At 37.1% G+C, this 72,089-nt stretch overlaps 1 protein-coding gene and 1 pseudogene across 4 annotated transcripts; both read right to left on the bottom strand.

The window, feature by feature from the left end:
* Positions 1–21,901: 21,901 nt before the first annotated feature.
* On the bottom strand, positions 21,902–62,263 carry ZDBF2 (zinc finger DBF-type containing 2). 4 transcript variants are annotated; one of them, XM_063105913.1, is made up of 7 exons: positions 62,074–62,263; positions 57,019–57,072; positions 56,295–56,375; positions 54,886–54,990; positions 41,438–41,568; positions 29,079–35,818; positions 21,902–23,122 (listed from the first exon to the last, which is right to left on the bottom strand). In XM_063105913.1, the coding sequence occupies exons 4-7, from the start codon at positions 54,943–54,945 to the stop codon at positions 23,103–23,105; spliced, it is 6,951 nt and encodes a 2,316-aa protein (XP_062961983.1). In that variant the 5' UTR covers positions 54,946–54,990; positions 56,295–56,375; positions 57,019–57,072; positions 62,074–62,263; the 3' UTR covers positions 21,902–23,102. The 4 variants fall into 4 exon arrangements, with proteins under 4 accessions (XP_062961983.1, XP_062961989.1, XP_062961971.1 ...); XM_063105919.1 differs by lacking the exon at positions 21,902–23,122 and having other exon boundaries at positions 28,771–29,180; positions 29,928–35,818; XM_063105901.1 differs by lacking the exon at positions 21,902–23,122 and having other exon boundaries at positions 28,771–35,818.
* Positions 62,264–68,268: 6,005 nt separating this feature from the next.
* Positions 68,269–69,205, bottom strand: LOC134374742 (mannosylglucosyl-3-phosphoglycerate phosphatase-like; annotated as a pseudogene).
* Positions 69,206–72,089: the final 2,884 nt, after the last annotated feature.

The raw sequence follows: 72,089 nt of genomic DNA, 5'->3' as shown, positions 1-72,089 counted from the left end.
CTTTGGGCCTATAATGGAAGGGGCAGCCTGGAAGATCTCTGACATGCCTTCAGGGTCTCTGTCCCATTCTCCTGATGATCCCTTCTCTGTGTACTAATCTTCCTAGCAGACAGTTACTGGGCTACATACTTGGTTTCTTCTCCCAAACACACTTTTTCATTCTTTATATGGCCAGCTGAGCTTTCCAATTCTTCACACTCTGCCTTCCTTTATTATAAATTCCACCTTTATGTCATGTCTTTGCTGTCAAAACTCAGTGTAAGCTGTGAGAGGTAGCCATGCAACTGCCTGAATATTTTACTCCTTAGAAATTTCTTCCGCCAAATACTCTGGTTCATTACTCTGAAGTTCTGCATTCCATAAAGCCCTCAGACATGGACACAAAATTGTGCAACTGTATAACAAAGGTTATCTTTGCTACAATCTCCAATGAGCTCCTCATTTCCACCTGTCACTTCCTCAGAATGGTCTTTACAGTCCATACTTACATCAGCATTTTGGACAGCACAACTTAACCGGTCTCTAAGATGTTCCAAACTCCCTGGTCTTGTCTTCTGAGCCCTCAACAGAATCTCGGTTTTTTCTAGCCTGCTCCTCCAAATTCTTCCAGCCTTTGCCCATTACCCAGTTCTAAAGCTGCTTACCCATTTTCAGGTATTTGTTGTGAGCAACAGCCCCATTCCTAGTACCAATTTTCTGTATTAGTATGTTTTCTGTTGCTTAGAATACCTGAAAAAGGGTAATTTATAAAAAAATAAAATTTATTTCTTACAGTTTTGAAGGCTGGGAATTCCAAGCTCCAGGGAACACATCTAGTGAGGACCTCCTTCTTGGTGGAGACTCTCTATAAAGTCCCATCATGACACAGAATACCATATAAAGAAGGCTGCATGAGAGCATTTTTACATGCTTTCTTCTTCTCCTTATAAAGCCCCCAGTCTATTCCATGATAACCCATTAAACCATTAACCCATTATTCCATGAACGGATCAATCCATTCACAAGAGCATAGTCCTCATAATCTAATCACCTCTTAAAGGCCCCACCTTTCAAATATCATATTGGAGATTAAGTTTCACATGAGCTTTGGAGTGGACAGACATTCAGACCATAGCATTGAATGATTCTGCCATTAGTGTGCTAGTGTGGGCTGATCCAAATCCAGACAAGGTTGATTGGGACACCTTAAATAAGGAGGCAGCTCCCTACGAACAGGGCCAATGAGAACCGCTAATGGAGGCCATTGCTCACAACGGGGGCAACTGGGAACCAACAGGAACTTGTCATGGCAAAAAAATTAGCTGCCTTGAAATACAAGCCATTCTAAAGATTTTACTTAAATAAAAAAAAAGGAAGAGAGAATGATTTTCCTGTGGCATGGGCCATACCAGGGGTAGGCTACTGCCTAGAGACACAGGTTTCCTTCCTCCTCCCCTTTTTCCTCTTGTGAACTAAAGACAGAAACTAAGATCTCAGGCTACAGGCAGCTAAAATCCTAAAACAAAAACCAAGAAACCAAAAAAAAAAAAAAAACCAAAACAGGGCAAGGCGGATTGGGGAGAATGCCACTGTAGGTGACTGCAAGTCTAAAAATAAGGAAAAAGAAATGAGAAACTTTAAACTTAAGTATTGAGCAGACACCAAGTCTAGCACGCATAATGCTAGTCCTAGATTACTTACTGATTTAAAAACAAATCACTAAATATTGCGGGGAAAATGAAAGTTAATTAAATAAATTATATATATATATATAGTTGTCCCTCTGGTATTCATGGTGGATTGGTTCCAGGACTTCCTGCTGACACCAAAATCTATGGATGCTCAAGTCCCTAACATAAGAATGGTGTAGTAGTTGCATAAATTCTACACACATCCTCCCATACACTTTAAATCATCACTTGATTACTTATAATACCTAATACAATGTAAATGCTATGTAGATAGTTGTCATACTGTATTGTTTAGGGAATAATGACAAGAAAATATCTGTACATGTTCAGTACAAATGCAACCACCCATCTTTTTTTCAAATATTTTTGATCCGCAGTTGGTTGAATTCACAGAATCAGAACTGACAGAGGGCCAACTGTACATCTATATGCTATTTTAATATAAGTACATAACAGATACACTGTGTGTATGTATGTACAATATATATAACTAAATTTAAACAAGGTTTCATACTTTGATAGAATCATAAATCCAAAATTTTATAGAATTTATATAACAAAAATATAAAAAAGGATGCTAATTGATTTTTGTGCTTCTATAACAAAGGTTCTAACTTAATTTTAACATTTGATAAAATACATCCATTGACAAAACTTCATGGACTTAATATTGGGGCTCAAATAGTTATACCTTTGGATCCCAGAAATTTAAACATTGTGCCCCCCTGTCATCTTGAGAAGGTAACTACAGGGTAAAGGAGGATATGCCTCACTTTAACTGACGCCTTGCCTAAAGTTTTCACAGTCATAGTATCCATTGCTACCTATATTGGGCATAGATGCTCTGACACAAAAAATAATTATTAAAAATTAAAGTAACTTTTTGGCACTTACAAATTGACTTGATAAAATGAGACACCATGAACCCACAGTTAAAATAGTTAAGATGGATCAATGTAAGTTAAAATTAGGCCTTTAAGGATTAAAACTTATTATATATATAAAATCTAATTAATAAGGGGGTGATTATTGCCACTGCTTCTCTATTTGACAGTCCAATTTTATTTGTTCTTACATCTTTAAAAAAAAGTTGGGGACCCCTCATGATGGATTACTTCAACCTTAATGCTGTGGTCCCAGTCATTAAATCCCCATACCCAATACCTAATCTTATTAAAATTACTGATTCTACTGAATCAACAATTTGTAATATTTTGCTCTTATAGATTGGCTAAGATGTTCTGTTCAGTGCCTACTTTAACAGCCTCTCAGCTGCACTTTGCTTTCACCTCCAAAGGGACACAATACACCTTTTCCAGGCTACCCATGGGGTACCTCAACAGCTTTGTCATCACACACGATCTTTGTAGACAAGGTTTGATTATAACTATCTTTCTCCAGGAGCACAGGTACTACATTAGGTTGATAACATCCTCTTCTGAGGAGATTCATTTGACACATTCATTAAGGTCATTTGTGGTTCTGGCAGCAACAGAATTCACATTTACAAACTACGCTTATGAATTAAAATCAACAGACATTACTGTTAGTGCCTTCAAAGAATTCCTTCACTGCAGAGGCTTTAACAACCTCTTCTTAAACCTCCTAGTCTCTGGACTATTTATGATGGCCATTAGTTTGTCCCATGGCTTCTCATGCAAAAAACTGCTCTTCTCACCCTCATTTTATACACCATTAAAACAACAAGTGACTGGCTATGTACTAGGCTCTTTTGGAAATAGAGGCTCTCACAGAACCTGTGATTCTCCATACCCAGCTGCTCATTATGCTTTGGGTCATGGAAACAGTACCTCACGAGCTCAGCACAGCTACCAAGGCCTCCTTAAGACAGGATGGAGCCAAACCTGGGCCCTCTGGTATATTCCACCTGCAGGAGGGGTGGCTTCTCCTGTCCTCAATCTTTTGCCAGTTGCCAGGATGCCAGAGGAGGTCACCCCTCCTTCAGCCCTCTTAACTACCTGAAAAGCCCTTTAGGGTTAACTGAGTGAACAGTAATGGGAGTTCGTGGACTATGCAAGTGGCACTACCAGCCATCATACATGATGGAGCTTAGCAGAATGTGCTGTTTTCCATCCTTTGGCCAGGATGTCCTAATAAAAGATAGGACCCAAGGAACAACACAATTGGAAAAACTTCTAGCAGTCATCTTAACTCTGGATGTCCTAGTCAACAAAGACTCCCAACTTCACATGTATTATAAACTATTGGGCCATTACCTAAAAATTGTGCACTTTAAGGTAAAAAACAAAACAAAACAAAAAAACCTTTGGAATCTCTTGCCTCACAGATACCCAAAATATAAATCAAAATCACATGTCTCCACATACCCTAAGGCCATAATACAAGGCTTACCAGGGCACTATTTCCTTCAGAGTTACAGACATTACTGATAGTAACCAAGGCACACATCTCACTTCTTAAAATACACAATGCTGCGCTCTTGAAAAAGACACTGACTAGAACTTTCATGTGCCTGATGGGTCCGATAATCAGTTTAACTAAGAGATATAATGATCCCTTCAAACAACTCCATTCAAATTCCAGTCCAACAAACATACCCCTAAATAAATTTCCATTTTGCTTATCTTTATAAATTGCCAATCTTGCTTCCATCCCATAATGGCTGGAGGCCAGATCAAGGGCACATATTCTCCTGGGATGCATTAAACATAGATTGTCCCACAGGCCAGGCAGTTACCCATTAGACATGGGACCTATGTGAACCTAAACTGCCACCCAAAACGGACGGGTAAAGGGACAAGAAAATCAACTACAATGTATACTGAGAAGTTAAAAAACACAAAAAACAAAAAGCAAAACCCTGGCGGGTACAGCTGCACATCATTCTATTAACTGTTGGTCTTATTACTACTGGTTTGGGTGCTTTCATTGGTTTACAATCTGAGGGCCCATATCCTCCAGTAAAGCATTGTTTCTACCAAACATGGCAAATGCGAAGGCCCACATCAACTCAAGTGGGTACACAAAATAGAGAACAGAGAAACATCTTTGCTATAATGCACGATGGTGTGGCTGACATTCCCACATAGTTGAAAAAAGTTCATATGGAAACTTGCTTATCATTAGCAGAACTTTTGAGACCTAAGAGAACTCTACTCAGAATTCCAAAAAGTGGAGAATATAACTTCATTCACAATAGTGCTTTATATTCAATGGCCAGACTAATTTTCAACTGCACTTTTCAAAATCACGTGTACCCTTGGAAATTAAAAGGGAGATTCACAGGCTTTGAGAAGAAGCCTCCCACTGGCTTCTAATGTCTGATCAGAGAGATAAAAATTGTGACATACTTTCTCATAAAACATCCAATATTGTCAGACTATGATTTTTACAAGATAATTTCAGTGGGCTTTAAGAGGGAGAACTGTCAAATCTTAAATGAAAATATCGTTCTGTCATCTCTCCCCACATCTACACCAGTGTTGCCTCTACCGTGTTTCTGAATGCTCCACAAGTCCCATTGTTTGAAAAAATAAATCAGTCAAAAAGTCTCACTTTCCCATTGCAGAAGCTTATAGAGAATTCAAAATGTCTCAGTAGGGAGTTGGAGAATGAGGAGTTGCCCGGTAAAGTGACAATCAGAGAAGTCGGGGTACAATTACAAGCTTTTATTGAGTATGGTTCCATGCCAAGAATTTTTATTTACTATTGACATCTCAGAATGTTCCTGAAATCTTAAAAATTACGTATAATTTACTGTTTTGCTTTTTTACGTTTATCTGCACAAACCTGTTATTCTAAAACATACCACTATGGACCTCTACTGCTTTCATTTGTCACACTGTTATCTATCACTTTGTTCCTGCTCATAACCTAAATATAATCACTGAGTTTCATCCTCAGTCATGTTTCCGACTTTGATTATAAACAGGTTGTGAATGCAGTAAAGATATTCCTGATGAGGAAGGGGAGAGATTTAATCTGCGTAACGATGGAAGAAACATTATCATCCCATAAAAAGCCACCAGCCAGCACTTCTATTCTCAGGAAGAGTCATTAGTGATTTGGAGATTAACTGTTAAGATTTGGGGTTGCTGGGGAGGCACCACACAGTGCCCCAGAGAAGTCTTCTGATCCAAACCTAAGGCCACATGTCTCTAGGTCTTTGGGAATATAACCTATGAGTGCTTTAATGAGTCAGGTAGAAGGGCCATAATGCTGGTGATGAGATGACCCTATGGCCTCTCCATAGAAATGGCAAAGGCAATGTCAGCAACAGAGGATGACAGTAGCAGCTGCGACTGCACTGTGGCAGAGCAGATTGCAGGTGATGCTGGTGCCACAGAAGCAGCAGGAGAGCTGTAACAGCCCCTCATGAAAAACTATGAACCATGGGGCCTCTGTCTCGCCAATGGAGAACATCAGGGCATCTGAGAACCCAGTGAGTCTACTTGAGATGAGATATTCTGGGATCTCCTCCCTTGGCCCCGCATTCCCAGAACGTTACAGAGCTGAGAAGGAATAGACTTATCCAAGACTTAGCCACCATTTCCTAGTAATAATAAGACCAACAACAGTGGCCTAATGATGAGAGCAGCTCACACACTGTGCTTGCTATGTGCCAGGCACTGTTCGAAGGACTTCACCTATACATTAACTCATCCTTACTGCCACCGCCTTTCCCCTGCATTCCCTCAAAGCACATATTGCCACTGCCAGCCTCTCAAGACTAGAAGGGCAGTGAGGTGGCAGGGGTTGGGGGCTGGAGAAGAGACCTGTCATGGGGAGCGAGCTGATGGATTAGGTCTTTCTTCTTCTGAATCTACTCTTTCTGCTACATTTTGAAAATTGATTAAAAAAAAACATTTTTATTCAATTGTTCTCTCCTGATGCTGAATAAGGAAGTACTTGTCATTTGGTTATGGCACTGCTGAGTCCCAGTGGGGAGCAAGTAGCGTAAAAGGGCAGTGCTGGGCAGTGAGGGCTTACAGGACACATGCCGTGTGGACCAGTGGTTTTCCAGAGGTCTATAAAAGGATGGAGGCAGAGTTTTCAATAGCAGCTGACCATTTCTGCTTCTAATCATGTCCCAGAAAAAAAAACTTTTTAAAAAAGTGAAATTTTCCCCACAGGGTCCTGAGCAATATCCAATTGCTTTTCGGTAAAGTGTGACCCTAGTCTATTTTGCCAAGAAAAGCAATCTTTGTATTTCACAATTTTGACACAATATAATCATTGCCTCCTGGTATCTCACAATTTAAAAAAATGGTCTAAAACCTCACTTTATAATATATTAAAAACGAACCTCTCTCTTGTACCCTGCTAAGCCTGGCACTGGCCTTGTACCTACCTGACAGCCCCTCAGTGGAGGTTGTCCCCTTCTGTGTCTCAGGAACGAGCCACTCAAGCTGAACACAGCCTTCAGAGTTGAGTCAACTTCCTTCTGACCAGCGGTTCCTATCCCTGGGAGCAGCAATGACCGTGTTCGTCCCTCCTGCCCTGCTGAGCCTGGCAAGTGGTGGGTCCCAGGGAGGACTTTCTAGAACCTACCCAGTTTAGGAAGGGGAGTTTTGGCAGCACTGGACAAAGACTCAGGGAGCAGCACAGACACAGGCCAGCACACTGTGGAGCCCTCACACATGATGTTGGCCGCATGCGAGAGCCGGTTAGGAAGCCGAAAGCAGGCTACAGGCATTTTGTCGTGCCCCTTGTGGTTGCGACCACACACCCTGCTCACTTGCCAATTGTATTTTCCTCTCATTTGGTCTTTCCTCTGGTTTGGTCCAGAGAGAGAGTGACTATAAAGTCTAGCCCTGTCCTGACGGGGCTCCTGGGGAGGTAGCTGTAGGTGTTTACAGTGTGCCTTTCACAGGACACTTCTTTGTCCTGGTCTAATGCCTGAGTGTCCAACCCGTGATTAGGTGTCCCTCTCACAGGAACTTGTTTATACTGGCAGACGCCCTTGTGGCCCTTGTTTGTGTCCAATTTGTTGCTATGAAGATAGCAGCTCTCTAGGAGAGCCCTAACACGGAGGATAGTCAGGTTCCAGTGTCTCAGTCAGGTGAGACACAGAGGAGACGGCACAAGAAAACATATGAAATAACTGAAGCTCTTTATTACTGACAGATCCATGAGAGAAGAGCAGTGCCCATGAGGGCTGCTGGGAAGTCCAAAGACAGCAGGGGGCTCTACCAGTAGGTGGGGGGAGAGGCAGAGACAGAGAGACAGAGACAGAGAAATGGACAGATGGGGTGGGGCAGATACCCTCCAATCCCCTATCTGTATGGAGTAGATATTCTTTGGAGAAATGCAAAGAATCACTAAATCCTACTTCAAGGTTGGCAGGGGCCATGACAGAGGCAGAGACAACCATCCTCTCGTTAAACAGATAATGTGTATGGAGTTTCTGAGGAAGGAGGTTGGAAGGTTTGAATAGGTAAAGTGAGAGCAGGATCAAGAACAGTGAGCAATTTTACTAGGGAGATAAATGACAGTAATTACCTGGCAGAAGACCTAACATTTGCTTATTCCCAGAGACTTTCCAGAGGATGACTTAATTTAATGGAATGGCTATCATGGTGAGGATTTCACGTCCCACGTCAAACTGAAATGAAAAAAAGTTGGAGGGAAAATGGACCTTTCGGTATCTCTTAAATCACACCATATATGCAGATGATCAAAAAATGAAGCAAGATAAATAATAAAAACTTCTTTAAATCAGCCATATATTTAGTGAACACCTACATACAAGGCATTCAAAGGTGAATAAACATAGGTCCCAGTTTGATGAACCTCATACTATATATCCAACACATTTTGTTTTGTTTTATTCTCATAAAAGATAATAGCTGCTACATAGCTACTAAATTGACCAATATGACCAAATTATTATGCTTTAGAACAGGCCAGTTCCTTGGCTAAATTATAGCTGAGGTCCTTTGAGCTCTGAAGACCTGTAACCCAACTATGATCTGAACAGTTTACATGCCCAAAAGATGATTACAATAATTGCATTTACTGTAAAATAGGTACAACCTGCCAAAACTTATTTAATTCTGAATCATATTCCAGCCATTTCATATCCCTTCCAGAATAGAGGCAATTACATCCCAACTCCCATTAGCTCAGCAATAAAGATATTGAATTAAACCAGAAGAGTGAGCAAGACAAAAAAGACTGTTTCAGGGAGCTCTCATTTAAAATGCAAATGAGATGTTAAGCTGAGGACAAGGGGAGGAGAATTAGTTCAAAAGACAATATTTGAGTTATGATAGCTCCAATGTGGTACCATAATGACAGACTTCTAACCCATGATTAATTTAACCAGTGACATGAGTCGACCTGCCAGTTATGTCAAAATGAGTTGGCCTGAACAATGGATTCTGAAAATAGTTCCAGCAGATGTGAGAGCAAGTGGGGAAGGGGGTGGAGAAAAAGGGGAGGGGAGGAGAGATTAGTTGAGAGAAGGTGGGCCCTGGATGGGAGGAAGAATTCTATTCACATGCCAAACAACTGGCTTGACTTCAGCACCATGAACTCTTCAACATCAGCTCCATTCAATGTGCCTCATAAAGTAAGAGGAACTGGTAACCCTCAGTAATACATTGCTTGTTCAGATTTGGATCCAATTGTTCATAAATGTAAAATCAGCAGCCACCTATCTATAGGGTATGATTTAAAAGACACTGGCAGGTCCATTTTTCCCCTAAAAATTTCTGCACTTCCAGCTTGACATAGGACCCGAAATTCTCACTATTATAACCCTTCCATTAAATTCTATCATTCTCTGGGAAAATGCAAATATTACTGCCAGACCACCTTGTTACCTATATGCCTAGACATCCTTCTCCTGAGTGTGGCTGAGGCTTTCCCAGTTGCCTGGGCTAACTCTGGGAATGTGTAAGGCCTAAAGATTCTGGCTGGTCTGAAAACGACTAAGCCAAGAGAATAAGCATATTGTTAAATATGTGGCTCTTTAGAGATACAAGTAAAACTTGTTCACAGCACTTCTGGCTCTTTTAAAAATTAGAGATAAGCTTGCTTGTGAACAATCAAGTCTTGCAGCAATGAAAATGACAGAACTATAACTACATGTAAAAACATGGATGACTCCCACAAACAAATGTCGCAAAAAAGCCAGAAATAAAAAGAGTACACACTGTACAATTCCATCAATATAAAGTTCAAAAACAGGCAAAACTAAAGTATGGCATTGGAGGCAAGACAGTCATTACATTTGAAAGGCTAAAAAATGGTCATTGGGAAGGGACAAAAGGGAAGCTTCTGGTGTGCTGGCAATATTCTATTTCTTGAACAAGTGAAAATTACCCAAGTATTTATTTTGTTATAATTTACTGACAATTCATTTGGGTTTTATAAGTTTTTCTTTATATGTAATATACTTAAATTTAAAATAACTCATACAAGAAAAAATTTTTAAGTCAACTACATATACGGAATCTCAAGGGGCCCCAAATAGCCAACACAATCTTGAAAAAGAAGAATAAAGTTAAATAAAGGTCTCACACTTCCTGATTTCAGAATTTACTACAAAACTACAATAATCAAAACAGTGTGGTACCAACATCAAGACAGACAAATAGACCAACAGAATAGAAAAGAGATTCCTGAAATAAAGACAGACAAATAGACCAACAGAATAGAAAAGAGATTCCTGAAATAAAACTTTGCATATTTAGTCAAATGATTTTCAACAAGAATGCCAAAATCATTCAATGGAAAAAGACAGTGTTTTCAGCACAATGGTGTTGGGAAAACTGGATATTCACATGTAAAAGACAATGAAGTTGGACTCTCACTTTAAACCATATACAAAAATTATCTCAAAATGGATCAAATACCTAAATGTAAGAGCTAAAACTAAAAAATTCTTAGAAAAGACACAGAAGAAAACCTTCAAGACAGGTTTTGGAATTGGAAATGATTTCTTGGATATGATACCAAAAATACAGGCAATAAAAGAAAAAGCAGATTAAGTTGGACTCAAAAAGTTTTTGTGCATCAAAGGGCATTATTGGGTTGTCTGGTTAGTTCACTTGGTTAGAGTGTGGTGCTGATAACACCAAGGTCGAGGGTTCAGATCCCCCTTACCAGCCAGCTGTCCCCATCCCCCCAAAAAGACATTCACGAGTGAAAAGGCAACTCATGGAATCGTAGAAAATATCTGCAAATCATATATCTGGTAAGGGGTTGATATCCAGAATACATAAAGAACTCCCACAACTCAACAACAAAGAAAGAAACAACCTGATTTTTAAAATGGGCAAAGGGCTTAAACAGACATATTTCCAAAGCAGATATACAAATGGCCATAAAACACATGAAAAGATGCTCAACATCAGTAATCATTAAGGAAATGCAAGTCAAAACCACAATGAAATGCCCCTTTACACCCACTAGGATGGCTATTATAAAAAACAAAAACTAGAAAATAACCACTGTTGGTGAGAATGTGGAGAAAGGGGAACCCTTGTGCATTGCTGGTGGGTAAAATGGTGCTGCTGCTATGAAGAATGGTATGTTGATTTTTCAAAAAGTGAAAAATAGAATTACCATATGATCAAGCAACTCCACTTCTAGGTAATACCCAAAAGAATTGGAAGCAGGAACTTGAACAGATATTTATACACCCATGTTTATAGCAGCATTATTCACAATAGCCAAAAGGTAGAAGCAAGACAAGTGTCCACTACAACGTGGTACTTACATACAATGGAATATTACTCAGCCTCAAAAAGGAAGGAAATTCTGACACATGCCACAACAAGAATGAACCTTAAGGGAAGGACATTAAGCTAAGTGAAATAATCGTCACAAAAGGATAAATACTGTATGATTTCACTCAAATGAGGTACCAAGAATAGTCAACTTCACAGAAACAGAAAATAGAATGGTGGTTACCAGAGGCTGGGAGGAGGGGGAGAATGAAAAGTCATTGTTTAATAGGTATGAAGATTCAGTTCGGGAAGATGAAAAAGTTCTGGACATGGATAGTGCTGATGGTTGCAAAACAATGTGAATGTACTTAGTGCTACTGAACTGTACACCTAAAATCTACCATTTTAACCATTTTTTATGTGATGCATATTTTACCACAACAAAGAAAAAGTCCACTATAAGAAAATGCAGCCTCGCAACTGAGGCTGTACTCTATGCCAACACATTCCAAAAGTAAATGGGGACACTAGACTCGTACCTGGTTAGTTGCATGGGAATTACTTTGGGAGCTTGGCTAAAATACAAATTCACAGCAAGATTCTAATTTAAAATGCCTGGTCTGAGCATTTTCTTATGTTCCCTGAGCAATTCTAATGTGCAGACCATTTGAAGGCTGCTATTCTGCAATTTTGCAATATCAGATTTAGAGGCAAAAAAGTCTTGTTTATAAATCTCTTGTTTATAACTGAGTCAATCCTAAAATTACTAATTTTACGTGATGAAACACAGGTTTTTGGTTGTTTTATATCATGCTATATTTTATTCAAGAAAAGCCAAAAACTGATGAATTCAAAGTTCAAAACCTTGGCTTTACAGACATTTATTATTGAAAAAGAAAAAAAAGCTTGATGTGAATCTTTTAAAACTATTTTTTAGACATGTTTTCTCGACTCCTGTTAACTTTGTGTTGAAATTTCTTAGAGGCCCATGGAATACTTTCTAAACTAGCAGAGAAATGTCATCTCACATTTTGTCTTGCCAAATGCTGGAATTCTAGAAATGTCTGGTTCTTTGCTCATGATCACATCACAGTTTATATTTTAAAAATCAGCTTCCACCTGAAATAATCAGCTTGTTCTCAGTGAAAGGACTACACAGTAATTATATCCCATTTGCATCTACAGATTCATTCATTATTAACAACTTTTATGATTTTATACTATTGATTAGTATCTTTCTGGAGCCAGGAAATTATATTACATACTAAATCAAGAGCTTAAAGAAACCTATGGGCAATTCTTGGTAAGTGGTGACATGGTATAATGGAAATATCGAACTAAAATCTGACGGCCTGATGTGCTAGACCGTGTGCCACCCAGATTCCCTCTTCAGGACTAAGCACTCATTGCTTCAGCTGAATGAAAGTGCCCTCAGCCAAAGGGTTATTCTCCTCCTGCGATCAGCCTGCACAGAATGATTTATGGAACCAGCCCTCTTGTTTCCATCTGCACATCTCTGAAGGTTCACCCCAGCTTTAGAGTTTCCAGGCTAAGGTTGTATCACAGTTTAACTTCTCTCTGCCCAGTTCTGCTTCCTTCACTCTCGAAAGCAAGCACTAATAAATCATCTGCAACAGAATTTTCATCTCAGAGCTTGTTTCCAGGGAAACGAGATCTGCATCACCTCTACTCTCAACTAGCGTTGTGACCATGGTAACGCCACCTAACCACAGCTCCCTCTGTAATTGAAGAAATCTTGCTGAGCCTGGGGCCACCAGAAATCTCTAGTGCCACACTGAACAAGGTCCTGCTGTGGAGGAGACCTGCCCTCAGGCCTCAACTGCTGTGGCCAAATTTATACATTTTATAACCCATCCCTTTAGACAGAAAGGAGGAGAAATTCTGTATCACTACCAGGTGCCTCTCTAAGGTTTATTGATTCCAAAGGAGCCTGGAGCCTTTCACTGGACAGAAAATTTCCTGGGATGGTCATTGCTCAGGGTGATCAACTTATACTGGTTTACCCAGGACCTACCCAGTTTCAGCACTAAAAGCCTCATGTCCCTCAGCCCCAGGCAAACCTGGGATAGTCAGTCACTCAAGTGTGTCTTCATATGTGCCTCGGTCCCCTGGGCTTGAACAATTAGTCATTAGCCTGGTGACCCTGGCTGTCTGACCTGCACATGGGACAGGATACTAAGTCCCAACACACAAGACTCCTGCTGCACACTTTCATGGCCCTCTCTATTTCATGGCTCTTTCCATTGAAAGGCTTATTATGACTGTATTGGTTATGCAATTATTTGCTTATCTTTTGTCTCCTCCGCAAGTGTCAAATGGACCTGTGTACCTTGTTGAGGGTGGTATCCTTAGTTCTTAGTAAGAAGTCTGGCACACAAGGAATAAGTAATAAATATTTGTTGAATAAATTAATGAAGAGGAAAGGAAGGAGAAGTGTAATGCCTGAGACATACTCAGAGGATGAAAGACCAAAAGAATAAACTGCAGGTTAGTCCGAGTGGAAGTAAAAAAATGAGTGGAGGACTATATACATGTGCATTCAACCTTTGCAATGTTTCCATTTTCCTGTATCACTATGGTGCTGATCTATTGTTAAGCTTTTGGTTAATTCTGACACCCAGATTTTATACATATTCATAATTTTCTATCAGTTACACTGTGCCTGGAATATAGTAGGCCCTCAATTTAAAAAAAAAAAAAAATGAATGAGCCACATCACTGCTTCAAATAAGTTCCCCAACAAGGGATTTTAAATTCTTAGGATCATAGCGCTTTATCCTAGGAGAGATTTGATCAAACCTTTCAATTATCCTGCATACCAAGGCAACTGTGTACCACATCTTGGTTCCATTAAAGTAGTAATACCTACAAATTTTTTTTTTCTCACTGACTATTCCTAGTGAATAAAGCAAGTCCTTTCATATTTCCTAAAGACATAATGAATTCCTTTTGTATATCCTCATGACCATTCTAAAAACCTTTTTAGTATAACTCTTCACCCACATAACAGCTTATCTTGTTGCTGCTTAAACTGAAACTGCCTAAATTGAAACATATGCTTAAAAAATACAGGACTTGTGTGTTCTGTGAAGTTATTTATCGATAAATGTTACCCATTTTCAAAAGCAAGTCATGGAAACAGAGTTCATATTGAAAATGCTATCCTTTAGACGCTGGTATAATGATAATTAATTTTGGAATGTGAAAATGCACATTCCCAATGTGAGATACCAGAATTGACTTCTGCCTTTTTTTCCTATTCTAAGTGACATATCCTTGGACCATCTAGAGCTCTATAGAAGTTGAACAGCTTCATTTGTCAAGCTGAAGGATGACCTTTTATCTCATCAATTTCATACCAACTATAAATATTTATTAAATTTCATTGATTAGTTCACTGCTGTAGCTTATAATATAAACCATATGACTCAAGTGATATAAATAAACAAACAAGCCAGATGACAGTTGGTAGATTAAACAGTTTAAAGCCTCTTTGTCCATGCCTAACTTCAATGTAATACTGTGATGTTTGTAACCCTTTACCACCTCTTTCAGGGATTCAACTGAGATGATGAGGGTTTAAGGCTCCTGGAGTATTGCATTTGGAGAAAGTGATGCTCTAAGGCAGTAGTTCTCAAAGCATGACCTGTGGACCAGTGGGGATGTGGGAGACCCTTTCAAGAGGTCCATGAGATTAAAAAGCAACAACAAAAAAACCTGACTTTGTATTGTTACTAAGACATTATTTGGTTTTTTTTTTTTCCCTCACCATGTTAACATTTCTATTGATAGCACAAAGTAATAGTGAATAAAACTGTTGGTGTCTAAAAGCACATATCGAGATAGTAGCAAGTGGTCATTACTGTGCTAGTGGTCATTACATTTTTTACCAAAATGCACTTACTGGAGGGGAGGGGAGGCCTGTTTCACTTAGTAATGCCCTTGATGAAGCACTAAAAATTATACAGTTTGTTCAAGCTGGACTATCAAGTAGGTCTTTTAAATATTTTGCAAGATAAAATGCAAAGACACATTAAAAACTTCTACTACATATGAAAGTAAAATAATTGTCTCTAAGAACATTTATACAGTTGATCTGCAAGCTGGACTAGTTGCTTTTTCATGTAATACCACTTAGTTTGAAAGAACAACTGACAGGCAAAGTATGCTTATTCAGATTTGGGTATCTGGCAGACATTTTATTGAAAATAAACAGAGTGAGCCTTTAACTTCAAGGAAAACAACTTGACAATATTACTGCCAATGATAAAATGCAAGCTTTCAAGCGAAAATTCAGATTTGGGGAAACTTGTATCCAACACTGTGAGCTTAACAGTTCCTCAATGCTTACAACCTTTTCTGATGAAATTGGTAGTAATATTAATAAATGTGGGGTTTTTAAAATATGGTATAATTAAATGTGTCAACATTTTGAAGATCTGCATAACTCAGTGCAAACAGTATTTTCCAAATAACCAATGCATAATGTTACAAAATCATGCATGGGTAAAAGACCCATTCAAAGTGCAAGATAGATCAATGGATTTTAATGTAACAAAGTACAAAAAAATCACCAGTATGGTTTTAGATTCCACATTGCAACTAAAACTTAAGAAACTACCACTTGTCAAGTTTTGGTGCAGTTTCAATGAACAAAACCCACAATTACCTGACAAGGATATTAAAATATTCCTTGTTCGTTCCCATTTAGATCTCTGTGAGGCCAAATTTTCTTTATAATTCAACCAAAGCCACATATTACAACAGAGTGGATGCAGAAGGGGATATGATAATTCAGCTGTCTTCTATTAAATAAAGCACTAAAGAGATTTTTAAAAAACGTAAAACAATGCCACTCTTCTAATTTTTTGTTTTGGGAAATCTAGTTACATTTCATTAAAAATGTGTTATTTATGTTAATATGTAATGGGACTGTTGCTGTTTTTAATTAAGTAAAAATTTTAAATTTTCTTGGTTTTAATTTTTAATGCAATAAATATTGATAGATGTAACCCATATAAACAAAAGTTCTTTGAGATCCTCAACAATTTTAAAATAAGTGGTGCCGATCCCCAAAAGCTTGAGAACCACTGCTTGAGATGTTGATGTACTCATTTTGCTTAAGCCAGTCTGAGTTTGTTTTTTGTCATTTGCAACTAAAGTCAATACTGATACAGGAGAAAAGGAAAGGAGCTGAGTTCCAAGTTTTGGGTCACACCAGTTCGGAGATAAAGAATCAGTCTCAATATTCAGAGCAAAGAACAAGAATGCAGTGAATGCAGGATATAGGAACCAGAGGTGACCGTGATCATTTAATCTTTCCTCACTCCTCCCACATAAGGATCTATAGAAATACTGAAGGCACTTTGGACTTGCCACCAGATTTAGAATTGAGATTTATCCAAAATATTAGAAGATGATTCAAATTGACCTGGGCAACACAAGGTTCAAATAGAAATTTTTTCCCTATAAAAATTTTATTTCAAGAAATTATACCCAAATGTCCATCACTGATAAATGAATAAACAAAATTATTTGGCCATAAAAAGGAATGAAGTACTGATTCATACTACAACATGGATGACCCTTGAAAATATGCTAAGTGAAAGAAGCCAGACCAAAATGCCACAGACTGTACGATTCCTTTTATATAAAAGGTTCAGAACAGATAAAACCATAGAGTCATAAAGTAGATGAGTGATTGCTAGGGACTTGGGGAAGGGGCAATGGGGAGTGACTGCTAACGGGCATGAAATTCCTTTTGGGAATAATGAAAATGTTCTGGAATTAGATAGCGGTAATGGTTGTACAACTTGTGACTATATTAAAAATCAATTATATATTTTAAAAGGGTAAATTTTATGAAACATGAATTATACCTCAATAAAAAATACATAAGACAAAGAAATTATAAATTTGGTGTATTGGTTTCTACGGCCCCTGTAACAAATCACCATAAACTTGTGGCTGAAAACAACAGGCCCAAAGTCCAAAATGAAGGTGTCAGCAGGTCTCCACTCTCTCTCTCTACTAGCGAACCTGTTCCTTGTCTTCCTGCTTTGGTGGCTGCTGGCGTTCCTTGATCACATTATTCCAATCTCTGCCTCTGTCTTAACATTGCCTTCTCCTCTGTCATTTTCCAAATAAGGCAATTTTTAAGGTTTACATGCTTGTCTCCTCCAAAATTAATGTTGAAACTTAATCCCCAATGTAACTGTACTGAGAAGTGGGGCTTTTAAGAGATGATTTGGTCATGTGAGCTCTGCCCTCATAAATGGATTAATCCATTCATGGATCCACGCATTAATGGGTTATCATGGGAGTGGGACTGGTGGCTTTTTAAGAAAAGGAAGAGAGACCTGAGCTAGCATGCTCAGCCCCCTAACCTGTGCTGCCTCAGGACTATGCAGAGTGTCCCTACCAGCAATAAGGCCCTCACCAGATCTGCCCCCTCAACCTTGGCCTTCCCAACTTTCAGAACTGTAAAAAAATAAATTTTGTTTCTTTATAAATTACTCAGTTTCAGGTAATCTGTTATTAGTAACAAAAAACAGACTAAGACAGTAACAGTCACAGGTTCTGGAGATTAGAAGGTGGACCTATCTTTGAGTCATTATCAGCCTACCACGCATGGGTTTATATATAAATAACTGATGTGGTATGGCCATCATAGATGTGCACCACTTGGATCTTGCTACAAGAACTTACCAGTCAGAATTAAGGTGTGCAATTATCTGACAGCCTCCAGCTACAGCACCTTCAGGTTGAGCCACATTCTCCCTGGGCAGCCCCAAGCCAATAACTGAGTATAGCAAGCACACAAGGAGCTAGTTATTTGCTCTACATGGGACCCTTCTACCAACAGTCTTTATGCCAGAGCTCTCCATTGGGGTGGCTGAGACTTAGCTTCCTCTAGTTATCCATCTTCCTTCTCCCTCTCCTTATCTGCCTATTCCTCTTCCTTCGTTTTATATTTACAGGGTTACTTCCATGAATCTCTTGCATTGCTAACCTGGGCTTGGCATCTTCTTCCCAAAGGATTCAAACTCAATCTGTTGATACTGAGAGTGGTCCAAGACAGCAGATAGCAAGATGGACTCCTGGGATTAGTTTACTCACTCCCCAGCTGGAAATGATGACCCCATGCACCAGCAGCAGAGACGATCTCTAGCACAAGGTGGAGGTCTATTTGCTAAACTTTTAACAGTGGCAACTCAGGACTGAGTATTCTGGTGGCCATTTCTTTGGTGTCTGAGGGTAAACAATGCATATGAGGACAATGGAACTGGCTGGTTATTATTAAGTTGTATTGATGCCATACACAGGGAAAATGAGAAATTGCAGGCAGTTAACAAACATTTAAAAACTAAGAGCCAAAGCACCTCTCCTGTAGTGAGAGAAAAGACATAGCTGTGCAGCAAACCCAAGGTAGCCACACTTCAAAGACAAGTGAACACGGAGCCAAGGCAGGTCTATTATGCTAAGATCACAGCTTTGATTAGGAACTGTGGGACCATGAAACACAGGACAGGGATGAATCCTCTAAGACTTTGGCTCTCAGAGCCTTCAAAGGTCACCTGCCCCTCCTTGTTAGGAGTTAGGACTTCTTCCACGAGGCCCTATTTTGAGTTAGCAAAAGAGACACTAGAGACCTCTCCACTGCAAGATGTTGATCCCCCCTCAGAAGCTGCCCCCACTTCTCGTCTGGCTGCCAGATCAATAACTAGGGTTAAATCCCAGCTAACACAACTGAACACACACTGGAAATGATAAGGGAAGGGAGATTATATACTAAAAGAGCTGCAAGGATTAACTAGGATGTACTAGCAGAAGCCATAGGATTGGATTTTAAGTATGCTTGATCAACTTTTGTACAACCAAGAGTTTACTGACTTAGGGGCACACTCTCAGAACATAGGATTTAACACCCTGGCAAGGTCCCAAAAGGATGGGACAAACTCACTGGTAGGGTGGCTTTAAAAACCTGGAGAAAGAGATGGACATGTTGAGTAAACTTGAAAGGCATGAGTTACCATAGCAGGCAGTGGAGAAAGTAATTACAAGGTTCAAGGAATCGGGCATGCTGGAATGTATGTATTATGTGGCGCCAGAAGACCAATCAGAAGATTACGCTCTGCAGGAGAACCTAGAGGACACCCCATTAAGAAAGGCCATCATAAATGCAATGGTGAGAGGGGCACCAACATCACTAAGGAATTCAGGGGTTGTCCTACTCTGCAGGCCAGGAATGACAGTAAGAGAGACAATCACAAAGAGTGGCTTTCTAACAGCAATGGTGATAATGAAATTAGTAGAGGCCAGGTAGTGGTACCTAACTACTCAGCAGAATTCTCATAAGATGGAAAAGGTACATCTGGGATCAAGCCCAGGCAGTCCTAGTGAGCATGTTCAAGCCCCAAGGAGGTAGTCCAGACTCCCATTTCAATACTCCTCCTTTAGCGTACGCCTACTGTTCGTACAGAGGGTCCCACATGATCAGCTGAAGCAAGGGTAGAAAACCTAGGCTTTGTATGTTTACAAATGGGTTGGTTCTATTTGTGGGTAAAAGCTGAAAATAAATGGTGGCTACATTACAGTCCCATTCAGGGGTGACCTTCAAAGACAGTGGTGAGAAAAAATGTTTACAATGGCAGGAGCTTGATAGACTTAGTCATCTGCTTTGTGTGAAAGCAGAATTGGTCCAAGGTGAGAATATATACAGAATCATGCGCAGTAATGAATGGCCTGGTAGGCTGGTCAAGGGCCTAGAAAGAAAATTCTGGGGGATTGGTTCAAGGAGTTCTGGAGTAGAGACAAGTGGATGGACATATGGGAATGGGCATGACATGTAAATTTTCATTATCACACATTAATGCCCACAAGAAAGCATCTACACAGAAGTAGCAATAAACCATGAAGTAGATAAAATGGCTCACCCAGTTGGCATTAGCCAGCTTTCATCATCGATCACTTGAGAACTAGATATATGGGCATTCAAACTGAGTAGTCACCATGGCAGAGCTGGAGGCAACATATGGGCCCAACAACATGGACTTTCCTTACCGAGGGTGATCTAGGTACTGTTAGCTCTAAATGTCCAACCTGCCAACATGAGAAACCAATGTTGAAGCAGTGATGTTGCACTATTCCTCGAGGGGACCATCTAGCCACTTGGTCACAAGTTGACTACACTGGATCCCTTATGTCATGGAAGGGCTAGTGATTCATTCTTTCAGGAATCAACATTTATTTCAAGTAAAGGCTTGTCTTTCCTGCCAGTATCATGATCTGGGGGCTTAGAGTGGCTAATCTGCAGGTATGGAATCAAACACAACACAGCATTCGACCTACTTTAAAGCAAAGGAAGTGTAGTAGTGGGCCTGTGACCATGGGGTCAACTGGTCATATCATACACAGTACCATCCAAAGAGCAGCCAGCCTGCTAGAGCTGGCTGGTGAAATGGCCTGCTAAGGTGCAAGCCTGGAGGCAATACTTAACAAACCCTGGAGAAGCTGCTCCCTAAATGTGTATGGAAAAGTGATCAGCATGACACAGGAAGAGGATTATGGTAACCACAGAGGCGCATTTCTTGGATCTGTCTTCAGGAAGAACTTGCTTGTTGGTAGCCAGGGGTGCAGTTAGCTGTCTCCAGCTGCAGCACCTCCCGGATCCACTAAGTATCTGGGCTGAGCCCATGATCTTCCTAGATAGCCCCCAGCCAATGACTGAGCTATTACTGCCCAATATGGAACTTTTCTATGGATAATTTTTATGCTGGAGCTCCCTATGAGCTAGCCGAGTCTTTCTGACTGGCAACGCAGTCTGTGGCTCTTCCCATCCACCCCTTTTTTTTTCTCCTCCTCCTTTCACAGACATCAGATCTGCCCTGCATCTGAAGACCTGCCCTTCATCTGCATTTCTCTGCCTATTCATTTTCTATTTCACAGTTTTGACAGGTTATCTTTCACAATACCTCTCTTGCATTTCTAACTCCATCCCAGTCTCTGCTTCTTGGAGGTCCTAAACTTACATGTGTGATAATTAAATTTTTCTTAGCAACCAATATTAACTAACTTGTATTTATTACCTCACCCCCACCCCACAAATGGGCCTCTACGTAACACCATGCAAGTGCTCGTTAATGATCTCAATTTGTATTGTTGGCTACAGCACCTATAAAAGCCCCCATTCATTCATCCATCTCAGGACCTTCTTCTGCTCAACGCTGGAAATAGAAAAAACAAAATGACTCACACCCCCACACCAAAGTTTTGAAAATTAAAAGCTATCTAGGAGAAATAACCAGCATCTGGACTTCAAAGTCTGTGGGCTAAGTCCCACAGGGGAGAGGAGACACAGCCAGGTGAGAGAGAGGCACTCCACAGGTCTGGGTTGAGAGGACTCCCACTCTGGATTTAGGGTCCTATAAAGTACACAGCAGCAAGAAAGGCCCAGACCAAGATGTGGCTGACACATTCGACCAGGAGAGACACACGAGCCCTTTTTACATTTAAACAATTTATTACTTACACAGACAAAGGGTAGCCAAAAGCTCCAGCTCCCTGTGATCTTTGTCACAACAGAAAGGACGACCCAAAACACAAGGGACCAGATGATTGCAACATCATGGAGGAGCAGATTTACAGAGGACCTCATTACATCATTCCAGAAACCCTAGCCTTTTCTAGAATAAATTAGGTGTGAGATGATGAAGTTCAAGACTAGTTTAGTAGCCACAGGAGTAGACAACCAATGTGGGATAAATTTTAAGTAATACAACTTTGTATTGGAATATGGTGCCAAGAAAGAAGTGAGGAGACAGAAACGCTGCTAAGTCTACTGTGTGATTCTCCCTAACCCAGCTGCATTATGTACATTTGGAGGCTGGGCCAATTCACAGGCAGAATGAATTTTACTTAAGGAATGGCCCCTCTTCCTTTACTTAGGATGAACTCTCAGTGCCTCCACTTATCATCATGCACTGGTATCTCAAGCAAATTGTTTTCCATAAAATTTTACTGTGGTTCAGAAGGACAAGAAAATCACTTTGGCATGAAATGTTAAGCCCTAAGTACTATATAATGCAAACACTTCTGTATGTCCAAGAGGAAGATAGGTCACATATTGAGGACTAAATCAGAATATTTTTCCACGAGACAGGAATTGAGGAAGGAAATCAGGCTTCACAACCATTCCATACAGTAATTTTAACTCACAGAATCTGTACTAAAAACACATTAAACACTTACACTGTTATTATATAAAAGATCTATTGCCACAACACACCTGCACATAACTAAAGAATTTTTGCCCACAGCTTCACCTATGGCAAGTGAAATTAGCTATTTCATTACTGAAAAGAACGTAGAAAAAAGAATATACCTATTCTAAAAAGTTTAACTTTACATAACTTAAACCACATCATTTAGAAACAGTATAGTCAACAATATCTGAGAGGAAGCCAGTCATCTTAAATTAGCACTTAAAATGTAGTGGCCATTTTTCTTCAAAATAATTCTCATCAACATCCTTAATTCAACAGGAACTCATACATTTTAGTTTTGCTTTTATTCAGCCACTTATAAACATCCTCATGTTCTGGCAGATCCTACATGATCATCCAGTACAGTCGAAGAAATGTTCTGGCTCCAAATGCCACCTGGCAGTTGTTACTGATTACGCTGGGCAATTTGGGGTTACTGTGATGTGTTCCTCAAAAGACGGTCACACACTGTCATGCAACATTCTAAGTTAGACTTGAGATTCTTTCTCTGTAAGAACAAAAAGAAGAGAAACTTTGTAGCTCTGCTAGGTTACAGATGTGTTAAGTAGCAAGCATAGTATGAAAACCTGAAAATTACCAGTTATCAGGGTTAATCAGGTTTCTCTGATTCTACAGAGGCATCAAATGCTACCTCAAATATTCACCTAAATATAACCTAAATCTAAGAAAGCCACTGTGTAAAACAGCAGTTATAATCAGTTACTAGGCTACCATTTGGTACAGTGAAATAACCATGTGAGAACTCAGATTTTCAGATAATCACCTAATAAAAAAGTTTCAGCTCAATAGATGATGAACATCACTTACTTTACTTATTTCATTATCTGTAACCAATAATAATAACTCTTCAAAAAAAAAAAAACACCCTCTATTATTCCAGTTCAAAAACTAAACATATGATGAATATACCAACTTGTTCTTAGGAAGTTGTTTTTGTGCTGTGATAAGATGGATAAGTAAGTCTATGTAACACTTTATCCTGGTGTATCAAACCAACACATGAGAGACTATTCATAACAGACACAGAAAACAATCTTTCCAGGTTATGGGTCTCAATGCAGAAGGTTGAGGAATTTTTCAGTACCAAGTAGCAGTATCCCATGTGTTATCTATACAGGTTTATTAATGACTTTTTGAAAGCATAAGAATTATGTTGCAAGTCCACTGACTTACCGCTACTGAAATTCCCTTCTACTCATATCAATTTATGAGGGAGAGCAACAAGAGGCCTGTTTGATTGATGCTTGGATCCTTGGCACCCATCATTGGGCCAGGCACGTGATAGGGGTAGAAGTAATATTTGTTAAACACATAAATAAGCTATTGTCTTATCTATGATGACTTAGATGATAAACATAACAGATAAAATCCTCACAGTCACAACTGCCACAAAACTTAGTTGTAAAAAATTGTAAATATCTGGTGATAATGCAATCTCTCTGAGAGTCCTCATTTATATCTAATTATGAAAAGCTTTCCCCTAAGATAAGGACCAACACCGGTTCTTCTATCACCACATTTATTCAAACTGATGTTACACGATACACTGAAAAGAACAAAGAATTCCCCCCACCCCACCCCCCAAAAAAACCATCATTAGAAAGAAACACCAAACTCAAACTGAGAAACATTCCACAAAGAAACTGGTTTGTTATCTTCAAAATGTCATGCTATTAAATACAAACAAAGAATGAGGAACTTGCTCCATACTGAAGGAAAACTAAAGAGTCATGACAGTCTATGATGCTGGATCAAATTCTGGACTTCTAAAAGATGCTGTAGGACCATCTGCAAAATCTCAATGAGGTCTGTGGAGTAGACAGATCAGTGTTTAGATCAATGTTTTCCTGATTTCGATGGTGTACACCATGGTTATATAGGAGAGTAATTTTAAGAAGTGTTCACCACAACGAGTACTCCATCAACACTTCCTGGCTCTGTGGCTCATGTAGATTAGAATAATGGCCAACTTGGACGTGATTCTCAGATTTCAGTTACCTGCAAGCCATCCACTGTGAAAGGATTGAGACCACAGGGTAATATGTTGACAATGAAATCAGAATTCACAGAGCACAGGGAACAGAATGTGAAGATGGGGAGTGAAGGGACAGAGTCAAAGACAGAGGAAAGCACAGAGCATTCAAGCATGGGACAGAGCACTCAAAAAGGCAATATCCTGTTTGGTCTTGGGTTTGGGAAGTAATCAAGGATAACAAGTACATAAAGCATAAAGAGAACAGCTAGCCTCAAACCAAATGAATTTATCATATTTGTTACCAGGAGACCAGAGTTCTGTTACCAGTTTCATTAAACTAAATACTACTCAGCAATAAAAAGGAACAAAATATTGATACATGCTACTGTACGGATGACCCTCAAAAACATCATGGTAAATGAAAGAAGCCAGACAGAAAGGAACATATATTTTATAGTTCATTTACATATATGACATATCCAGAAAAAGCTGAACTATAAAGAGAGTAGATTAATGGTGGCCTGGAACTGGGGGTGGGAATGGGGATTAACTGTAGACTTCTATGCCTCAGTTTTCTCATCTGATATACAACGACAATTACAGTAACTAACTCATAAGGGTTCTTTGAAGATCAAATGAGATAATACAGGTTAAAAGCTCAGAACCACATCTGGCACTCAGTAAGGGATCAAGATGTACGTACACACACACACACACACAGAGCTTGAAAAACCTGGAAAATAAATTTATATTTTAAGGTTTATTAAAATAAACCTGGAAATAAATTTATTACAACATGCATGTAATAAATTATAAACATGGAAAAATGTGTAAGTTTATAGTTATTGAAAGATTCAGCAACAAACTATATTTCATCCTAGACCTATTTCTTAATCAAGGTAAATAGCTTAAAATACATTGAGAGAACCTTTAAAATACACATATAAAATATAAGAACAACAGGAAATGTACTAAATTATCTTATTATTCCCCTAATATCTGGAGTCCAAATAAAGTACAAGGAAATGCTAAGACTCTTCCCTACCCTCCCTCCATACCCCCATCATAGGTTGACATTTTAGTTTGTAATTCCCTAAATACATAATTTTTCAGTAATCTCCATATTTTCTTCACATAAAAATACTACTTAACTGAAAATGAACTTCCACTTTTCATTTTTACTCTGGTAATTTTTAATTACAAAGAACAGGATGTTGTTCATCCTGACAATGACATCCTGGACCAACTGACTTTCAATTCCCTTGCAGTCAATACTACTGGAGCCAAAGGCACCTAACTCTATGACTTATGTACGCTCTTCCACGTTTTCTTGTCTTTTATAACAGGGGCTATGGTATTGGAGGTACCAAAGTTCTCCCTTCCCAGTAGGTATCGAATACTGATATAGATACTGCCTACTGAACTCAATCCTGTTCACAAACCATTCCAATACAGGTACACGAAGTGAAAAGTTGCTGATCCACCAATCCAGCAGACAAATAAGTAGTTTAATTTTAATCCTTTGAAATAACTACTGCATTGAATATAACCTGTATATCTCTGGTTAAGCTATTTTCTCACCAGTATCAACACTTATGTTTATATTCTTATTTACTAACTCTTGGGCTATTTATAAAACGTACTTCTGTTTTCATTATTCTCTGATTCTTTAAGTATTCCCAGAAAAAGTTTCTAAGATGAGGAGAGAGTAGAGACAAATTTCAATATTTAATAAATTTTATCTTGATTACTTCAAAAACAAGTTTACCCCTTAAATTGCATTATAAAAAATACATTATTAGTCTTCACATTAGTTTCACATGGAAATATATAATTATTTGAATATTTAAATATAAGTTTTCTTTAACCAAAAGAAAAAAAAAAGTGTTATTCAGAGCCCTAGTTACACAAATAATTTAAATGCACAAATGCAAAAACACACTTTACACAATACTGTCCACATACTGTATAACTCAGGACAATTACAATAAAAATCTATGCAAGATACTGAACAAGGACAAGATTAATAAAATATTCATTATGGCTGTAATTTGATTTTTTACTATTAAAAGAATTTAGTGCATTCCTGAATATACAAAAACATCCAGTTGTTTTTATCTAATCTGCAAATTAAGCCAAAATTTATTTGGACAAAGGGGCACATCTTGTATACTACTGAGTTCTGAAAGCAACTGATTTTACAATGTCAAGTTTTCAAGCTTGTCTAAAATAATAATGATTATAAGACCTTAGTAAATATTTCCAAAATGTTAAACAAAATCATTGGTACTATATTATACTTTTATATTTTTGGTAATATAAATTTTAAATATAAACCTTTTCCCTGACCTCTGTCAAAATGGTACTTAAAAGAGGTTTCCAACGGGAAAAAAGTAGTAGCATTATTCTTACTTTAAATTTTGATCAGTTGAATTATAATAAGAACTGTCCTCTCTGTATAATGTAATCACAATAGATATGATAAATCATATTTACAGAGTACATTATTTTCATAAGATCTCTTGCTTTTAAACTTACACTGAAAGAATGCAGGATGTCTATTAATAGTACTTAAGGGAACTACGTGTCTATTCTACAGGGAAAAAAGACACCAATACCCACAGAGTATTTTTATATATTAGCTGTTTGTTTACTTCCTAATCAGTAGGACAGAGCTTTCATCCTAAATTAAAATTAGAGAATTATTTTGAACTAGTGGGCCACACCACTGTTTTAAAAAAGAAATTTAATTGTTTGCATATGAGCAGGCAAGGTTGAAGGAAATGCTGTATATGCTGCTTTGCAACAAAAACTATAAACATTTGCTCATTTTTTCCCAACATTATTACTTTTTAAGTTTAGAAGTAATGAAATTATAACATAACATACCCACAGGTTAAATAATGGCCCCTGAAATAAAACCACATTTAGAAACCAACTGCTATAATGTATTTCATTAATTCTAAAGAAACATTTTTATCTCTGAAATCAAGATACATCTTACCACTGACCCTAGTTTCAGTAAATATGGTAGTTGTATGATATAGTTGAAATTCATGTTTCCCCATAACATTAATGATAGAAAAAGATCTAGGATCTTGGCTTACCATGATAATTGGATGCATCTGCACCAGCTCAACCAGTGTCCTGAATAAAAGCTCTAAATATTCTGAGTACTCCAGACTTATACTGCATATGTTAACATCTTTTATTTAAACTATTAAAATCAGTCAGCGAGTTTAAGACAAACTAACGTACAAGTGATTTTCACTTGCAAAATGGGCCTACACTTGTTACCAGTTTTATTCAATTTTTTGAAATATTAAGATTATAACTAATTTATTAATACAATTAATGGCCTGCCAAAATAATATTACCAAACCAACACTTTCAGTTCAAGCTATTAAAAAATGATATGGTAATGTCTAAAATATTTTTAAGAGATGAGGCCATAAAATAGTCTGGACTTTCATCATATTAAACCACCAACTCTCACGTAGAGGGAAGTAAAGGTGGTTGTGGGGGAAAAAAAAGCCTAAGCCCACTGGCAAAATCATTTTCCCCTTAAGATCTGATAATGCTAAAGAAAAACCTACAGAGATTGTATGTGTCCAAATGAGGAAAATTAGACAGACTTGCAGATCCAATTTCAATGAAGCAGGAGTTTGTGCTATGTATATAAATCACAGGCAGTTTATAAAAACTGGATTAAAGATCACGGAATCTCATTCTCTGGAATGCTTTTAAAAGAAAGATAAATTACATTTTGTTTGTGATCATTTAAGTCAATACCATTCAAAAGTTGAGAAAATTCATTATAATTTCTACTTTTTAATTATCCAGTCAGAACACTATATTGACAATGCCACTCCGAAACACACAGAATGCAGGTGTATATGCATTTGTTCCAATTTTTAAAAAGTGATACTAAGATAGCTTTAATAAGTTTGCTATATTCATTCTCACAATGTTATAATTTGCTGGCATACGAAATAATCATAAAAAATAAATAAAGAGGGACACAATTTGAGTGACAAAATTCTACATACTGTGTTAAATTATATTATGACAAACTAAGACATAAACTAAGATGAAGCTCTTCTACAGAAAATGCTGAACAAAAGTTGCTTTCAAATCTTAAAATAAAAAAGGACCCTAAACACTGATTTTAAATGAATATAAAAGTTCTGAAAAATAATATCTATAGCAAAATAGTTCAAGGTTAGTTTTTCCATCAAAGCTGGGAAAGCTATGTGCACAAAGTACCAAATATATTTCAGTTGAAGTACTGAATCCTCAACTAGGCTTAAACACAAAAACTTCTACCAGTATTTTACCTCAAGTCTCAATTTGCTTGCTAGCCGAGTCATCATTCTATCAGAATCTGGTATGTAACATGAACTTCTCAAATCATATGCTCTAACGGGTCTAGAAGGCTTTTTCTTTTTGTTACAGCATGTTTTATTACCTTTCTTCTTCCTTCTTGCATCACTGGAAGAATCCTGCACAGCTTGCTTCGGAGGAGGACGTGCTATAGCTCTTAACTCCTCTTCAGCACCAGCTGGTGGAACTGAGGAGTTCAAAAGCATTTTAGTTGGTCTCTTTGCTTTCTTTAGCCTACTGACAACAGATTTTTTCTTCTTAAGAGGCATTCCAATAAAAGTGCTCCTGGACTGATATCTATGACGCAAAAAAACAGAGTATTTCGAAATATACTTTCTAATTATGTCACCTGGCTTGGTCCGAATCCAAACTGACTGGTTTTCTGAAGCTATTCTGTTTTTTTGCCGGAGAATAATTGGTTTGTAAACCTTTTTAGGAAAACCTGACTTATTACTAATTGTCACCTTCCTTCCCTGAATTTTCTTTTTACTTGTACTTTCTAAAAACTCCTTTCTAACTGATTTTGGAGAGATCTGAGCAACATCACGATTTAAAGGAGTTAGCTTGAAATTACTTTCCTTTGGAACTTCGCTAGCATTCAAAACCTCTGATTGCTCGAGAAACACAGAAGAATCACTAGTCCCATGATGTGAATTTAATTCATATCTTGCTGGCACTGTCATAGAAGGTGCTGAAGAAGAGCTCTGTACAACAGCATCATTATCTCTTACACTGGAGTCACTTCTGTTAAGATGAATTTTAACCCAGTTACGCCTGTCAAACTCTGGCACTATTATGTTCAGTGGAGGATTCATTACAATTTGCTTAATCAATGGGTTGCAATAATTAAAGGTATTCCGTTTATATTTGTACATAAACCGTACATCATTATCCCAACTACAGTGCCTCATTTTAGAAAAGGGTAAGGGATTACCTTCTTTCAGTTTAAGATTTAGAGAAGAAAGAACACAGACTAAAGCTTTGGATTGCATCGGCTTCAAGACTTTAGTACATGACGCAGGAAATTCAGCTGTCCCAAATTTTACTTTCTTTTTTGTTTTTCTGTCATTCTGTAAATGTAAATGCTTCCTTCTTGGCGAGTCATCTTCTTGTCTAATCATTTTTCTTTTCATCACTGGGTTATTCTTAAAACCAGTTTCAGTTCCATGGCTGACTTTTGAAGTCTGGCATCGAGAAGCCATATGACTCTCTGCTGGAGGATGATGATGGTATGGTTTATCTAAGGCCACTGAAAAGTCATCAATATCCGAAATACCACCTGCAATAACATCACAATCTGATAGAGCTTGAATAGATGCACTGTCCTGATCAGCACAGGTAACTTTTCCCTCATTCACGCAAACTTTTTTGGTCTCACAGTCATCATCAAAGTAACAGTGGAAACGACCTTCCCTAAATTCCTTCACAAGAGCATTAATTTTTATGTCATCTTCTCTCATTATCTGAGACCATGTTTTCCCCACAAATGAAGGAGGAACATGAGGCAAGGCTTCAAGAACTGGTTCATCAGGATCATCTTCTATGACCTCCTTTGCTTTTTCCAGCTTCCTTACAGAACCAACCAAGGGAACAGAGCTTGCTTGGGAATTATGGTTCTTTTCTTTCAGGCTAACAGACACATTATTAAATAGGTCTATTTTATTAACAGCTTCTTGAGGCTGTTCAGTACCAGAATGAAGAGAGGAATCATAATGAAAATTCATCTCAGAACTACAAGATTCACTGCTCATACCTTCTAGATCTGTATGTTTTAACTTCAAAGGATTTTCTTTATCAGCCATTTGATGGATCACTAACTCAGAAGAGGGATCACAATCTACTGCAGAAACACTAGATTCACAGCTCTTATCTTTCAGGCCAATATTTTTTGGATCTTTCCGGAGGTTGACTTTTTTGTCAGCTTTCTGCAGTTGGCGAGTCACTGGCTGAGAAGCATCTTCCAATTTAAAATTTCTTTCAGGACCATTAGATTCACAGCTCTTATCTCCCGGGTCAATATATTTCACTTTTTTTTTATCAGGCCCTTGTGACTGGTAAGTCATGGACTGATAAGAGGCATCAACATTAAAATTAATTTCAGAAGACTGACAACTTGAATCTCCCAGAATAATATAGTCTTTCTTCCGGTTTATTATTTTGAAAGTCTCTTTGGATTGGTTTGTCACTGATGGAAAAGGGGCTTCACAAACATATCCTACTTCAGAATCAAACGAATCACAGATCTTATCTTCTACATCAATACATCCTGCATCTATACAGTTGGTTTCTCTGACAGTCACTTGGGGTGGGTCAGTCACTAAATGAAGAGGCATAACAGATTCAGAGATTACTTCACAATCACTATCACTGGTCATCAGGTCCACAAGTACCACCTTTTGAAGATTTGTTTCTTTGGCTGATGCTTGAAATGGGTTAACTACTATTTGGAAAGGGACATCAGAATCACATATTTCAGAATCACTAAGTTCATTAGTCTTTTCTTCCATGCCAAGGTGCCGTTCCTTCTGAAGGGTTGTTTCTTTGCAACCCACTTGGGGTTGGTCAACTACTGACTGAAGATGAACACCATAATCACATTTTATTTCAGAACCATAAGGTTTATAGTTCTTATTTTCTAGGTCATTATGATCCTTCTTTTGCAAATTTATTTCTTTGACAGACACAAGAGATTGATCAGCCACAAACTGAACAGGAACATCAGAACCATAACTTACTTCAAAATCACCTAGTTTATAGCTCTTATCTTCCAAGTAAATACAGTCTTCCTTCCAAACATTTATTTCTTTGACACCTTTTTGAAGCTGGTCAGCTGCTGACTGATAAGGATCATGGGAATCAAAACTTATTTCGGGACCACAAGGATCACTGCTCTTATTTTTCAAATTGGCATGCTCCTCTTCCAAAATTTGTGGTTGCTCAATCACTGACGGAAGAGGGATATTTGAAACAAAAATTATTTCAGAATGATCAGGTTCATAGCCCTTATCATCCAGACAAACATGTTCCTCCCTCAGAAGACTTGTTTCTTTACCAGCCTCTTGGATTTTATTAGTCACAGACCGAAGAGGTTCATCAGAATGAAAATTCATTTTAGAATCTCTAGGTTTGATAATCTTATCTTCCAAGTCAACATGCTCTTTCCAAAGGTTGACCTCCTTAACTACCTCAGGTTGGCCAGCCACTGACTGAAAATGGCCATCAGAATCATATATAATTTCAAGACCCTTAGCTTCATCCCTCTTATCTTCCATGTCAACTTCTTCATCCTTCCAAAGGCTTATTTCTCTAACGGTTTCTCTAAGCTGGTCAGCCACTGACTGAACAGGGCCATCAGAATCAGAACTTATTTCAGAACCACAAGATTGACTGTGCTTACCTTTTAGTTCAATGTGCTCCCGCTCCAAAATAGTTATTTGAGGTCGATCAACTACGGGCTGAACCAAAAAATCAGAATCCAAACTCATTTTAGAACAACTATACTGGCGATTCTTAACTTCCAAATACATATGATCATTACTCTCAAGGTTTATTTGTTTAACAGGTACTTTGGGTTGATCAGCTGGAGACTGTAGAGAAACATCAGAATCATGTATTAATTTAGAAGCATTAGGTTCATCAATCTTATTTCCTAGGCTAATATCTTCTTCGTTCCACAGGTGCATTTTTTTAACTCCTTCCTGAAGTTGTTCAAGAGGGTCATCTGAGTCAAAACTCATTTTTACATCACTAGATTCACAGTTTTTGTCTTCCAGATCAACATGCTTTTCCTTCAAAATGGCCAGTTGAGGTTTTTCAGTCACTGACTGAGGAGGAACATCAGAATCCAAAATTATTTCAGAACCACATGTATCACTCTTGTTTTTCAGAACATGCTGCTTCTTTATGTTTATTTTTTTAACAGCTACTTGAGGTTCAGTCACTGAATGAGAGACACTAGAATCTAAATTTATTTCTGAACCACTAAAGTTAGCACTTTTACCTTGGAATTCAGCATGGCTTTCTTTTTGAAGCCATATATCTTTAACAACTACTTCAGGTTTGTGAGTCACTGACTGAACAGAGGTATGAGAATCCAAACTTGTTTCAGAAACACCCTTATTTTCTAAGTGTACGTGCGCTTCTTTCTGAGGGTTTATTTCTTTAACGAGATCTTCTGAATGTCCACTCATCGAATGAAAAATGGTATCATAATCTAAACTTAATTCAGAATCAGTAGGTTCATTTTCTGTATTTTCTAAGTGTACCTGCTCCTCTTCTTGAGGATTTAGCTTTTTAACAGCTACTTCAGGAAGATTAGTCACTGCATGAAAGGGGGCATAAGAATCCACATCCGAACTTATTTCAGAACTACTGGGTTCATGATTCTTCCTTTCTAAGTGTACGTACTCTTCTTTCTGAATGATTACTTCTTTAACAGCTACTTCAGGTTGATCATTTCCTGAATGAAGAGGAATATCAGAATCAAAAGTTATTTCAGAAACATAAGATTCATTACTTTTATTTTCCAGATCAACAGGTTCCTCCTCATAAACAGCTACTTGAGGTTGGTCAACTACTGAACAAACCGGAATATCAGAATCAAAAGTTATTTCAGAACTATTTGACTCACAGCTCTCATCTTCCGGGTTAATGTGTTCTTCTTTTATTCCTTCAACATCCAGCTGAGACTGCTCAGTAACTGACAGAAGAGGGGGATCAGAATCAAACGTCAACTCAGAACTGGAGCACCCACAGCTCTTAACTTCCATGTCAACCTTTAACTCTTTAAGATTTACTTCACCCAAAGCCCCTTGAGGTTGATCATTAGCTGACTGATAAAGAAAAGCATGAGAATCAAAACTTAGATTAGAAACGCTAGATTGAACACTCTTATTTTCTAGGCCAATATCTACTTTCTGAGGGTTTACTTCTTTAACTGCTACTTGAGATTGGTCAGCCACTAATTGAACATCATCGTGAAAACCCATTTCAGGACAATGAGACTCACAGTTCATATCCATAAGGTCAGCATTCTTCTCTTTCAGAAGATTTATTTCTTCAACAGCCTTCTGGGGTTCATCAGCCACTGTCTCAAGAGAGATATCACAATCAAGATGTGCTTTAGCACTACTGGGTTTACGTTTCTTATCTTTTAGACGGACGTGTCTCTGTTTCACATTTCTTTTTTTGACAGTCAGTTGGGGATGGTCAACTCCTGGCTGAAGAGAAACATCATAATCAAAACTTGTTTCAGAACAACTCGATCCATAGTTCTTATCAACCAAGCCAACATGAATCTTCTTCTGACGTTTTGTTTCTGTAACAGCCACTGTGGGGCAGTCAGCCACTATGGACTGGTCAGCTGCTGCAGGTTGGTGAGCCACTGACTGAAGAGGGTAAACAGAATCAGCACTTACTTCAGAGCTACTAGATCCATAGTTCTTATCAACCAAAGCAATGTGCTCTGCCTTACAAAGGTTTATTTCTTTTATAGACTGTTGGGGGTAGTCATTATTTGACTGAAGTGAAGCATCACAATCAAAATTCATTTCAGAACCACTGGATTCATAGCTTTCGTCAACCAGGCTAATACGCATCGTATTCTGAAGACTTATTTCTTTAACAGCCACTAGAGATTGGCTCGTAACCAAATGAAGCGAGTCAGTGTAATCTGAACGGATTTCAGAAACACCAGATTTACTATTCTTATACTGTAAATCAGCATGTACTTCCTTTGAAAGGTTTATTTCTCTGGCAGTCACTTTAGATTGGTCAGTCAGAGAATGAAAAGAGGAACTGCAATCAAAACTCATTTCAGAACCTCTAGAGCCATAGTTTCTATCTTCTTGGTCAATTTGCTCCTCCTTCCAAAAGTTTAAGTCCTGTACAGCCTCTTGGGGTTGATCAGATGCTGACTCAAGAGAGCCACAATCAAGCTTCATTTCAGAACTCACTGAGCGCTTCTGTTCCAAAAGGACCGACTTGTTAAAAACCAAATGCTTTTCTTCTTGAGTACAATCCATATTAGAAAAGATTTCCTCATGGTGCTTTGGAATGGCATCTTCAGAGATTCCTTTATCAGAAGGCATGTCAGTTTTATTCAGATTTACTGCTGAGTTTACTGCTAATTCAGGAGGAGATTCAACTCTTAACGAGCCCTCAGTACCCATAAGTTCACGGGATTTACAGCCAGTTGACAAAGTTTTACCCTCAGATTTTACATCTTTCTGTAAAACCAATTTATCTGAATTTTTATATAAAGATTTCTTATTTGATTTTTTAGGTTTCTGATACGAAACTGAAGGAGTTTCTAGATGGGATGATGGCACAGGATTTCTAGAGACCCTGTCTAGCTGTTCAAGGTTTGGGTCACTTTTGCTAACTGAATCCAAATGGGCTGCTAGTAGTAATTTAGTAGTATTAGTTGTAACTGGTCTATCATAAGAACTTTCAGGTAAACAACTAGCAGGAGCATTATAAATCACTGGGGGACGTATTAAGTTTTCTCCATTATTTGTAGCTTGACCAATATCTACTGGATTAAATTTTTTCATACCGCTCCCAATTTTATGAACAAACTCCAAGGGCTGCTGCTGTCCCCTCTCCAGTTTTTGAATAACTGATGGTCGAATTGAAACCTGCTGTGTACATTCCTGAGATTTACTAGGCCTGGTATGTAACTCTTCAACAGGTTCAGAACCCTTGGAGGGTATCTCTCCTCCAGCTCCAGCAGCATCCTCAGCCTTTTCTTCAGGAACATCATCATCCAATTGAACCACTTCAGGAGATGATACAGTACTCGAAAGTGTCTCATTTTGCGTTGATCTAAAGAGAAAGGGGAAAAATCCATTAAAATATTCTAATATCTGTTTAAAATGTTAAAGTAAAGGCTTAATAAATGTTATTTTCTTTCTATTCTGGACCATCCATAGAGGACAAGGCAATCACACCAGGGTGTATGCTGAATGTACTTTAGGAAGGTAATAAGTGCAGAAGATGGAGGTAGCTCCACCAGTTGCTACTTGATAAACACAAATGGCTCCTAAACAAGAGAAAAACACAAATAAAACCACATATCATTTTTCAGAGTGGTAAATAGACAAAAGTTTGACACAAGTTATTCAACTGTATGCCTCAGTTTCCACCTCTGAAAAAAGGGAATAGTAATATTTTCCCTCATGAGATTGTTTTGAGGAGTAAATTAGTTGTTGTATGTAAAGAGCATTAAAAAGAAGAAAGGAAAAAAAAGCCTGGCACATAATGAGCATTTATAAATGTTAGCTATTAAATATTATTTTGGCAAGGGTGTAAGGACATTGGCACTTTAATATATTGTTGGTAGGAGTATAGATTAGCTAACCTTTATGAACATTACTAGAACCTCAATGTAGATTAGTAATCTCTATGAAGAGCAATTTGGCAATATCTATTAAGATTAAAAATGTACAAACCCTCTGACCCAGTAATTCCACTTTTGGTTTTCTCGTGTTTATTACTGAAGAATATACAAAAATATTCAATGCAATTTTTTTTTTTTTTTTTTTTTGGGTAAAGCAAATGACTGGAATCAACCTTAACGTGCATCACTAGGGTACAGGTTAAATAACTAATGGTACTTAATGGAATACAACGTAAGTTTTAAAAATAAGAAGGCAGCACTATATGTACTAATAAAAGCCAATTACTATAAACATTGTCAGTGAAACATATCTATAGAATGTTACCATTTACATAAAATAGAAGGGAAGAAACTGTACACATAGGATATCTGTAGAAGGGCATGTAAGAAACTGGTCACACTTTACCTCTAGGAAAGTGAACAGGATGGCTGGGGCAGGACTATTAGGAAGACTTATTTTTGAATGTGCTTTTTGAATTATGTCTACATGTATGTATTTCCCATTCAAAATATTAAAGTGCATTATTTTTTAAAAAATCTAAAACTTTCATATCTAAAATCAGTCACTGAATCTCTTCTCCCAACATCAAGGCTTGACCCAAAATATTTTAGGAATCATTTTTTCATATATATATATATAGCCAACTGATCTAATGATATTGCTAGGCCTTAAATTCTTTTTATCTATTATTAAAAATATTTTAACATTTATCTGTACATAGTTGTGGGGTACAGTGTGTTGTTTCAATACCTGCATATACTGTACACTGGATTCACTTAGAGTAGATAGCATCATTTTATACCCATTAGTCCACTATTTTTCCTCCTCCTCCATTCTGGTAACCATTCTTAATTACAGAGAGGCAGAAACTGAGCCATACAACAATCACTTACTAAAGATTTAATACTATGTAATAGGTCCTATGCTAGATACCAAGGCAAATTCAAAGGCTAAGCTGCCACTCAAGGAGCATTCGAGTAGCAGCAGAAGTCAGACACATAAAAAATAACTACAATTCAAAGTGATAAATATCATCATATCTAGATCTTTATAAAAAAGTTTAAATGGTCACAGCCGAAAGGAGGCTAAGGAGATGTGACAAGTTAATGTAATGTGGCATCTTGGGTGGGATTAAGAAACAGAAAAAGAGGGAAAACTAAGGAAAACTTAGTTTAGGTAAAAACTAAGAAAATCTGAATAAACTATAGACTTTAATGTATTAGTATCAGTTCATTACTCGTAACAAATGTACTATATTAACATAATAGGGAAACTGGGTAAAGGGGTATTATAGAAACTTTCTGTGCTATCATCCCAGTTTTTCTGTAAATCTAAAACTGTTCTAAAAAGTAGTCCACAAAAAATAAAAATAAAAAATAGATTAACACCTAAAAATACCTTTATTAATTATTTTTCAATTTGAGAGATGCCACATTCATCCAAGAGAACATGTACACGTGTCAGCCACATGCAACTGTTCTTTTTCTTAACGTATCATAAGTATTATGGTTACTTTCTTTCCTATCTAAATTTATTTTCTTAATTAATATTAACTTGGAATTTAGAAAATAAAAGTAATCTCTGATATCAAAATAATATGACGGGGCAAAAAAAATCCATAATTTTTCATACTTTTGAACTCTAATCAATAAAATCGCAATGCGATAACCATTTTCCCCTAATTTTTTTCAGAACCCTGGACTGTCTTCATTTGTGTTAAGGTCTATTACAACATTCTCAAAACAAAACTAATTTTGCAACATTTGGCAAAGAAAAGAAAAACAGAAAATAAGGCAATATCGCAAAATCAAACAAGTTGGCAAAATCCCAAAAAGGTTAGGAACTGCTATATAGATGCTTTGATTTACATCTGTATTTGTGGGTATGTGTTTAAGACTAACAACTAAATCATAATCCATATTTCTAATCATTTGCAACTAACTTCACAACAACAAAATATAACCATTAAAGGTTAAAGACCACTCTTTTATATAACTTTTAAGCTAAAAAGGAAAATTTTTAAATCTATAAATAAGATAATTAAATATCAAAATCTATGAAATGTAGCCATAATGAAAACTTCATACTTTAAATACTTCCATTAAAAAAAGAATTAGTGAACACAAATTAACTAACTGAGCACCCAATTCAAGAAGATGGAAAAATAACAAATTGCCCCCATAAAAAGATGGAAGAAAATTAAGGAAAAAGAAAAACTAATGAATAGGAAACAATATAAGGCAAGAGCTGGTTTTGGGGAAAGCTAAAATAATAGAAAAACTTACAATGTCTAGACAAGGGAAGAAGAGAAAAGATTTTTTTTAAAAAAACCATAAATCCAATAATTCAGGAAGTTTATAAAGATAGTAATGTAGTATTGGCATGGATTTTTAAAAATTAAGGGAATAAAATGGTACTCAAAACCAGATATATACTCATATATACAACACACACACACAAATACAGGAATTTAGGTTATGTTACAAGTGGTGACATTTTATGTCACAAGGGATAATTAGAGATACATTCATTTAAAAATTAAGTAGAAATCCAGTCTCACATCACATACAAAAACAAATTCCATGATAATTAAAAATATTTAAAAGAACAAAAGCATGAAAAAAGAGACATGAGTGAAGCCATAAAGGAAAATTCTCAGATCTGATTACGTAAAAATGTTTACTTTCTATATGGTAAAAGGGAACATATATAGTTAAAAGACATATAACAGATTTTGAGAAAATATATGTAACATTTAAAATACAAGACTTACCCATATTTAAATAATGCTTACAAGTCTAAAACATACAAATAACTCAATATAAAACTTGGGCAAAGTATACAAACAAACAATTCATAGGATAAAATACAGACAATAAGTACACACAAAAAAGTTCTATTTTATGCATAAATAAAGGCTAAGTAAGAGATATACTTTTTTGGCCTATTATTTTAGGTGGGGAAAAAAAGAGGTTGGTAACTCCAGTTGTCAAGAGTGATAGGAAATGAGCATTCTTATACACTACTGGTGTGAGTATAAATTGGTATGGCCTTCTAGGAAGTATCATTTATCAAAGATTTAAAATGTCCATAAACAATTTGAGTATCAAAATAAACAAACAGTAACAGATTAAAATCCACAGAATAAAAGAAATATCCAAAAGTCTATAATGAGATAAAAAAAAAAAATAACGGAATAAATAAGTTAGGGAACAAGTAAAGCTCTTCTGCATGGTAGAATTCTGATTAATAAATGTAATAACTGTTTTAGGGAAGAATCATCAAAGGATGCTTAAAATAAGTAGGCAAAAGTAAGCTGAGAAAAAGGATATGTACATAGTCTCAAAGTTCTTCGCCACAGATTCTTATTAATTACAATGAAAAATGGTAACTTTACAGTGTAGTAACTCTGCAGACACCACCTTAATCTAGTGACCCAAGTTAACATGACCAGCAATGAGATATAGCAACATCATGTGTCTCCTGATTTGATTCACTGAAAATGGCACAACATCAGTTCTGAGATATTCTTGCCTAAAATGCATAATCTAAGTTTAATCATGAGAAAACATCAAGCAGGCCCAAATTTAGGGATATCCAATAAAATAACTGGCCAGTACTCAGTAAAAAGTGTCATTGTCTTAGAAGAAAAGATTGAGGAACTGTTTAAGTTTAAAGGAGACTAAGAAGATGTGATAACTAAATGGTCCAAAAAAGGACAATAGTAGGACAACGGACAAATTTAAATAAGGTCTATAGATTTGCTAATAGTATGGTATAAACGTAATTTCCTAGTTTTGATCATCATATTATGATTATTTTATACTTAATATTCGAGGAAGCCAGATGAAGGTGATATAAGAGTTATTCATACCAGTTTGCAATTTTTTTGTAAGCCTGACAAGTTAAAAAATAAAAAAAAATTTTTTTACAGTCCATGAACTCTAGCCCAGAAGATCAAATTCTAGGAACCTAAGCCATAGAAATAGTTGCATGTACAGATACATTAGTTGAAGCATTGCGTATGAGAGTTATAAACCGGAAATGTATACTGACCTTAGGATAGGCTAGTTCTATCTTTCCACCAGCTAAGGAACCACTTTTTTTCCTCTAATATTTCCCCTTAAAACATTTTCACCATTTCTAAAGTCTAGGTTAGTGACTTGCAAAGCAGTTAATCCCTTTTCCTACTATTGGTACACATCTCAGCTAATTCTGCAGAGATGTACTAAACGATCTATTTTGCCTTGTACATCTGGAGCTACAAACTCACTATAATATTTAATCTGATTTTCTACCAATGTTTTAATTTAACATAGGACATTAACTATTAAATGTTATCAAAATATTTATTTGCACTAAAACAACCAAAACAAATTGATACAAAAAAAGTTATCAAACTGATTAGGAGTCAGATTATACTTTTTGGGTTCCTTCAATACAATTTTCTATGCCAACCTTTAAATACAATTTCTTTGCCTAAAATGGCCACTTTTAACATGTTATATTGCTACATCTGTCCATTCCTATCTTAGTTACCTTGAGAATAAGTAAAAACATATGCAAAAAAAAAAAAAGCTATCAAGATACTGAGATTGTAAAAAGTCAATTCTATTTGATACCTCTCCCACTCAGAGTTAGCAAACAGTCCCATTAATAATGTGAACTGACATATTTTTACTTTCACCATCCTTTCTCTGCTATTGTCGCCAGCTTTTCTGTTGCTAATCTTTTAAAAACTATTTTTGCTCCCAACTTTTTCCCTTGCTTAATGCTATGTATGACATACTTACAAAACACCCTGATATATATTTACTGGCCTATGACTTTTATTTAGGAAAAAGCATAATTGTCCATATCTTCTGTAGTGAAATTTCTTACCTAGGCTAAGAAAAATTAAAAATCATAAATGGAGATTACTAGATAAAATACCACTTATATCTCTTGAGTAAAAGATTCATGTTAAGTAGTATTGAGACATTAACACAAAAATTTACTGCAACATATAACTATATACTAATCTTATTCCACTCAGCTTCTTTACCTGCTTTCTTGATTATGATATGGGTGGTGCCGCAGTACATCCTGCAAGAAACGTTCCATCAAACTACTGGTACAACACATCCGACGTCTACTCTGTCTGGTCAAGCTTCTGTGCTGAGCACTGAACAAATGCTATAAAGGAAAAAAAAAACAACTGGATAATACTTTTTAAATGGGTAATACTCATTGGTAATGAGAGTTTCACAAAATTGATTCATTTATATACTCCTGGTAGAAGTATAAATTGATACCTTTTCTATAAAGCAATTCTGAAGTATGCATCTAAAAACCACAAAAGTATCTTTCCCTTAGATACAGTAATTATATTTCTCTAAATATATCCCAAGGAAATCATTTTACATGTGGGTGATTTACGCAAAAAAGATGCTTGTTACAGCATGACAAAAAACTGGAAAGCCCCTAAGTGTGTGATAGTAAAATCCTTAAATTATAATATGCCCTAAGATGTAACAGTACACAGGTATCTAAAATAATACAAAGCAGTTTTAATAACATGGAGAAATTTTCATATTAAGAGAAAAATAGGGGATGCAAAAGTCACATGTATGGTTTTATCTCAAACTACAATTTAAAAATGTGTAGACAAGTAATGGAAGAAAACATACCAAAATCTTAAAAGCATTTATATCCATGTGGTACAGTTACAGGTAATTTTAAATTTTTCTTATAAATTCTTATATTTTTCAATGAACAAATATTTTTTATAATAAAAATCTGTTAGAAAAGAGAATAGGGTTGGATCACTCTATCAGAATAGGTCAAAGATTAATTCACAAAAAATCCTTCATTTTCCTTCAGAGATTACAAATCCTACCTTAACCAAAACACTGGAATAAATACACTAAATTTTTGTTTTATAATTCTCTCCAAAGTCAGAAAGATTCTTACTTTACTAACATTATTTAGTGGACCAGCAAGCAGGATGGGAAAGAAGTCCAATACCTCTGATGCACCAAACACAGAGCTATTCCATTTACGCAGTAATCTCATTGAATTTTCACTGAGTAAGATTATTGTCCCCCTTTTGACATGAAGAAATTAAAGCACAAAGAATTTGAGTAAATTACCCAAAGCTGCACATCTAGCAAGTAGCAAAGCCAGGATTTCAATCTGAGTCTAACTCTAAAGCTTATAGTTCTTTTCATTGTATCATGCTAGCTCTAATGGAATATTTCTGACATATGTTATTTACAATTTAATAGCATATTTTAATTTAACAATACTTGGGAAAAGAAAAGTTTTTAAATACCAAGGTAAAGGCATTAAAAGAATTTAAATTAGGTTGCTAGCTCCTGACCACTACAAGTCTTGGAATTATTTCCTTCTATGTTGACTTCAGAGGTCTACTGTAGTGCTGCCTTAGCCCCAGTAACAATCTGAATTATAACAGTCTCAAAATCCTCTTGATATAAAACTACCACTGTCTAGTACCCATCACTAGAGCTAGGCTGCCCGGTAGTTAAAGGGAACAATTGCACAAGGGAACAAATAAAGAGTCAATTAAAATCCCATCTTGTCCTCTCTTTGCCAAGACAAAAGAAAAAAAGCAATATGAATGGAAAAATTGCAGTAACCACTACATTATATATCTCAGAAGAAGGTGTCAGTTCCTTTAAATTTTCTGAATTGATAGAAACATACATAAAAATACACAAATCACAGTCATACAGCTAAATATCACAAAGTAAACACATCCAAAACCATCTATCCAATAAAAATTAATAAGCACCCAGAAATCACTCTAATGTCCCATACCAATCTAATATTCCTTCCCTATTTCCCCAAAGTAACTATTATCCTAATTCTTAATGCTAGTTTTCAAAGTCTCTGAAATTTATATAAATGGAGTCACACAACATGTATTCTTTTGCATTCAGCTTCTTTCACTCAACATTATATTTGCGATACTCATCCATATTAGCTGTGGTCTGTTCATTTTCATTACTGTATAGTATTTCATTATATAAATACACCATATTGTATTTATTCATTCTACTCTAAATGTTGTTTCCAACTTTTGGCTGTTAAAAATAATGCTGCAGAGAACCTTCTCATATGTGTCACTTGGTTACAATGTATATGCATTTTTGTTAAGTATATTACTAGGAGTGGAAATCCTGTGTCATAAAGTTTGCAGATGTTCAGCTTCAGTACTTATTGGGGACTAGTCTTCCAAAGTGGTTGTATCAATTTATACCAGCAGTGTATCAGTTTCCACTGCTCTATTTCCATCAACACTTGGTATTGTTAGTTTCCTTAATTTTTGCTACTGTACCGGTGTTTAATGTTATATCATCATGGCCTTAACCTGAAATTTTTGTGGTAACTTTTCATATTTATTGGTCATCTGGATATCCTCTTTTATGATGGGTCTGTTCAAGTCTCTTTCTGTTTTTTAAATGGATTCTCTGCCTTTCTTATTGACTTCCAGAAATTTCTTATTTATTCTGGACACAAGCTCTTTGTTCAAGTACATAGTATGTGTTCAAGTGTCACCTTCCTCTCTGTACCTTCTTTTAATCATCTTCCATTGTTTCATAACTTTACTGCAGCCCAGTTTATCATTATCTTTCTTTGTCAGTGCTTTTTGTGGACAGAAATCTCTATCCCCAAACTCATGAAGATTTTCTCCCATTTGTTTCTAGAAGATTTATTGTTTTACCCACAACATTTACATCTACAATCTACTTGGAATTGATTTTTATGTACAGGGTGATTTACCAATAAAAGTTTCACTTTTAACTCCACATGCATATCCAATTGGTAAAGTATCGTTTATTTAAGAAAGTCCTGCCCTCACTGCTCTGCAGTGCCACCTTTGTCAAAATCAAATATCCAAATACGTATCTGTTTCTGGAATTTGTGGTTTGATTCCCATGGTGTTTCCAACTTTGTACCAAGACTGCACTGTCTGAATGATGTTCTTTAATAAGTCTTAATATCTGGGAGAGTATGTTCTCTCACGTAGTATTTCTTTAAGACTATCCTGGTTCTTCTTAGCCTTTTGCATTCCCATGTTTATTTTTTAAATTGGCTCAATTTTCATTAAAAAAAACTTTTCTGAGATTTTGATTGGAATTTCACTGGAAGAACATAATTTGGAGAGAACTGACATGTTTACAATATTGATTCTTTCAGTCCATGAACATGAAAATTTCAGTGTTTATAGTTTTTCTGTGTAAAGATCTTATACATATTTTGTTGTATTTATCCCTTAGAATTGAATGTTCTTTGATGCTGTTGTAAATTTTTTTTTTTGGCAGCCGGTCAGAACAGGGATCCAATGGAGCCAATCAGCCAGCCCAATATCCTTTTGAAAATCTCATTTTCTGCAGGGTGTTTCTATATAAAATAACAATTTCTATTTATGTTGGTCAAACAACCTTTTTTAAACTCACTTATCAATTCTAATACAATTGTCCCTCAGTATCAACGGGTTTTTGGTTCCAGGACCCTATCCCACCCCTGCTGCAAATAAGAAAACCTGAGGATGCTCACCCTTATATAAAATGGTGTAATATTTGCATATAACCTATGCACATCCTCCGTATACCTTAAATCATCTCTGAATTACTTATACCTAATACAATGTAAATGCTATGTAAATAGTTGTTATACTGTATTTTTAAATTTGTTTTACTTTTTATTGTTGTATTCTTATTTTCTTTCTTTTTATTTATTTATTTTCCCTACAAATATTTTTGACCCATGGTTGGTTGAATCCATGAATGCAGAATATGCAGATACGAAGGGCCGATTAGTTTATCTAGATATCTTTTGGATTTTCTAAGTCTAGAACCATGTTATACATAAATGGTAATAGCTTTATTTCTTATCCAATCTTTATCATTTTTTTTTTCTTCCCTTATTTTCTTGGCTAGGACCTACCTCTAATAAAACACTGAATACAGCTTTAATTCAAGCATCACGTCTGTTCTGACTTAATATTTTATTTTTGAAGTACACTTGTATGACACTGTTCTTAATCCTACAAGATGCAATTCATTTAGACTGCCTACATGTGTACCTTTCCATTGCTTTTCATTACTTTCTGTATCTGAGCTTCCATCTGGAATCAGTTTTCTTCTGCCTGAAGAACTCCATTTGCTTTTTCCCTCACTGAAGGTCTGATGGTGACAAACACCCTAAATTTTTGTTCCCTGAAAATACTTTTATTTCACCTTCCTTTTTAAAGACTATACTTACTGAGTAAAAATTCTACGTTGGCAGTTTCTGTCCGTGTTTCAGCTTCCATGTTTCTGTTGAATACTCCATAGATCTGGGCCCGATTTTTCTTCAAGGCCTCAACAGTTCTCCAAAGACTTAAAACATATGGATATATTTTCAAAGCTTTTATTTTTAATACAAATTACTTTGGCTGTCATTAACAGAATCTTTTAAAATGTCAGTTTAGCGCAGGTGTACCCAAATATATAAAACTTATGATTTTTAAATCCTGGGCAGCCCTCCACCCAGAAGCAGGCCACAGAGCATGCCCAAGGCCCTAGGCAGGGAGCTGGGGACTGCAGCCCCCTCCACCCAAAGTCCTAGGCAAGGAGCCGACTGCATTGACACAAGGAGAGTCACCAGCAGAGACTGGGGAAAAAAAAGAGGACATCGCTCTCCTCAAAGTCCACTCCAGAGTAATAGAAGAAGCAACTGCTCTCTACCAGATGACGAGACATCAATGCAGATACAGAAAATACAAAAACCCAAGAAAATATACCACCACCAAAAGAATACAGTAATTCTCAAATATCAGACCCTATAAAGCAGGAAATGTTCAAAATGACTGAAAAGGAATTCCGAGCAACAATCTTAAGGAAACTCGATGAGATAGAAGACTCAGACAACATAATGAAATGAAAAAAAAAAAAGAACAAAAACCAAAAAACCAGGATATGAATGAGGAAATTTAGAAAGAGATTAATACCTTAAAAAAGAATGTTGTAGAACTCATGGAACTGAAAGATGCACTCAAGAAAATAAAAAATACAACCAATAGCTTAAGCAGCAGGCTAGAACAAGCAGATGAAAGAATTTCTGATCTTGAAGATAATCTTTTTGAAATAATCCGGGACAAAGAAAAGGAAAAAAGAATTTTTAAAAATAAAACCTATGAGAGCTGGCAGATGATCTTAAGCACATAAACATTTGAGTCATGGGTGTTCCTGAAGGGGAGCAGAAAGGAAAAGGCATGAAAAACCTATTCAATGAAATAATAACAAAAAACTTCCCAGGCATAGGAAGAGACACAGACCTTTAGATCCAGGAGGCTCAAAGATCCCTAAACGGATTCAACCCAAAAATATCCTCTCCAAGACACATGATAGTCAAAGTGGCAAACTCAAAGACAAAGAGAGAATCTTAAAAGAAGCAAGAGAAAAGCATCAAGTCACCCATAAGGGAGCCCCTATCAGACTAACAGCAGACTTCTCAACAGAAACTCTACAGGCCAGGAGAAAATGGGATGATATATTCAAAATACTAAAAGAAAAAAAACTGCCAACCAAGAATTCTATACGCAGCAAGGCTATCCTTCAGAAATGAGGGGAAAACAGTGTATCTTCCAGACAAACAAAAGCTGTGGGAATTCACCACCACATGACCAGACCTACAAGAAATCCTCAAGAAAGTCCTGCATCTGCAATCTGAAAAACAATAATTACTACCACATATATACAAGAAAGAACAAAACACAATGGTCAAACAAAAATGCAAATGAAAAAGAGAAAGAAACTAATCTTACCACACAAAAAACCACAAGGACAATGTAATAATGCCCCTGCTTTATTTTTGATTTTAGTAATTTTGGTTTTCTCTTTTTTTTTCCTTGGTCAGTCTAGATAAAGGCTTGCAAATTTTGTTGATCTTTTTAAAGAATCAACTTTTGGTTTTGTTGATTTTCTCTATCGTTTTTTAATTCCCCATTCCACATATTTCTATTATAATCTTTATTTCCTACTTATATTTGCTTTGGGTTGGTTTAGTTTGCTCTACTTTGTCTATTTTCTTAAGTTTACATTACTGATTTCAGATTTTTCTTATTTTTAATATAGGTATTGACAAATATAAATTTTCCTCTAAGCATTGCATGAGCCCTGCATCCTATAAATGCTGATATGCTGTGCTTTGATTTTTATCTCAAAGTCGTCTCCACCCATATGTGTTTTCTAAATTTCCTTCTGTTAATGTGGTCAAAGAACATATTTTACACGATCTTACTCTTCAAAAACAAAAACAAAAAAAAAAAAGAAAAGAAAAAATTTAAACAAACAAAAAAGTACATGGAAAGATTTCCATTATCTTTCAGTTCTATTTTATTTTTCCACAAACTTTTTGAAGTGACCTTGTGTTTATATTGTTTTATTTATTTTTTTAATGCAATCTATGTTACTAAACTTAGATACTTCTATTCTGATTTCTTTTTATTAAGTGGACTTGTTGATTTGCTTAGAAATTAATTTGCTTTTGAAAAGTTTATTCATCTTCTTCTATTGAAACTAATTTGATATTTGCATGCTTTTAGAAGACTTTAGAGAGCTATTTCAAATAACTGTAGAGATTGTAAAATGAAATATGTAAATATGTAAATTTCAATAAGTTTTACATCTCAGTTTTTGTGAAAATTTGAAGCCCTATTTTCTACAGAGCATTTAGTTATTCAATTTATGTATTTGTTATTTGAACAAATAAATGTGCATATCCTTACTTAAAAAAAAAACCTTGGCAAAAATATGCCACTGGATGTTTATAAAATAGAACTTGTAGTTAAAGAATTAATATGTTTTATCATTGTCAAAGTTTCAACAATCTTCTTGTCAAATGACAATATAGTTTATCAATCATGAGAGAAATATTAAAGAAAGCCTTGAGATTTATTATTTGTCTCATGTTTATGACCACCATTAAAAAGTATTTCTTTTAAAAAGGACATAGAGGTGAAAATCACAATAATAAAAACTTTTCCTTAGTATAAATTTAAGTGATAAATTACTGTTAGAGAATTAAACAAATGTCACTACACAGAATTCTTATGTTACAAGCCCATCTTAGATATCACCTAAGATATAACAGTTTAGTGTTAGCAGAATCAGAGTTAGTATATTATACACCTCACCTAAGACAATTCCATAACTTAGACCTTGAACAAAAACTTGAGACTCTTCTAAGTTAACAATCCTTGTCAGAAAACTGAAGCTATTACCATGAACACTTATTTCAAAATCTCCCTACACAGTGCTTCACAAACTCTTCCAACAAAAAGAGAAGAGAACACTACTCAATTCATTCTATGAAGCCAATATTACCCTAATACCAAAACCAGAAAAGACATCACAAGAAAAAAAAGCTACAGACCAATATTCCTTACAAAACAGATGCAAAAATTCTCAACAAAATATTAGCAAACCAAATCTAGCAACATATAAAAAGGATTATATATCATGACCAAGTGAGATTTACCCCAGGAAGTATGCAAGATTAGTTTAATATCTGAGAATCAATCAATGTAATTGCTAGAGACTAAACTGCATCCTCCCAAAATTCATATGTTTACATTCTAACCCCTAATGTGATTATATTTGAGATTGGGCTTTTAGAAGGTAAAGTTAAATTAATTCACAAGGGTGGCATCCAAATCCCATAGGATTGGTGGCCTTATAAGAGGAGGAAGAGAGATCACCCTCTCTCTCTCTCTACCATGTGAGGACACAGTGAGAAGGTAGCTACCTACAAGTGAGGAAGAGAACCCTTACCAGGAACTCAATCAGCTGGCACCGTGATCCTGGACTTTCTAAACTTCAAAACTATGAGAAATAATTTATGTTGTTAAAGCCAACCAGTCAATAGTATTTTATTATGGCAGCCTGAGCTGACTAATACAGTAATTTAACAGGAAAAACCCCACATAATTACCTACTAGGTGCAGAAAAGCATTTGACAGAAGGCTACATACCTTTTCATGACTAAATATGCAACAAAATGGTATTAGAAGGTAACTTCCTCAACCTGATAAGGATATCTATGAAAAACCCACAATTAACATCATACTTAATTAAACAAAGACTGAAAGCTTTTCCTCCCAGATTAGAAACAAGACAAGAATGTCTGTCCTCACCACTTCTATTCAACTCTGATTGTACTAGAGGTTCCAGCAAGGGCATTTAGGCAAGAAAAAGAAAAAAAGGCATTGAGATTAGAAAAGTAGTAGTAAAACATTGTGCAGATAACACGATCTTGTATACAAAAAATCCTAAGAAATCCACAAAAATAGAAAAACAAACTATTAGCACTAACAAGTTCAGTAAGGTTGTATGATACAAGATCAATATTAAAAAACTATTGTAGTTCTACATACTAGCAATGAACAATCCAAAATGATTTTTTAAAAAATTTTATTTATAATAGCACTAAAAAGAACAAAATACTTAGGAATAAACTTAATGTAAGTGTTAAGACTTGTACACTGAAAACTACAAAACATTGTTGAAAGATTTTAAAGACTCTCTCCATAAATGTAAATACACACCTCTTGTTCCTGGATTGGAAGACTTAATATTAAGATGGATACTCCCCAAATTTACACACAGATTCAACACAATTCCTGTCAGAATTCCATCTGCCTTACTCAAAAATTGACAAGGTGATCCTAAGATTCATATGAAAATACAAGGTACTCAGAATAGTCAAAACAATCTTGAAAAAGAGGAACAAAGTAAGAGTACTCAAACTTCTTGATTTCAAAATTTACTACAAAACTACAGTAATCAAGACTGTGTGGCACTGGCATAAGGATAGATATACAGATCAATGGAAAAGAATTGAGAGAAGAGAAATAATACCTTACATTTTTAGTCAATTGATTTTCAACAGGGATGTCAAGACAACTCAATGGAGAGAGGATAGTCATTTCAACACATGGTGCTGTGACTACTAAATACCATATGCAACAGAATAAAATTGGACCCCTACCTCACACCATATACAAAAATTAACTCAAAACAGATCGAAGACCTAAATGTAAAAGCAATTATAAAACTCTTAGAGGAAAATATATGCATAAATCTTCATGACCTTGTATTAGGCAATCCTTCTGACACCAAAAACATAAACAACAAAAGAAAAAAATAGATAAATTCAACTATGGCAAAATTTAAAACTCTTATGCGCCAAAACATACTATCAAGAAAGTGAAAAGACAACACACAAAATGGGAGAAAGTACTTGCAAATCATATATATGATAATGGTATTAGATAGTCCAGGGAAGAACAAAGCCAGGGAACTCATCCAAATTATATAAAGATTCTTAGAACTCAACAATCAATTAATCAATAAATAAATAGGCAAAGATCTGAATAGGCATTCCCCCAGAGAAGATATACAAATGGACTATAAGCACATGAGAAGATGCTCAATATTATTAGTCGTTAGGGAAATACAAATCAAAGCCACAATGAGATACCACTTTGCATCCACTAGACGGCTATAATTAAAAAAAAAAAAAAAAAAAAAAGGATAACAGTAAGTGTTGGCAAGAATGTGGAGAAACTGGAACCCTCATACATTGCTGGTGGTAATATAAATTAGCACAGACATACCTCAGAGATATCATGGATTGGTTCATGTGATATCAGGCATTGGTTCCAGATTAGTGCAATAAAGGGAATATCACAATAAAGCAAGTCACACAATTTTTTTTTATTCCCCAGTGCATATAAATTTATGTTTATACCATACTGTAGTCTATGAAATGTACAACAGCATTATTTCTAAAAAAACAATGTTAAAAATAACCACCTCAATTTAAAAATATTTTATTGCTAAAAAATGCTAACAATCATCTGAGCCTTCAGTGAGCCACAAACTTTTTGCTGGTGAGTGTCTTGGCTCCATGTTGATGGCTGCTGATTGCTCAGGGTGGTTGCTGCTGAAGGCTGGGGGGCTTTGGCAACTTGTTAAAATAAGACAATAAAGGCCACTGTCTATTGAGTCTTCCTTTCACAAAGAGTTCTCTGCAGCATACAATGCTGTCTGATTGACAGCATTTTACCCACAGAACTTCTTTCAAAACTGGAGTCAATCCTATCAAACCCTGACGCTGCTATATCAACTAAGTTTATGTCATGTTCTAAATCCTTTGGTGTCATTTCAACCCGTTCACAGCATCTTCACCAGGAGGAGATTTCATCTCAAGAAACCACTTTCCTTGCTCACCCATAAGAAGCAACTTCTCATTCATTTGAGTTTATCATAAGATTGCAGCAATTCGGTCACATGTTCAGGCTCCACTTCTAATGCTAGTTCTCTTGCCATTTCCACCACATCTGCAGTTACTTCCTTCACTGTAGTCTTAAACCCCACAAAATCATTCACAAGGATTGGAATCAACTTCTACCAAACTCCTGTTAATGCTGATATTTTGACCTTCTCCCATGAATCACCAATGTTCTTAATGGCATCTAGAATGATAAATCCTTTCCAGAAGGTTTTCAATTTCCTCTGCCCAGATCCATCAGAGGAATCATCTATGGACTTACAAAATGTTTTTTTAAAATAAGACTTGAAAGTTGAAAATTACTCCTTGATCCGTGGGCTGCAGGATGGATGCTGCGTTAGTAGGCATAAAAAGAACATTAATATCTTCGCACAGAGCTCTTGGATGACCAGGTGCATTGTCAATGAATGGTAATATTTTGAAAGGAATCTTTTTTTCTGAGCAGTAGGTCTCAACAGTGGGCTTAAAACATTCAGTAAACAGATGTGCTGTCATCCAGGCTTCGTCGTCCCATTTATACAGCACAAGCAGAGTAGATTTAGCATTGATTCTTAAGGGCCCTAGGATTTTCAGACTGCTAAATGAGCACTGGCTTCATCATAAAGTCACCAGCTGCATTAGCCCCTAACAAGAGAGTCAGCCTGTCCTTCCAAGCCTTGAAGCCAGGCACTAACTTCTCTTCTCTATGAAAGTCATATATGGCATCTTCTTCCCATACAAGGCTGTTTTATCTACATAGAAAATCTGTTTAGCATAGACACCTTCATCAATTACCTTACCTAGCTAGATCTTCTAGATAACTAGATGCAGCTTCTATACCAGCTCTTGCTGCTTCTCCCTGCACTTTTACATTATGGAGAAAGCTTATTTCCTTCAAACTCACGGAACCAACCTCTGCTAACTTGAAACTTTTCTTCTGCAGCTTCCTCACCTTTCTCAGCCTTCACAGAATTGAACAGAGTTAGGGCCTTGCTCTGGATTAGGCTTCAGCTTGAGGGAATGTGGTAGCTGGTTTGATTTTCTATCCAGACCAATAAAACTTTCTCCATATCAGCAATAAGGCCGTTTTTCTTTCTTTATCATTCATGTGTTCACTGGAGTAGCACTTTTAATTTCCTTCACGAACTTTTCCTTTGCATTCATAGCTTGGCTGTTTGGTGCAAGAGGCCTAGCTTTCAGCCTGTCTTGGCTTTCAACATGCCTTCCCCACTAAGCTTAATTACTTCTAGCTTTTGATTAAAAGTGAGAGACATGCGATTATTCCTTTCACTTGAACACTGACTAGCCACTGTGGAGTTATTGATTGGCCTAATTTCAATATTGCTGTGTCTCAGGGAATAAGGAGACCCAAGGAAAGGGAAAGAGATGGGGCAACAGCCTGTTGGTGGAGCAGTCAGAACACACACAACATTTATCCATTAAGTTTGCCATTTTATATGGGCATGGTTCATGGTGCCCCAAAATAATCACAATAGTAGCATCAAAGATCACTGATCACAGATATAATAAGTTATACAATATAATAAGTTATACAATGAAAATACGCAATATATTAATTTTATATATAAATACATATAATTATAAATTCATATTTGTATATAATTATAAATATTTATATTTTACATATAATTGTATATATAACTACAAATATAATTTTATATGATTTTATATAACAATATATAATAAGATATAAGTGATATAATGAAAAAGTTTGAAGTACTGCAAGAATTATCAAAATGTGACACAGATACACGAAGTGAGCCCATGCTGTTGGAAAATGGTGCCTACATACTTGATTGATATGCAGGGCTGCCACAAATCCTTAATTTGTAAAAACCACATCTGCGAAGTTCAATGAAGTGAAGCTCAATAACATGAGGTATGCCTGTATAGCCCCTCTGGAAAAGTGAAGTACATACCTCCTCAAAAAAGTTAAACACAGAGTTACCATATGACCCAATTCCACTCATATATACATCAAGAGAACTGAAAATACGTGTCTATGCAAAAACTTGTACACAAACGCCCATAGTAGCATTATTCATAACAGCCAAAAAGTGATAACAATCCAAATATCCACAAATTGTTGAATGGATAAATAAAACGTGGTACATCCATACAATGGAATATTATTCAGCCATAAAAAAGGAATGAGGTAGTGATACATGCTATAACATGGATGATTCCTGAAAATATTATGCTAAATGAAAGAAGCCAGACACAAAAGGCCAGACAGTGAACAATTCCATTTATATGAAATATCCACAACAGGCAAATCTAGAGACAGAAATTAGATTAGAGGTTGCTAGGGGTTGATGGTAGAAGGTGGTAGGCAGTGACTACTTAATTGGTAGAAGGTTTATTTTTAGGGTGATGAAAATGTTCCGAAATTAGACAGGGGTGATATTTGCACCACTTTGTGAATATACTAAAAATTATGTATATATTATATCACAATAAAAAAATACACTTTAAAAAATCTCCATAGCAACTATTCTCTCCACAGCAGCCAGAATGATCCTTTTAAAGTACAAGTTAGATGAATTAACTTCTCTGCCCAAAATTCCAAAGTCTTTAACCTACAATGTCTTAAAGAATCTACTTCTCTCAATTCTTCACCTATTACTTAACACCTACCTCCCCACCTCCACTGCAGCCTCACTGGCCTCCTGGCTTCTGGTTAGCATGCCAACCTCTCTTCTGCCTCAATGTCTTTGTCCTTGTTCTCTCTCCCCTCTATCTAGAAATTCTTCCCCCAGGTATATGTGAGCCTAGTGCCTGAACTTCACTCAAATCTCAACTCAAATGTCACTGTCTTTAAAAGGCCTTACCTGGCCAACCTACCTAAAATAGCACTCCCTTCCCTATTTTATTTTCCTCCTAACATTTATTACAATATGACATATTTATGTACTAAATTTATATGATTATTTACTTATTTTCTGTCTTACCACATTAGAATGTAAGCTCCATGAAAAAAGAGACTTGATTTTGTTCATGGTCATATCCCTACAATGTTAAACAGTGTCAGCCAACTGGTAGATTTACAATAAAATCTGTTCAATGAATGAATAATGAATTTAATAAAACCCAAAAGAAGAGAAAGTCATGACTAAGTCCTCTGAGGCATTATATTACTAGGAATCTCACCTGTTCCAGGTTACTATACTGCACACGGCAATAGCTGCAGTATCCTTGTCTCCTCTGCATCTTGAATAACCAAAGTCAGATGGCTAATGTCTTTGAATAATCAATCTGAAAAAAAAAAAAAAAAAAAAAGAAATCACAATAATTCCTTACTACCATGAGAAAAATGGCTATGATAATTACCAAAAAGCAAAAATTCACTCTTGGGTCCTATCCATTACTATTTCTATTTCTAATAATTAGGAAAATATATAAGGCTGCCATGAGCTACTGAATCAATCAACGAGCCTGGAGCAGAATTGAGAACTAGGATCTTCTGACAGAGCAGTCTGTTGCCAATATTTGAAGACCAGATGACTAAATTTTTAACCAATATTCTGGTAAGTCAGTAGAGTTATTAGGAACTGATTCAGTAACGAAGACAATAGTACTCAATTTATAAAGGCAAATTACTGCTAAAATATTACTACAGTATATTTACTTTACCTTAATGTAGCTCATTAATTTTCCCATTATGTATCTACATAAAGCCCCAGATTACGTGAAGTCTCAGTGTCACTCATATATAATAATGTCCAGTTCTCTATAATGAGAGTAAAGATACCACATAGCATTTTCTGCTTAGCTCACAAAGAGGCATGTTTTAAAATAACTTATCTAACAGAGTTGCTAAAAATCAGAACAACTAATTTAGCCTCTGGAACACAAGGCATTTCTCTTCTGACAGTTACATAAACCAAATAAATATGAGGAACTTTTTCCTTCTGTTGTTTCTCCTCTACAAATAGTTTCCTAGTTTCAACCCACCTAAAACTATATCCTTCAACATTACATACTGTAGTAGTTCCCAACCAGGCTGAATGTCAAAATCATCCCCCAAAATTCTGGGGATTTTTTTTTTTTGGCAGATGGCCAGTATGGGGATCTGAACCCTTGACCTTGACCTTGGTGTTATCAGCACCACAGTCTACTAAGTGAGCTAACCCACCAGTCCTCATCCCCAAAAATTTCAAGTTACTAGAGGTGATATATAGCTTAGGCTTCAGAATTTTTGTAACTCCCCAGATAATTCTGATGCACAGCCAATTCCTTAACTGACATGATGTGTGTATAGTGTGTGATTATTTTAAATAAAAAATTTAACTCAATGAAGTTTTTTGCTGTTTTTCGTTAAACTGAAAACAACTGCAAATAATATTGTCAGGTTTAAAATTCTAATTATTTAAACATTGTCTATTGGAAAACATAACAGAATCACTCTATAATGTGTTATGAGTATTTCTAAGATTATTCTAAAATGGAAAAAGTTTAATCATTAAAATCAATGAAGAATGAAATCACAGCCTTGAAACCAATAAAATGAGAAAACAAAAGCTTCATTAAATCAAAATGTTATCATAATATTCACTTACCTATAAATTTTTTTATTACAAGAACCTCTGATTTTCTGACTTCTCACATTTACAGGAAAAATAAATCAATTAAGACAGCCTCTGAAATAAAGAAAATTAAACAAAGCTTTATTTTAAGCTGTATTTATATACAAGACAATCTTCAGGCTAAGAAAACCTGAATGCTTAAACTTAAAAGTTTGAAAATCATAACAACAAACTTTTTAGTGATATATTCAAAATATAATTAGAACATTCATTGAATAAAAGGCAAAATGAAAGCAAGTGTCTAACACCACACACAGAAAAATTAAATACTTTAATTTTTTTTAATCTTTAACCCTTATGGCCTTTAACCCCTATGGCATTATCACCTGCCATTCCCATCATCTCTAGGGCACAATGACACTTGAGTTTCAATGAATCAGAAGCACATGCTGGCATTTAAAAAAATTTACATGCTGGGACCTCACCTGAAACTTACCAAATCAAAATTTCCAGGGGCAGGGGGTAAAAGCCCAGTCACATGATATTATGCATATTTAAAATGCTCCAAGGTGATCCTAATACAACTGACCCAATAACATAAGTCATTTTTTATGAACTAATAAAATTCTTACTTATTAAAGAGATCATTTCTTTAGTACCTGGGATTGTATTACTTTGCATGACTGAATGGGTCTTTTTATACAAACTCTAAATTCTACTTGAACCTGGTATTTTTATAAAGTAACAAATTATTTACCTTAGGCAGAAAACAGGCAGGTAGTTCATCAGCTATCTCAGTCCTGGCAAATATCTGTAAATTAAAATAAAACAATTTCTAAAAAAAAGATGTCTCAAAAAGTGTCGCCACTGACCAAGTAAGTACCCCTAAGTCATATTTAAGTTTGAAGTGACACAATTATGTTTCCAATAAAAGAAGAAAAATTATTAATTTTTGAACACAAAGAACTTTACATACGAGGACTCACTGAAGGTCACAACATGATCTCTTAAGGTGTTCTGGAGCAGAGTAACTGTGTGATGGTCTAACCCACCACTAAACCCTTCTGATCTCTGGGTTCCAGGAACAGTAGCTGTAAAAAAAATTAAGGCCAACTGTGCCTCTGTAAGACTAAGAATAAAAATGCTATCAAACCCAAAATAAGCATCATGAAAAACTTTTAAGAAAAATACATGTAAAATTAAGTTTGGGCCCTGGACTAACCACCAAATTCTCAGCTACCGTGATAGTTTTAATGAAAAATACTGTCAATTCTTTATCAGCTCTCTATCACAATGAGCTGAATTATCAGCTTTTTATACACAGAATTATCAGTTTTTTATTCCTCTACATTGTTGTGAGCAAAGTGTTGACCCTCATCCAGGTCCGCTAGTTATGAAAAAATTCCAACCTCTGAGCTCAAAGGAGCCAGTGAAACCACTGTAAAATAAAGGAAAAACTATTATGCACCTACTCTGTGCAGTTTCATGCTAGAAGCTTTAAGGGATAGAGACAAATATGAGCCAAAACCCTCAAGAGGTTTAACATGGAATTGGGAAATTAACGCAAAAGTATAAGAGAGTGTCTGAGAAATGCCTAAGCAAAAATAATAAGCACTATCCGCAAAGTTCATTTTTAACTAGAATGGACAAGGATGTTACAGTGGATGCCTTATTTTTAAAACCAGGTATTGGAAAATATCTGGTAATATTTGCTTACACAAAGGTCAGGAAAAGATATTCCAAGTAACAAACAAGCAAAGGTACAAAAGCAAGACAGCACAAGGTACGTCTGGAGACAGTAGTTAACAAGTTCAGCTCAATCTAAGGTTTCATTTGAGATTTCAAAGGGCAATAAAGCAGGAAAAGTAGAGTTTTGACACAATAGGATTCAAACACAGACTTAAGAATTTAGACAATATCTTTAGGCAGTGCGGAATTTTATCTGGAAAGAGGTATACTCAAAGAGTGCTTTAAAGAAATTCTGGAAGATTCTCTCCTACTCAAAGGAGCTTTTCAAAGGACAAGGAATATAATTGTTAAACTACTCAGCACCATTTCCTAGAATATCAAAGAATTATTTAATACCCAAAATATCCAAATTCAAGGAGTATCCCTTAAAGTATAGTCTCACTTATGCTTGTAAATTAGGAAAACACACATTTTAATTTTTTCTTTTAAAAAAAACTTTTATTAATTTTTATTACAAAAGTAAAACTTATTATAGTACAATTATAAAAATAAAGAGCATAAAAATCACTCATAATCCCACAACCCACCCTTAACATTTGTCATATATTCTTCTTTGTTCTAAATATATTTTTACAAACATGCAATGTACTATACATTCTATTCTATAACCTCTCTCTCACTTAACCATACATGATGAGCACCTTTATATACCATTACATATAATTCCAAAACAGAATGTTTAATTATGGCATAGTATTCCATTTTTATCAGTGTAAGATAAAAGCCCTCTTATCTGACAAGATAAGAACCAGTAGCTTGCCAGTCAACATTTTAAAGTCGGTTAATAAGATGATTTAAAAATACATACACACATAACCTTAACATTTAACTTAAAGCATATAAATGTACATATGTTTCATTTAAAATCAAGTTAGGCTTTTTTTGTTTCATTGGTCTTTGGGGATGTGTTTGTTTATTTGTTTGGTGGATAGTTTAGCTAGAGTGCCAAGTCATAAAATCATAATTCACCCTTAGTGGGTTTTCATTTTCATTCCTCTAAAACAGAACAAGAACCTAAAGACATCTTCAAATCTGAGAACAGAATTACCATTAATATTTAAAATTTTCTCCCAACCTCTGACATTGTCATACCCAGCAAAGTGCTTTTGAACAAGTCTTTTTATGAGTCCAAAGCACTCGATTTATTTTTCATAAAAATAACAATGCTATTAAAAAATGACAATGTTCACCCTCTTATTTCACTGGTTTATGTAATATTTAAAACTGCATAAAACCATCTGGGGCAGGGAACAGAGATCTCCAACTGCGAGATGACTTCAGCACAACTGTCTCAAAATATAAACGAAGTTGCATTTTGTGTGTTTTTAGGGAATACTTCTTGCACACGTGAGATCTGTACCAGCTGCAGAGGTAAATACCAATAAAAATATTCTTAATATAAGTTTGGGGCTTTAATTTGGAAAAATAGAAATATTTATCATTGCCTGACCAAAGAGACACCAACTTAATAGAAAATAAAAAAAGACAATAAAACAGCATCTGATTTTTTGAATAATACAATCTAAATTATCTGCATAGCAGCAGGAAAACAACTGGGAAGCAATCATAAAACAACGGCCAAATAATATTAAAACATCATCCTAATTCAGTGTCTGTTTCATGCAACACTATTAACTAATTTTCAATTTTCCACTTTTTTTGATTATCCATGCTGTGCTGGCCTTCCTCTGGTGACAAGAATTGTCCCGGACACCTTCATTCAGTCTTAATGAAATAATAATAGTTAACAGTAAATACTTAATCTGAGCCAGGCACCCCGTCAAGAGCTTCATATGCATTATCACATCTAAATATCCAACAGCCTTATAAGGTAGGGTGCCATGATAACTCCAATTTAACAAATCAGGAAACTGAGGTTTAGAGAGAAGAGGTATCTTGTCCCAGGTCTCACAACCAATAATCAGGGTAGCTGGTACTTGACTGTAGGTCAATCTAAGCAGCTTATGCTTTAACCTCTTTTTTTTATTTGTTTTTTGCTTTAACTTCTTAATTCCTATTAAAACGTTTCCTCCCAAGGATCCCTTATCTGAAATGCTTGGGACCAGAGGGTTTGGGATTTCAGGGTTTTTTTCTGATTTTGGAATATTTGCATAATGAGATATCTTGGGGCTGGGACCCGAGTCTGAACATGAAATTCATTTATGTTTCATATACACCTTAGACACATAGCCCAAAGGTAATTTTATACAATATTTTCAATAATTTTGTATACCCATCACGTGAGGTCAGGTGTGGAATTTTCGGATTTGGGAGCATTTTGCTTTGTTTTGGGGTTTTTGTGTGTGTGTGTGTGGTTTTTGCGTGTTTTTTTCTTTGCTGCTGGCGGGTACAGAGATTGAACCCTGGATCTTGGTATTATCAGCACCATGCTCTAACCAATTAAACTAACCAGCCAGCCCTGGAGCATTTCGGATTTCAGATTTTCGGATTAGGGATGATGCTCAACCTGTATTTTTATTTTTATTTTTGGCGGCCTGCCGGTACAGGGATTGAACCCTGGACCACAGTGTTATCGGCACCACGCTCTAACCAACTGAGCAAAGCAGCCAGCCTTCAACCTGTATTTTTAAGAATGCTAATTGAAAACAAATAATTAGAAATCTAATTTGCTGCAATAAACAATGTCATTATTTCAAAGAAGTAAAATTAATGTTCAGTTTAATTGCATCATTGCTCCTATTCTGAGTGCTCACAGTACCCTTAATTAGTGACTTTCAAATTTATTTACCATGACACACAGAAAGCAATACATTTTGTATTACGACCTACCACACACGCACAGTTAAAACACAGTTTCACAAAACAATACCCTTACTACGTGTATTGCAATCTGGTATTTTCTATGCTATCTTCATTTTTTAAAAAACGCTAGTCATGACTCACTAAATTGATTTCACAATTCACTAACAGGTTAAAAACTACAGTTTGAAAAAAATACTGCCTTAAATTATTAAGAAGAGTAAACAATATTTTACAGAAACCGACTGTTACCCTGAATTTAGCTTATTTCCATCCAATACATTGACCATTGCCGTCATAATTTATCAAGTCATAAACGAGTTTCTTTCTTGCCTTCTATGCTTTGGGTTGTAATGATATAGAAAAAGTCGTCCACGTAGTAAGTGAAAAAAGCACGTCAAATAAATACCCCGCTTATATAACCCACGTATATATCTTTATGTATTCATTAAAGAGCAGGGAAAGATAGACCCCAAACTGTTAACAGATTCTCTCCGGAGGATGAAATTGCTCCGGGCTTTCTCCGTCGTCCCCTACCCCACCCCCACTCCCTTAGTACATGATTGCTGTGAAAATAAATAAATAAAGATACTTCCATGGGGGAGGAGGGCGTTTTAGTTCCTTGGGAACCAGTATCTTGTTACGCATTTCTTCCACGAGCTCCCAAAAAAACGTTGCGTCTGATAATCGTAGGAGCCGGAAAGGGCCTTCTTAGGAGCAAGTAATAACGATGGCGTAATTTCACCAGATTTACACACAACTGTTGCACGGCGGTAGTAAAATGAGCATTAACACAAAAATCGAACGTTTCCAAAATAAACTAATCGCCACAGGCTGGTAAAGGCCTAAATCTGGGGACAGCGGCACACAACAAGGGAACTGGGGGCAGGGGTGTGTGGACAGGTGGCTCGGGATCTCGGCCCCACAGGTGCCCCGGCAAGTCTCCGGGAGGACAGATCCCTAGATCCGACCTCCGCAGGCCGCCCCCTCCCCAGGCCCCAGCACAAGGCTTCGACCCAGGGCCCCGGACAGAAGCGCGAGGCAGCCTGCGCCCCACCTCCCCCCTCGCCCCAGCCACCTCCATCCCGGCCCGGAGACGCCGGCCCCGCTCACGCGGCAGGGGCCGAAAGGGACTCGGGGTGAGGGGAAGCTGAGGACCTGCGAGGCGGGTGCGGGAGCCCTGCGAGCGGTCCGGGCGTCCCTCGGGAGGAAGAAGGCGCCCCAGGCGCCAGGCGAGCAGGCCCCGCCCGCGGGCGTCGCCCCCGGCCGCGCCACCCCGTCCCGCCCCCGCCGCGGCACTCACCTCCGCGGAGGCCGCCCGGATTCTTTCCGGGCCGCGGTGGAGACCGAGGACCGGCCTCGCCGTTCTGCCTTCTTATTCCGCTTCCGTGGCGGCGCCCCGACCCCCGGGCCGTCCGGAGCGCCGCGGCCCCCGGAGCCAGAAACTGGAGCCCTCGGCCACTCCTGCGGGGAGCGGAGCAGCGGAGTGGGAGCGCGCCTCGCACGACGCGGGCCCGGAGTCGCGACTCGGCTCGCGCAGGCTGCCACGGGCAACGTGGCGTTGCAGTCTGATGGAGGTTTGACGTCAGGCAAGGTGCGAAAATCGGGCGCCTCTGACGCAGGAGCCGCGGCCCGCCCCCGCACGCCCGCCCACCCGCTCCCCCACCCCGGCGCGGGAGCCCCTTCCTCCCCGCCTGCATCTCTTAAAGCGGACACTTCCTCCCTGCCGAGGGCCCCACTCCGAGCTTGGGAAATCAGTCCCTGTTCCAACCGAAATGACTAGGCTCACAGCGCAGTTACGACCCGACACAGAGTGGAGACCAAGGTTTCAGCTTTTGAGGGCCTAAACAAAAATGGGTTGCATTCAAAGCAACACACGAATGTAGAAAAGAAAACGGGAATAAAAGGGTTAGTAGTTTGCGCTGGTCCCATGTGTACCCCCCAGGGAGATGCATCTCACAAAAGCTGTTGCTTAATAAGTGCTTACTCTGTGCTAGGCACTGTTTAAGGTTTATATATACTTTTGCATTTCATCTAAGGGTGACTCTTTAAGAGGAATCCTATTATTATTCCTCTTGGACAAATGAGAAAATTGAGGCTTCAGGAGGTTAGATATTCAAAGACATACATTGCACATTAAAGGGTTACGAATATTAAGAGACATCCAGACTGTGAGCAAAAACAGTTTAAGCGTAATGGGGGACACAAACCTAAATCAATCACAGTACTGGATATGTAATTATAATCTGTGATAAGGAAAATAATCGTACCTAAAATGGAGAGGGCCCCCGCTGGAGAGCTTACGTTTTACGTAAAAATAATCTTAGAATTACTTTGCTCTTTGGCTGTTGCTGCAATTATCACTAAGCTTTTTTTGATAAGCCTGTGATTTTGTCCCTTTAATGTACTTGTTCATTGCTTTTGCTTCCATGTTTTCCATTCTTTATGTATTTCTTAGCTCTTGCCTCCAGCACTACATCTTTTTCCCACTTTAAACCCAGAACCCAGGCTATTGCAATTGTTTCATTGTAACCCCCTGATGATTTTTTTTTTAACACACCCAGAAGTACTGCTTTCTTTTAAGGCAAGCTCTTTCCGCATCCCGACCTTGGCATTAGCGAAAGAATACTTATTGTACATTAACGGGACCACCGTGACGTAATGTATTTCACAAATGCTAAGACATTTTATCTCCACACTTTAAGATCTCTGAAATCAGGATGCATCTTACAAATTGGTCTCTTAATGTTGTTGGCAAGGTGGCGTTACTGACCTGTTGTCATGCCTCCACCTACAAAAACTTGGATGTTGCTGTTCAGAGTGTCCTCATTTCAACTGAGTGAAGTGCATTGTTTAATAAAACCCACAGCCCTAAAAGGAAGGGAGTTAATAGACTCAATCTTGAAGAGAGACGTTTCTAGGGAAGATCTTCCTACAGAAGAGGATTTTCCTGAGATCAAAAAGAGAATTCCCCCAACAATTAGGAAAAAGAGGGATGGGACTGGCTCAGAGCTCTTAGACTTACAGAAGCCCTGAGTTACTCACCAAGTACGTTAGTTCCTAATGCATTTTAGGAACCCATATCTGAACAGTTAAATTAGCCTAACCCCTCTCCCCAAAAGTGACATAATTTGGTTATTATTCCTGATAGCTTTGTTAGTCAATAAAACCCCTGTAAATTTTAGTCAAAAACACCATTGAAGAAGGAAAACGGGTCCTGGTTGTTACCTGAAAACCTGCCATTGATATTTTCATGTTAGCTCAAGAAAGTGCCAGCATTAAAACTTGTGGAATAGGGTTGGCCAGTTAGCTCAGTTGGTTAGTGCACAGTTGTAACACCAAGGTCAAGGGTTTGGATCCCCTAACTAGCCAGCCACCAAAAAAACCAAAACAAAACAACTTGCAGAATAGGTTCAGCTGCTTTAAAGAAAAACCTGGAGTCAACAGTAGAATGCATCACCAACATTTCCGTGGCATAGAAGACAATACCATATGAACAACCACAGCCATCAACAACGGATTCAAAAAGTGATTCACAAAAGTTGAGCTCTGAATGCAAGAAGTTTCTGGAATACCTTAACTATTTGTACTTATATTTCCCATTTTATGCATGTACACGATTAATACATAATAAATAATGTAAAATCTGAAAGAGCTCTTTCATTAAGTATGAAATAAAAATACTAAATTACAAGAAATCATTGTTATAGTTGGCAGAATTTTTCTTCTAACATGATACTGTTACAAAACATTAGAGAAAATGTCATCCTGCATCAGATTAGCAGTCAATCCAGACAATATTTCTGTCTAGTAGCAATGGATACATTTTGTGGGAGATCTATAAGGTTAAGCTCAAAAAGTTGTAATCCCCCCCATCCTTTATTAACCCATTATAGATCTAAACACATCTGTTTAGTAAGTACTTATTTGAAGGATCCTGCAATCAAGATTGTGTTTGTATGCACTCTATTTCCTCCCTAACATACCCGGCCTAGTGAGAAAAACGATCCTATTATGTTTTTTCACATTTTTCCTTCTTCAAAGGAACATAAAAGCTGCTCTTTCTTGTCCAGAAAGAATTACCATAATGCCTATATTTTTGTAAGCCATTAAAGCTAACATTAGGCTAATGTTTTAAGGAAAAAAGCTATAAGGAAAACTAGATGTCTTTGCTGAGTTGTAAAAAAAATCAGATTCACCTTGGGTTATTTTTTCCTGAAATTCTATTACTGTGTATTTCTTTCTACCTATTTATAGTCAGGTAAGGTTATTATGAAGCTTTTACCAATCAGCCTGGCATTTCACCTCTTTAAGGAATATAATATTGCTAAGGATAAAGGATTTATTCATATGCCCCATATGAGTCATAATTTAAAAATTAAAAAGAATGGTCAGAAAATATCCCAATTTTGTCTTGATGATATCTCCCTATAAATAAACAAAAATTTCATTCACAAGGTAGAGGGAAAGATGGTAGTCATAATGTCCTCATCTTACTGCTTGTTGGAACAAAAAGGTTAATGAAAAATGCAAGCGAAAGTTTATGGCTTAAAATTGCGGACGTATACAGTGGACATATAGAGATAGGCAGAGTAACTAAATGTGGGGAAGAGAGTTCAGAGGAAGACTGTGCAAATGATTTCAACCCTCCTACATCATATAGGAATTTAATATATAATGTCTATAAAGTCAGCAAAACACTAAATATCAATATAAGCCTATTTTTACCTAAATGTATAAATGCTCCACCAGAACTAAAGACAAAATTAAAAATTTTAAATACTTGCTTCTGCTTACCAGTAGATGTGGCAAAGGAGTAGTGGGGGCAAGGGACTACAACTCTAACATCGTGATAACATTTCCCCCACATCAATTTAAAATTACGTACAACGAGATTCTAACTTCTCTGTTTTAGTCTTCACATCCTATTCTTCCTTCAATCTAGTCTTTTCCACTTTAACATTTTGTGGATACACCTATAATACACCTTCTTCATACAAAGACAAAGCTGGGGTATTAGTTTCCAATAATTTTTTTTTACCAAGTCTTACAATATTTTACTCCTTTCTCTTTTTTCTTTCTCTTCTTCCCCTATCTCGCTTTCCCTCACCCATTTTTTTCTTTTCCTTTCTTTTCTTGCCAGCAGCAACACAATCTGTAGCCCTCAAAGATGGTGCTTTTAACTTCTGGTGATAATTGGGACCGAAAATGTTACTACTCTTACATTTGTTCCTTTCTTTAATTCAAGTCATCCAACGCCTATATCCTCTAGACTTTTAACTTTAGAGAAAGAATTACTATTTCCTTTTTATACGATGAGGTCATCAATATGAAAACTATATTCTTGAGTCTTTCCCTCTATTTATACTCCCACTTTTTCACTGATTGACTTGAAACAATATAGAATTATTCAACTTGAATATAAATTGCTATAAGGAAGAATTAAAAGGCTAATGTGAATTCCACAGATCCTATTTTTAAAAACTAATTTGTGTGGGCTGGCCGGTTAGCTAAGTCAGTTAGAGTGCGGTGCTGATAACAACAAGGTCCAATGTTTGATTCCTGTATTGGTCAGCCACAAAAAAAAAAAAAAAAAAAAAAATTAATTGGTGCAATTCAAATATTATGGTATGAAAAGAGTTCCAGAAAATTTTGTAATGCCAGTGCACCACAAGGTCAATTGTATTAACTATGTTTTCTTATTTTACGTATTCTTAACACAGTTGGGAACTTTCAGACTGGAGAACCACCTCTCCCAGGTTTAAATAATTCCCAGAGATAACAACTTGCCTGCCAGCACATCTTTCCTATGCAAACCAACCAATCCCTTGTCCGTAGCCTCCCTCCATCTCCTTTTATCAGACCTCTACAGTCCAGGACTCTATCCCCTGCCCTAATCCCTACAGGGCCAAGTAGCAGACAACTTGGGACCTACTCTATAGCTCAGAGTCGCTAAAACTATTCAAACCATCCAATCCCTAGACTATGCGGCTTGCTAGGCTCACTTCGCCCATTCCTTCCTGACACCACAATAGGGCTCCCACCCACAGTTCCTCTCTCTGCCTGCTCACCTGACTTTGGCACTTCCCAGTGTGGTGTGTGTGGCTGTCCTGCCTCCTGTGTCTAAGGGACTGTGCGTATAATAAAAAATTCTTCCTTTGTGGCACTCATTTTCACGTCTGCTTGTCTTACTATACGGGTGTCTTACTATACCTGCTCAAACAAGGCTGGTACAGTTTGCGAACAACTGACACAGAAGCAGGGTATTTGGATACAACACGGAGATGAGCCCTTAGACTGCTCTTGGCTTAGTAACTGTCCCCAAAAGACAGCGGCACTGCCCGAGACGGCGCCGCTTGTGTTGGTGCATCTGCTGCTTGCATTGTTTTTCATCAGATACTGCCATGAATTTCCAACCTAAAATTGGGAGCTGAAAAAGCAGAGTCCTCCCTGAGCTGCCCCATAGAGTGCCACGAAGAGCGCCAAGCTGTGTACACTGCCCTGTAGATGGCCGTGTACAGTGCCACCTACATAGGGGGAGAATTGCAAAACTCTTTGCACAAAGCAACTTCATCCAAACCCCAGCACTAAGGGACCTGACCAAACTCTAGCAAGGCTTCTAGCAAGGGTGTGTCCCTAGGACGATCCCAGCTCCCCTTAAAGTACCTGCCTGAGAAAGCTCAACGCTGCCGGGAAAATTTACTACCAGTAAATTTTACCAGTACCATGCTGCACTTAATGACAGGGATATGTTCTGAGAAGAGCACCCTTAGACAATTTTGCCATTATGCGAACATCAGAGTGTACTTACACAGACCTAGATGGTATAGCCTACTACGCATCCAGGCTATATGGTATAGCCACCATTGTACGTGTGGTCCATGATTGAAATGTCATTATGCAGCACATGACTGTATTTGTTCTAAGCAGCACACACCTGATGACAGGCCCGTGATCCCTCTTTTTTAGAACATTTACTAAAAAGGGCTCACAATTGTAAATATGTAGCTCTCACAACTCAGAAACACCTCTCAAGGACAGGAGAGCCATTCCTTTGAAATGTAATCAAGAAGGATAGGACCTCTGTCTGCCAGGCGCTGGGGGAGGATAGAACCCTAAGTTAGATAATTACCAGCCAATGGACACAGCTGGCCTAATCACATTTACACTGACCAACCTTTTCTACTTTTTTTTTTTTGAGCATGGTAGTCATTTAATCTGGAAACATTGTTCGATTATATACTTAAATTACAAGCAAAATGTTCACAAGTGTACATAATATTGTTTCCTGCCAACACACCTAAGAGTCAAAAGTGATATGACTTGATAAGAATCAAATGAAAAGAAGAACATTTAGAGCAATATCCTTAGAATTAAAATTAATTTTGGAACAATACAAGAGTCAAGACTATATTACTATGCTTAACAATGCTAAAATTTATGTTAATTCAGATTTATTTTGGTATTGATGAATAAAACACATATACTATATAGTATTTCAATCAGAATCGAAATTTTCAGATGCATTATCACTAATGGTGGAAAAAGATCTTACGCCTTGTTTCCTTGCGATTCTAAGTTGGTGCAAATGTTCTTTCATATCCTGAGAAATATGGTAAGCTCTCCTTCTATGCCAGGTACTGCAATTACTGCTGATGGTTTTATTTTATTCTTCCTCAAAAGCTGCTTGTGATGGTGATTCGTTTGTAGTCGTAACTAACCTCATTCAGTAGCCTGAAAGACACTGCTTTCTTTTCTGCAAAATTTTTATCAGTTGAAAATGATTCATGACTACTTGTGCAGTTTCTACGTCAAACATTCGAGGACAACTTTTAACCATAATGTAACCATCCTTCCCATTTGCAGTGTACTCTTTAATAGCAAGAAGGTAAGAATTTTTTTCATAAGTATTGTCCTTGAACTTTTACAGAATCTCATATGATTCAGTGTTCTGGTTCTTTTTTTTTTTTATTTTTTTTGTCTTTTTCGTGACCGGCACTCAGCCAGTGAGTGCACCGGTCATTCCTATGTAGAATCCGAACCCGTGGCGGGAGCGTCGCCGCGCTCCCAGCGCAGCACTCTACCGTGCGCCACGTGCTCGGCCCCAGTGTTCTGGTTCTGCATGTAAATCAAATTCAAATTCTATCCCAACAACTTGAGGAAATCGCCCATTTAGAGCTGATTGGTAAACCCCATTTTTAAGTGCTTCAAGCAGCTGTGCTCCTGCTACTCTGACAACTAAAATGGGATCTACTGTGAGAAGGATTGTCAAAAGATCATGCGAAGTGAAATTCCCCACTGGATGTATTCGATCAGACCTGAAAATTAAGTAGTGCTAAATCAGCAGAAGTAGCTCCCAACACTGCATTAGTTACCAAATTTCCAAGATTGCTTTCAGATCTTCTTACAGTAATTTTACTGCCATCTAATTCCATATCATTGGGCAAAGAGCTTCTTCTAACATATACATGACCAAGAGGTTCAGAAGTAAATCTAACTTAGACATTACTGAAAACCAAATAAAGTGCATTTGTTTAATATATTCTTCCAAAATATCCACACCAAAATCAAACTCAGCTGCCAAATGTACACCGAATTCATTTAATATAGGAATCATATGCTTTCCTTTCATTATTACACTTAAACTGAAGTATTTAAGCAATCACCACTAAAAGTCAAAAGTGGACTCAGGAAATTGAAGTTTTTCAAGGCTGTTGCAAATTTATACTTTACCGATTAATTGTAAAGGATATTACAAAGAACGCAGATGAACAGCAAGATGGAAGAGATGCGTAGAGCAAGGTATGAGGGCGGGAGTGCACGCCCTCTCCAGTGGGCCATCCCCCCCCCCCCCCGGGGGACCTCCAAGTTCAGCTCTGCAAAGCTCCTCTTTGTACTTTTTCACTTTTCTCACTTTACTGAGCCCCTTTACTCTCTCCTCCTTCATTCTTCCTTTAAAACACCCAAAGCACCTCTGCCCAAATCAGAATAGAGCACAGCTCTTTCCAGTACTGTCAGTAGTTACTGAATAAAATCCATTTTCACCACTTTAATCAATGTCCAGCTGTTTATCTTTGACAGTTATCTGCTGCCAAGACTTGGATCTGGATTGGAAGCATCATCAGGTACTCTAAGGTGGTAACTGGACCTCGCCGTGCACACGGGGACTTTTGTCTCATTTCAAGTCTCTGCTTGTTTGGTTATCGAGTGATGAGTCTGCCTCCAAATCCAGTGGTCTGAACAAACACCCGTTGAAACACAATTGCAGACAGATTCTGACTTCTCAGATTCTGAGTATATGCTCTGAAGCTGTGTTAGAGTCCCAGGCTTCTTTTGAAAGGTACCTCTTGGGCTGGGAGTTCTTCCTTTTGGCTCCTTGTTTTGAATGAGGTTCATTCCCTGACTTCTGGGCTGGAAAGCTTTTTCCTGGCTCCTTGTGAGACCTTTCCATTCTCTCTATTTGATCCTGGTTCTCTCATGGGAACTTAGTCGACTGAAATTCCTCCTCCTTGAACCCTTGCTAACTAAAAGCCTCACCACTATGATCCTAATACTGTCCGTTTTCTTTCTCGCTGGCAAAATTTTACTGAAGACTCTCTTGAATCACAATGGTCCTTCTGAGTCTCCTGGGATGTCCCCAAATTAATCCTCCTAAGGGGGGACCTAGAGCAAAAAGGAACAAAAATCTCAGATTCATAATGGTCTTCTTATATCACCTGCTATAAAGAAACCAAAAAATGGCTAAATAATTCAAACCTCACCCAAACTATTGAGGCTTTTAAACTATGTCTTCAAAAACATTTTTTCTGGGCCAGCCCGTGGCTCACTCGGGAGAGTGCAGTGCTGATAACACCAAGGCCGTGGGTTCGAATCCTATATAGGGATGGCCGGTTAGCTCACTGGCTGAGTATGGTGCTGACAATGCCAAGCCAAGGGTTAAGATCCCCTTGCCGGTCATCTTTAAAAACAAAATAAAACATTTTTCTGACCCAGTAAACCCCACAGCAATTCCATATTTCCCTCCTAGCTCTCTCCTGCATCCTTTTCTTCTAGAATGTCCTCTATGAACCTCTAGTCCCTGAACTCCCAGTAACCATAAGACTCACCAGGCCCCCACCTCCTGCAGATGAAACCCAGGGTACAGCAGGCACCGTTCCCAAGCTAGACGGACAGGAGAGAGAGCATTTAAATCTTGGTTTCGGTACAAATTACATGCATCAACAAGCACTTTCCTAACACCCAAAAGGAAAGGGAAAGAAAATTTTACCAAACAATTTAGAATTGTTCGGGGGCATATACTCCAGGATTCCCTGACCTATATCAACTTACCCACCCATTAGCTGGACCTGGAGATGCCTCCCTTTGATTTGAAAAAGCCAAATAAGCCACAATTTCTGAGGATCTTCAAGGGTCTCAGACTACCCTGTCTCCTATTAGAGACTGAAGTAAATAAGAGAAAAACTCGTGGGAGGCATCCTTCAGATCTATCCCACCAAAATTGATTGGTCATATATTCAAAATTGTAAGCAACAAAGGAATGACTGTGGGTAACTATTGCTATCGATTGAGAACACAGAAAGAGCATTCAGGGTTAGAACTGACTTTCCAATGAATCTTTGCGTTGGCCACAAGCTTTGTAAATAGTCTCAGACGAGAGCTCGCATATCACACACACACAAAAATATTCACTGGCAAAACGCAAACATGTCTGAGCTTCAGACAGCCCAGTTATGAAGACAGTATTTCCAAAAAACTGGAAAATATACAACACAGGCTATGGCACCGGCAATTAACACAATTAGAAAAATCTGAAAATTTTAACCTACAGCAAGCTCCAAAATCATGGGCTCCCACTCATCTGGATGCTTGCCAATACTGTAAAGAAAAAGGACACAGGGTCCAATTGCCTGGCCCTCCAATGAGGGAAAGAATCCTAAGGCCCCTTCTCATCAGAAAATCTCTGACTCCTGGCTGGCCAGTTTGCTCACTCGGTAGAGCATGATAACACCAAGGATGATAACACCAAGGGTTTGGATCCCCTTACCAGCCAGCCAGTGGAAAAAAAAAAAATCACTGACTCTCTCCACGGAAGTAAATGTCCAATGCCCTCAACTGCCACTAATACTGCAAGTTGAGGGGCACCCCATCACATTTCTTAATGATATTTATACCAGAGCAACACAATCTACCCTTAACACCACCTCATTTCCTGCCCCGCTTCCTCAGAGTCACTGAACTTTACCAGTGGTGCATTTTGATAATTTACTTAATGATTTGCCTCTTTCTCAACCTCTTAATATTTCTATGGACCTCTTAAAG

Source organism: Cynocephalus volans, chromosome 1 (assembly GCF_027409185.1).
Source record: "Cynocephalus volans isolate mCynVol1 chromosome 1, mCynVol1.pri, whole genome shotgun sequence".
Classification (NCBI taxonomy): Eukaryota; Metazoa; Chordata; class Mammalia; order Dermoptera; family Cynocephalidae; genus Cynocephalus; species Cynocephalus volans.
This window is presented reverse-complemented; position numbering and strand designations above follow the sequence as displayed.

Bases quoted from the DNA above. Each gene is read 5' to 3' on its own strand.
- ZDBF2 (XM_063105901.1), bottom strand. From the start codon at position 54,945: ATGCAGAGGAGACAAGGATACTGCAGCTATTGCCGTGTGCAGTATAGT. The intron at 41,569-54,885 runs GTGAGATTCCTA...TTTCCTTTATAG, and splicing joins AGTATAGTAACCTGGAACAG to CATTTGTTCAGTGCTCAGCA. The intron at 35,819-41,437 runs GTAAAGAAGCTG...CTTTCTCTTTAG, and splicing joins TATCATAATCAAGAAAGCAG to ATCAACGCAAAATGAGACAC.